At 37.1% G+C, this 72,089-nt stretch overlaps 2 long non-coding RNA genes and 1 pseudogene across 2 annotated transcripts; all 3 read left to right on the top strand.

The window, feature by feature from the left end:
• Positions 1-22,125: 22,125 nt before the first annotated feature.
• On the top strand, positions 22,126-23,034 carry LOC103547485 (serine/threonine-protein phosphatase 4 catalytic subunit pseudogene; annotated as a pseudogene).
• A 7,994-nt stretch (positions 23,035-31,028) lies between these two features.
• Positions 31,029-41,027, top strand: LOC139083551 (uncharacterized). Its single transcript, XR_011540380.1, has 2 exons — positions 31,029-31,333; positions 40,721-41,027. It is a non-coding gene; the product is annotated as an uncharacterized lncRNA (long non-coding RNA).
• Positions 41,028-44,860: 3,833 nt separating this feature from the next.
• Positions 44,861-56,238, top strand: LOC139083552 (uncharacterized). The gene is made up of 3 exons (XR_011540381.1): positions 44,861-45,225; positions 48,185-48,274; positions 55,962-56,238. It is a non-coding gene; the product is annotated as an uncharacterized lncRNA (long non-coding RNA).
• The last annotated feature ends 15,851 nt before the right edge of the window (positions 56,239-72,089 follow it).

Below are 72,089 nucleotides of genomic sequence, written 5' to 3'. Positions count from 1 at the left end.
GAATATATAATTTATATCTATGTAGATCTATACCAATCTATAATAGCTTTTAAGTTTTTATTGGTTTACACTTTCCCACCCCAAGTATCAGGTTAGAAATTTGATACAGAAGTAAAAAATAGAGATAGCAATTGAAAGAAATTCATGAGGGCTTTGTCTTAGAATGCTACCTGACATGGGCAGTGGAACAAGCGATTCTGAAGACCATCATCCTCCTTTTTTTAAAAAAACTTATTGACTGCTTGTCTCCAATGGAAACTGTCCTCAGCATCATCTGCTCTTCTTTTAAATCATTCATGTATTCATTCATGTAGTAAGTATGTACTACAAGACAGGCACTGCACAGGATGCTGGAGATAATATGATTAACATGAAGAGACACCATTTCCGATCTCATGAAGTTTACAGGCTCATGGGAACACAGTCATAAATCAAATAATCAGGATAATGAGTACGTAATTACAAATTGAGATAAATGCTCTGAAGGAAAGGAAGAAGGTTTCAGCAGAGCATAAACCAAGGAGGTCTAGATGTGGGAAGGAAGGAGGGTTTCTCTGCTAAGGGGACCCTTGAGCTGGAGTTAACAGGGAGAAGGGTGGGTAGAGGAAGGGAGAGCATTCCAGACAGGGGAAACAACCAGTGCTTAAAGGCCATTTGACCAGATGAAGTCCAAAGCCATCCCTCTTCTTCCTCCCGTCCAAGCCACCAGCGCTGGTGGATTACAGCCAAAGGAGAGTGCCCTGCCAGTGCTGCTGCTGCTGTGCCAGGGTTTAAGGCCGAATCCACAACAAGAACATTTCTTGTTGGAGTGATTACGACAGGTGGAGTTGCCGTTTGCCTGGGATTTTCTGCCTGGGTTCCTCTCCTAAATTCATCAGGAGAGACATGAGCTTTGGCCCTTCTCTTATAAGAACAACTCTTATCAAAACAGCAACAATTAACGGGCCGGCCCGGTGGCGCAGCGGTTAAGTTCGCACGTTCTGCTTCTTGGCGGCCCGGGGTTCGCTGGTTCGGATCCTGGGTGCAGACATGGCGCTGCTTGGCAGCCATGCTGTGGTAGGCGTCCCACGTATAAACTAGAGGAAGATGGGCACGGATGTTAGCTCAGAGCCAGGCTTCCTCAGCAAAAAGAGGAGGACTGGCAGTAGTTAGCTGAGGGCTAATCTTCCTCCAAAAAAAAAAGCAACAATTAAACAGCATGTGACCCCTGAAGCAGAATGATTGAAACCAATGCAACAAACATTTTCAATAATTATAATAATTATGCACAAAAAGGACATTAGTAATCTGAGGGAGCCCTTGAATTCTGCCAGCTTTTTATAGACTTTCCCACCTTTATAAGGCTCCCTTCCTTTTTCTAAGCCTTTTCCCATCATTCATCTCACCCCACCTACCTGAAGAATATAGGGACTAATCTCATTTTGCCTTTCATCTTGTTTGTATTGGCCACAGTAAGAAGCCTAGGACTCTCAGGTCATTTCACATCTCCTATAGCTGATATCTCTTTATATTTCCTTCTCTGACCCATTTCCCACCCTTTTGTAAGTCTTGAAACCTTCCACTGGGCCCTGCAGATGTCACAATCAGTCACCAGCAAATCACTCATACCCTTCATCTTGTTGCTATACCTCCCTTCACCTTCAGACTCTAACTAAAACCTGGAAGTCCCTGAGGACACCATTTCCCTACCATCTTCTCAAGTGGTGGCTCTTTTCGCTCTCATATCCCTCCTACTTCTGAACCTGGAGATATTGTAGCTGCCTTCCCAGCATTTCATTGTTGCTTCTGGTCCAGTCTCTGTCTCCTTCCCCAAATACTTGCAGCTTTGACTCACAGGTTAACCCTCTCTTTCTTTTTGCTGCAGTCATCTATTCCTCCTGTGAGTCCTTGACGATCTAGCTCCTGCCTCCTGTCATTCTATCCAACAGTCCTCCTGTCATAAGTCTTAGGTGACTTCAATATCCATAAGGATGATGTTTATCACAGCTGGCCTTCCAGATCCATGACCTCTTATCTTCAGACGAGGAGAGTGTCTTCACCCTACTCATGCTGGGGGCTTTCCCTAGACCTTGTCATTACTGATGGTGGTAACCACTCTCTGTTATACTAGTTACAGCATCATATTTCCAAACCTAACCACTAACTTCACTCTTTCCAGTTCAATCTAATTCCCAAATTCCTGCCACTCATCAACCCAACAGGCAACTACAATCCATTTCTCTACCACCCTTTCCCCTGCCCTGGGTACGCCTTATGCCCTCATTTCCCTACTTAATAAGCTTAAGTCTCAAATAAATGAATAAATAAGAATGATAAAATCATATAATATTTGAGATTATTTAACAACACTAAATAACTCCTGAGTTCAAAAAGGACAACATAAGGAAAATTACAGAATGTGTAAAATTAAATGACAATACTCATAATATTTCTAAGTGTGTTGGATTCAAATTAAAGCTCTATCTATATTTAAATGCACAATGTATTTAAATATATTTATCAGGAAATAAAAGTTAAAAGTAAATAAGCAAGTCAACTCAAGAAGTTGTAAAGGAAGCAGCAGTAGAAGCATAAAGAAACAAAGAAATAAAGATATAGGGGCTAGCCCCATGGCCGAGTGGTTAAGTTCCCGCGTTCCTGTTTGGCGGCCCAGGGTTTCATTGGTTTGGATACTGGGTGGGGACATGGCACCACTCATTAGGCCATGCTGAGGTGGCGTCCCACATGCCACAGCTAAAGGACCCACAACTAAAAAAATATGCAACTATGCACTGGGGGGGATTTGGGGGGAAAGCAGGAAAAAAAAGGAAGATTGGCAAAAGTTGCCAGCTCAGGTGTCAACCTAAAAAAAAAAAGATATAACCCAAAATAAATAAAATGAAAGGTAAAATAAAAAGAGAAGGTAATATAACCAAACACTAGTTCTTTGAAAAGTTTAATAAGATCGACTTGTGGTAAAACTGATAAAGAGAAAAAATAAGATAAAATACAGAAAAGGTAGAAACAGCCACAGATATAATAGAAATTAAAAATGGTGAGAGTATTATGAAAAACTGTATGCCAAGAAATATGAATCCCCAGATGCAATGCATACATTTCAAAGCTTAAATGAAATGGGCCAATTTGTAGAAAATTATTAAAATGTCAAAACTGGCACAAGAGTCCGTCCAGCAGCAGATTGACATCAGCAAAGGCATGCCTGGAACAGGATATTTCTCTAGGAAGTTTATTTGCTGTTCAGAAGAATTCATAAAAGTTGCTGTAAAAGGATAACTGGTTTTTATAATCTAAGTAGAGCTGATGTGAGTTTATAGCAAAAGAAGGAGGAAGAGGAAGGGGAGAGAGCAAAGTCTAAGGATAATAAAGACATTGAAGCAGCGATCAAAAATCTCTACTTCCAAAATCTTCAGTCCCAGATAGTTCTGTAGGTAAGGTCTACCAAACTCGTAAGAAGATTTAGTCCTATTTTTTAAAAGTTACTCCAGACAAAAAGTAAGAATGAAAGCTATTTGGTTCATTTTATCAGACTAGTATAATCTTATACAATGGGATCAAAACAATAAAAATAACAGAAAAATTACAGGTTAATTTCACTTATGAACACAGATGAAAAGTCCTTAAGAAATTAACTAACAATATTTCAGGCTATTAAAAATGAACACAGTTCAAATAGGAATTAAAAGATAATTATCAGAAATTCTATCAATGTAACTTACTATGTTAACAACCAAGTGAGAAAAATCACGTAATTATCTCAATGCATAGAAAATGTTGATAAAATTCAATGACTAGGATTAAACCTCTTAGAAAACGAAGAATGGAAGGGGACTACCTTAACTTGATAAGATTACATACAAAAAACCTACAATAAACATTACGCTTAATGGAGAAACATGTTATTCCCTATAAGATTTGAAACAAGACGAAGTTGCCTAATATCACCACTACTGTTCAACAGAGTAGGTCCTGGCCAATACTCTAAGAAAAGAAAAAAGAAATAATAGGTATGAGCATTGAAAGAGAGGACATTAAACTTTAATTACATAGTTATATGATTACCTGCCTTGGAAACCTGAAAGTTTCAACAACTATGAGAGTGGTAAGAGAGTTCAGCAAGCATTTTTTAAAAACTCAACTTATAAAAATCAATAGACTTTATCTATAGCAACAGAGATTATATTTCAGGACTATATATTGATACCCTCTATCATATAACTTGGCAGCATCATCCTCCAGGCCCCGTTATGAACAGTATATTTCCTTCCACAGTGATATCAGCCTTGGCTATGTGACTTGCTTTGGCCAATGGCCTGTTAGCAAAATGAATGAGAACCAAAGCTTTAAACCTGCTTGCATGGTTTATTTTAGTTCTCTTGCACTCCTGCTAGTCATCAAGGAAAGAAGATTCCTTGGGGAGCCACTGCACCAGGGAGAATAAAGAGATATATCAAGCAGACCTGCATCCAACCTGTAGCCTAGAACTGAACCTGGCAGATCTTAATCAAGTCCTGCAGCACCCTAACCAACCTGTAGACAGACCCTGGAGAGAGGAATAGACATGGTTAGTTTTATAAGCCACTGAGTTTTGGGTTGGTTTGTTATACCACATTACTGTAGTCATAGTTAACTAATACAGCCCTGCAATGACTAATTTGAAATATAATCAAGAGTAAAAATTAAATCTTTGTTATAGTTAGTCTCTGAACTTGAGGTTGTTTGTTATTTAGTGTTATTGTGGTAATAGCTAAATAAAACAGCCAACAATAACAAATTGAAAATATAATAAAAAATGAGCAACCAAAAACTATATTTCTAAACATAACATAGATATAATATATCTAGGCATTAACCTAATACAGAATACGGAAACCTCTATCATGTAACATTAATTCTGTCACATAATATAAAAGATAATAAATGGAGGCAATTCCGTTAATTTAAACTAAAAATGCATGCCCATGTTTTATGAGAACACATCTAAATAAAATTTATATTAGTGGTATTAGAACAGTAGGCTATGGTTGGAGGGAGGCAAATGGATGTGGGAAAAGGAGACAGAAGGTAATCAATCAGTGAATCAAATTACGGCCTTTCATTGTCAATTGATAGTGAAAGTCATAAACCAAGGAGTGTGTTACCCGAAGCCTCTACACCTGAGGTCCAGAAAAAACAATGGAAAGAAAAGCATCCCTTCCAGAGAATACTGAATACTAAGAAGAAACTATTGTTATATAACATACATATGCACAACAATACAGTATTTCTAAAGTGTGAGAGAAATTAAGCTTTTTTTTTGATCACTTGCAAGTCTTCCAAGCACAACCAGAGGCACTCACAACTAGAATATACAACTATGTATTGGGGGCTTTGGGGAGAAGAAGAAGAAAAAACAAACAAGATTGGCAACAGATGTTAGCTCAGGTGCCAATCATAAAAAAATTTTTTTAAATGTCTTCCAAAGCAGAGACTATTAAGAAAGGGGGAAAAAAATCAGTATCTCACTTTGCTTTCCTTAAAACTTACATTCTATCTTTCTACATAGGATTATTTGTGGCTGACGTTTACAGACACCTGGCTCACTTCAAGTGAGAAGCATCGATAATTTCTACATCTGTACATGTCAACAATCCTCCTCATAATCAGTGAAATCCATGTGAATGATCTTTGAGGACTACAGGGCCGACTTTACACTTAGGGTTGGATTGCACGATCGGTAAATGCTGCGCACAGCTGCTTAGTGGCAAGAAATATGTGCTGTTTTGAAGTTGAAAAGGGATGAGAAGATCAGCCAGTCAGGAGGAGTATGGAGAGATTTCCTTTTAATTCATACTTTCCCCACTGTTTGCTCAGTCCTGGCTCTGGCTGGAGCGGCTCCCCAGAACGGAAAGACAGGCCAGGCAGTGGGGTGGTGTAGATCCTGAAATCCTGGCCACAGCGCTCCTGCCTTTCCCTGGGAATCCACTTGCATCTACTTTGACACAACAGATACTTTCTCCCTGAAAAGTTCTGTGTTAACAATCGGTGAAGTTTAATGTGTACGTTCTGTGCTCAGTCCAATGCTAGGTACTCTGCTTATGTGAATTCTCCTCACAATAATCCTGTGTTTTTTACAGGTGAAGAAACTGAGGCTGGGAGCAGTTAAAGTAATTTATCCAAATCCATGCAATCAATTAAGCCTCGAGGTCTGTCTGATTTCAAGGACCCTGTTCTTTTGGCGAGAGGATCATACCTCAGATCACATGAATGATAAATGGCAGAAACCAGATTTAAAGTGAGGTCTTGACTCCCACATTTTGGTTTTCACCACCCTATGAATAGTTGTTGAGCTTACGAATGAATGAGTGAAGTAATCAATCAATCAATCAGTATTGTTTAAAGTGAGATATACTTAATTTGGGGACTAAATGTTAATACATATGCTAATATCATACACCTGTTTTAGATCTGAGTAATAGGAGTTACTTTTGCCATTGGTTAAAGGCAACAGGGAGTCTTAAAATAATTGACTCAAAACAGGTTTTGAACTCAGTAGGATAGGACCCAAGGCAGGGACTGAAGGTAGGGTACCAGAGGCAGGTCACATCATAACCCTATGACATAACCACTCTGGGCTAGGATATGTATTAGCTGGAGTTAGACAGATGAATAGGAATCCTCTAGTATTAAATATACTTTCTGTGCCGCAGTTTCCTTATTTGTACAATGGAAATAATAACAGTACCTATCTTATGGTGTTTTTTGTGAGGATTAAATGAGATAATACAGGTGAAGTACTTGGAACAGTGCCAGGCACGTAGTATGCATTTAATAAATAACAGTTATACCTATTATTAATAATAATAATGTCTCAATTCTTGCTTTGAGGGAAGCGAGAGGTATCAGTCAGGGAGCTGTAATAGCTGATAGTGCTTCCTGAATGGCACTGGGTGGGTCACATCAAATTAAGTAAAGAAAACCCGAATTGTATTAACTCTAAAAAGTATGTTTTTCTAAAATTAAATATGTACACCAAAGATCTGTCTCCAAGAAACTAGTTTTAAAAATCTAGTGAAGGGCCGGCTCGGTGGCGCAGCAGTTAAGTGCGCACGTTCTGTTTCGGCAGCCCAGCGTTCTCTGGTTCGGATCCTGGGTGCGGACATGGCACTGCTTGTCAGGCCATGCTGTGGTAGGCGTCCCACATAGAAAGTAGAGGAAGATGGGCACGGATGTTAGCTCAGGGCTAATCTTCCTCAAAAAAAAAAAAAAAAATCCAGTGAAAACCTACAGTGGGTCTCTATTATTTAAATGCAAAACCTCTTCTTAAGCAAAGAGAGCAGTGGCTGTGTGTCCAGTCATTGTTGGGGCAGTGGGTCTTACTAACAGTTCTTTTTAAGGTTCTGTTCCACATTACCTTTTTGTGACCTGAAAAATGTCACTTGATGCCATCTTCTCAATCAAGTCAACTGCCAGTTCCTTAAAGAAACCCAGATGCTGCCACTAACCTAAACTGCGCTCGGTGAAGACATCTTAGCCTCCTGCTTCCCGTCTGCAATCAAGGAAACAGCCGTTGATATCTTAATTGCTGCTATCTGGCAGAGAAAGCATACACCTGTTGACAGATTGGCTCAAAACAATTTTAAAGGGAAACTTCAAAAGTAAGATGAGATTCTTCTCGGGCCAGCACCACATCAGACAGGCCACCGAAAGAAAGGCCCAGTGCCCCAGTTTGATAGGATGCTTTTTCCAGTGAGTACAGGTGCAGGGCCCCATTCTTCCTGACTGACGTGCCATCAGCACCTACTCTGAACATATTAGAGCAGGAAATTGCTCAGAGACCTGCCAGAAATCATCTCACCAGGACGATAGTTCCAGTCTCTGAATAATGCCTGGATAATGTATTTGCAAAAGATGTTGGAAATTTTCAGGCTTGGCAAATGATATATGTTTATAAATCCAGTCCTAAGTGGACACATATTGTAAATAGGCAGGTCAGCTTAACAGGGATATCCTGTAAAATGTCTTTAATAAATATACAATTAAAGAACAAGGCTTGATGGCTTTTCTAGGTGGAATTTTGTTATAGCTGGTTCAAATGCAATAGCTCAGGCTTGTGTGTTGAAGCTTCTGCTGACCTCAGGAGAATTACTGTATTCCTCCACTGCAACCCCAAGCATCCATCTCATTCTGTTTTTCCTTGGTTTTCCCAAAGTCTAATTTGGCCAGCTCAACCTACACGTGTTCAGCTCTGCAGTGATTTATTTCATATGTTCCTCCTGCTTCTTTCAATTTGGCGTTTGTTCCTATCATTCCCGCACGTCAACAGGTTACTTTGAATTCAGCGGTCTTACGAAGGCCCCCAAGATAACCATGATTTTCATACCAAGGAAGATAGCTACAGAAAAATAACCTCAGTATTTGAATGAGCTAGTTAATTCCAAAATGCTCATTTCCTGTGGATTCTTAATTCCTGTACAAATGACACTTGAGAAACCTCTCTCCTCGTAGAGGCCCTAAAGATATCAACTCCTTCTGTTTCTCAGACAAATCTTCTGTTTTCTTTTCTGTTCAACCCCAACTCTCCTCTGAAGAGTGATGATGCTGAGTGTTTCATAAACACCATCAGCCCAAAGTGGAAGCATATGCTTCTCAGAAGCCTTTATCACCAAATTATACAGATCAGCTTCTCGACACTACTCTCTTACGTTTATGGATCTCAGAGCCAGCTGCACTTATTCATCTCCTCCTTCTTCTTAAGGACTTCTGTTCAACCCTTTGGATAAAGGAGAGAGTGCTTTGAAATGCCCCTTTCTTTAAGGAAATGATATACTGTTATTTCATTTTTTGAAAAAGATACCATGTCGTTTAAATATGAGACTATATTATTAATTTTACCGAAGTTCCCCAGAGAAATGATGACTGATCTTCAAAAGACTTACTTCCAGGGGTCACCCCGTGGCCGGGTGGTTAAGATCTCGAGCTCCACTTGGGCAGTCAGGGTTTGGATCCTGGGCACGGACGTGGCACCGCTCATTAGGCCATGTTGAGGTGGCGTCCCACGCGCCACAACTGGAAGGACCCACAACTAAGATATAGAACTATGTACTGGGGGGATTTGGAGAGAAAAAGAAGCAGGAAAAAAAAAAAAAGAAAGAAAGAAGATTGGCAGCAGTTGTTAGCTCAGGTGCCAATTTAAAAAAAAAAGACTTACTTCTTATAAAAGATGTAAAGTTAGCAGCCTTGTTGGTGGTCAATCAATGATGCATTTCTTTGTACCAAGGTCAACAGAATAAGAACATCTGGGGGGAAAGTGGAAAAGTCAACTATCACAATGCTTCAGTAGTTGACATTGAGGAGTCATGGTTCAGATGGAAATGTTTCTCTTTGAACTAATCTTATTCCAGCATCCATATAAATAAGTTTACACAGTGTTTGGTATAAAGTGCTTTCTAAACCCTTTGGTTCCGCTAACAGCTCTCCTGACAAGGTGCCATAATACTATTTCCATTTGACAGATGCAACTGACACCTACAGAGAGGGTAGGCTTGATTGCCTCATATCCAAGACCAAAGAGTAGTATGGCTTGACCCTGGTTTGTCACTGTAGCATTTCAACTTAATTGCAATATTACAAACAATGGCTATTTCCTACAGGGCTGTTTTGGTTGCCTCTTTTTAAACAGGGATTTGCGCAGTGCACTTCAGAGCTAAGTTGTTATTTCTTTTCTGCGGCTGGGGAAGCTTTGCAACCATTTTGATTTCATCATATTGGCTTGTTAGCTCTTTAACAATAGCAGACAAACCCTGCGTTTGGGTTTTTCGTGTTGCTTGTGAGTGGTTACTGAAACTGACCTGCTTTTTAATGCAAACATTATGCAGACTGCAGCCAGACAATGGAAAGTCTGTCTGCAACCTGAGCAGAGCTGGATGCAATCTTTCCCAGCGGGCAGCTATCATTTCAGGTGCTGCTGAAGAATTCATTGTAGAATTTTCATTTTTCAACTGTTTGTTAAAATCACATACCAAGTCAAATTTAATTAGTTATATTCATCCGGCAGATGGTACAGTATTCTATAATAAAGTATAAATTCCTTTAGTTAATTGAGTAATGCATTTCATATGATCTCTTTTACAAATTTCAGAACTGATTCTCTTCAAATAGGCCTGCACGTTATTTGGATGCAGGCCCAAACAGGTTAAAATTGATTTAATACTTTCCCCCCAAAGAACATTGTGTAAATGAAAGCCAGTGTGCCCTGAGTGACTTATTTTAATGTCTGCTTCTACATAAATTACATCTGCATCTGGGAGAAAGAGGTGGGAGTAAACTTCAATTATGTGGGAACAAGTTTCTGAAGCTTCAAATGCAACATGTTACGAAGATGGTCATATTTAAATAAATTCAATTTGTTTCACACTGGAAGAACTTAATGTCCCTTATCAGTTTGTTGAAACTAAGTCTTTGATAATATTAAATAGATTCCTCATAGATATATGGATTTCTCTTCCAGGACAGCAAATTAACCTGAACATTAGAACTGGGACAGAGGGGGAAATCTATCTCCATACATTAATGATATTTGATTATAGGCATCTGTAGCACCCAAACACAGTTTTTAGACAATGTAGGATGAAACGGAACATTGCATTCTTGGTAGTTATTGGATTGCTTCTTCTCTTACCACCCAAGACTCGAAAGGAATTTTATTTCTCCCCTGAACATTATATCATTGCTTCAGGCATCTGCCCACTTTTTCCTCTGGTGGAATTTGGAACATGCTAAATTTTCCCATCCTATATCAACAACCCATTAAAGTACAAACTAATTCACTGAATGTTAGAAGTGAAAGACATTTTACCCATCTTTTATTCCAGAGATGACATATATTCTGCACGTATATTGGAATTACTCCCCTCCGGTGCCTATTACAGACATTGGTAACTGATCATGTACAGGCAGCTTCTCAATCTTCTTCAACAAATCCCACCTGTCATGAAGCAAATCCTATATACCATCCTCTTCTAGTCTAACTAATGTCCAGGCTAAGACTAATAAGCATCTCAACTCCTAGTCAGATATTTTCCCCACCACATTATGTTAACTCTTGAGAGAAAGTCTAAAGAACAGATTGATGGGAGGAAAAATAATTTTCCTCTACCTTTTTATGTTAAGTAGCTGGGCCTGCAAATTAAACTGACAACAGATAGATTAACTGGAGAAAAGGTGCAATTTTATTGATGTTAATAATTTTACATGTACAGGAGCTTCACAGGAAAGGAGTGAAAACTCAAAGAAGTGGTTAGACTTAGGGGCTTATATACCATTTTAACGAAGGACAATAAATTGTGGAGAAGTGACTAGAAAGAGGAAAGGGAGTTTGGGTTTCTAGCAGTGGTAAATTGCGGGAAAGTGACTAGGAAATATATGGAGGATAAATATAATGGAAGATAAGCACTACTTTAGTAAGGTTTATTTACAGTCTTGCGCCGCATAATGAAGTTTTGATCAATGACCAACTACGTACACGATGATGGTCCCATAAGATTCGTACCACATAGCCTAGTGTGTAGCAGGCTATACCATCTAGGTTTGTGTAAGTACACTCTATGATGGTTGCACAATGACAAAATCACCTAGCGACACATTTCTCAGAACATAACCTCATCATTAAATGACACATGACGGTGAACAGATTCATCTGGATGTGACTCCCTGTCTCCAGTGATAAGTGTTGGGCCCTTCCTCAAAGGAAAATTTATGCCCTGATTTTAGGCAGATAAGGGGAAGGCAGAGAAGTCTTCTTGCATCTGTTGATTCTCAGTTGCCTTCAACCCCAAATAATCCTTATGCCCACGTGGCATATTTTGGGGCGACATATCCTGATCCCCTTCCAACTATAGAGAGTGAAGATATGTAGTAACTCTGGTTTCACTTTGCTTAGCTAATGCAATGAAGGCACTAAGCAATACTTCCAAGCACATTCACCACTCCCCTCCCCCACCCCATTTACTCTCTGGGTGTTCTTACTAGGCCCTGCCACTAGAAGTTTCTACATTACAGCTTTACTAGTCTTCTTTAAATTATCCAATATTTTTAGCAGCTCTTTTAGTTTCTAGTTAGAAAAGATCCTACTTGCCTGAGCCTTATACATCTCTCTTACGGACCTGTGCCCTCAAGTTCTGCAATTAAACGGTTCCCTTTCTCCTAGTTTACTGCATTAGAATGTGCTACACAGGCTGCTCTCTGAGACCCTGGTGAAGGGGAGGGAGCATGTCTTTAAGGAGGCAGATTTTGAATCCCGTTCTTGCTTTGCTAGTTACTAGCAGCAAGACCTTAAACAGGGCCATTATTGATGCTAGATTTCAATGCATGTAGGTCACCCAGGACAGAGTTGAAGCTCAATAAGTGGTAGTTTTGATGATGATGATGATGACTAGTGGCAATATACTCCTCTGTTTTATATGGTTTTCTTCAAAAGAACCTAGTTAATTCTCTACCGATTTCTTACTACTCCTCCTTTTCCCCCTTCCTTCCTCCTTACATACACATCAGAGACAATCATACTTAAAGATTTGCAATATTCATTTACTTGGAAAAGACAGCTGTGTCCTGGCTTAGAGAGACTCCATTGACTTCATTACCTGCTAAAATTTAACCCTTAAAAATCTTACACAAAAGTCGACTTAGATGTCTCCTCCTTCAGGCATGAGTCCCTAACAAGGTAGACCACCGGCGCCTGGTGTCTAAAGGCTGTGTCTGTACTGACCTCTGTGCCTATTTATTCACGTCTCTTCCCTCTAGACTATAAACTCTTTTTGGGGGAGAGTTAATGTCTAGTTTAGTGTGTCTTGTATCATAGTGCGCAATTATTTCTGAAAAGATAAATGAATTAATGTTATCTTGGATGGAAGGTATGGAGAAATAAGGAGGTCAATTCCCCAGTCGTTATGATTTGGGAATAATGAATATTTGGAAATTATTTGGACAAAGATATGGAAATTATTTAAGTCTCAGTGATTAAATTGAAGTAATTTAATTAACCCTTTTCCCTTTGAAACACAAATAGCTGATATAACAGGTTCCCATTCAGAAGCGTTTAAGCAGAAAGATTCATTTTCTTTGTAAAGCCAAAGCACTGGATGAATCATATTTCTAGGAAAATATTCCTGTAGGCATCTTTACCTCTGAATAAATATTCATCTTCAAAAGCATATTTTTAATTAAAAGGAAGACTGGTGCATTTATTTTATGATGTTTCTTAGTATGGTCTCCAGAGATTTATTTTTCCTTTTTTTTGTGAGGAAGACTGTGAGCTAACATCTGTGCCAATCTTCCTCTGTTTTATGTGGGATGCAGCCACTGTGCGGCTTGATCAGCAGTACTAGGTCCATGCCTGGGATCTGAACCTACAAACCCCAGGCTGCCAAAGTGGAGCACATGAACTTAACCACTAACTACCAGGGCGGCCCCCAGAGATCTTTTTTTAAGTGATATCTATAGACTCACTCTAGGCCAACAGTGTCATAGGGAAAGCTTGTCTTTACTTTTCTATAACAGGACCAATCAGTCCTAGCAACTAGCAAAGGAGATACACGATCATGTTATGACTGAAGAGATATTGGGCAGGGCTACAGTGAACCTCTAGACATAGCGAACCGGTAATGGAAATTCTACTGTGAGACCTTCATGCTTTTGATAAGCCACTTATCTCCCTGTTGCAATGCAGACACCCCTTTTTGGGGAGGGAAATATATTTATGATGTTCTTTCTCAGGAAACGTTTTGATTGAGGGAAAGTTCAAACAGCATACCACAGAGTGAGAAAGGATTTTTCCTGTATATTCAATAAATGCCTCATATATAGAATGAATATATATCCTTAGAGTCATTAAGGGAAAGGCAGATAACCCAATAGAAAAATAGACAAATGACCTGAATAGACATTTACCATACAGGCTGCTCTGGTCCTGTTGATCACAGCTGAATAGGAAACCCTCAAAAAGATTAAACTTGTTCCCAGGTAGCAACTGAGTCCCAGAACACATCTCCAAAATAATTATAGAAATACAAAAATATCTGGCATTTGACAAGTTAAAATTCACACTATCTAGCATTCAATCCAAAACTACCAGGTGTGCAAAGAAGCGGAAAAAAATCCAGGATGTGGAGAAAAATCAGTCAATAGAAACAGACCCTGAAATTGCTCAGATGAGAGAATTAGTAAAAAGCAATATGGAAACAACTTTTATCATTATATTCCATATGTTTAAGAAGGTAGAAAAAAATATGAATATGTTAACCAGAGACATGGAAGATAGAATAAAAATGAGCAAAATGGAAATTCTAAAATTCTAGACAGAAAAAGTAAAATTTCAGGGGAAAAAAATAAACAGATGTGATTAATTAATGAGAGATTAGATGTTGAGAAGAAACAGTAAACTTGAAGATGTGGCAATAAAATATGCAAAATTAAGCACAGAAAAAATATGGAAAAAAATAATAGGGCATGAGCGAGCTGTGGGACTTCTTTGATCAGCTTAATGTATGTGTAATCAGGGTCCCTGAAGGACAGGAGAGAGTGGGAAGCCAGAAAAAAATATTTAAGGAAATAATGGCCCCAAATTTTCAAATTAGATAAAAATAATAAACGTAGAGTTCATAAAAGCACAAAGCCTACCACAGGAAACATGAAGACATTGACACAAAGACACATCAAAATCAAATTACTTAAAATCAGTAACAAACAAAAAAATCTTAAAAGCAACTAAAGGAAAAAAAATGTATACATGGGAACAAAGATAAAGTGGTTGCTCTGGGTGTAGGGGAGAAAAGGAGGGACAGGATGGAGCAGTTACAAAAGGATGTGAGGAAATCTTTAGGGGTGATGGTTATGACCATTATCTTGATTGTGGCGATGGTTTCACAGGTGTACACCTTTGTCAACACTCATCAAATTGCACACTTAACTTTTTAGCATTTTTTTAAAGATTGGAACCTAAGCTAACAACTGTTGACAATCTTCTTTTTTTTTTTCCTTCTTCTTCTTGCCAAAGCCCCTCAGTACATAAGTACATGGTTGTATATTCTAGTCGTGAGTGCCTCTGGTTGTGCTATATGGGACGCCACCTCAACATGACTTGATGAGAGGTGCCACATCTGTTCCCAGGATCCCAACCAGCGAAACACTGGGCCACCAAACCAGAGCATGTGAACTTAACCACTTGGCCATGGGGCTGGCCCCCATACTTTTTCATTTTTATTTTGCTGAGGAAGATTTACCCTGAGCTAACATCTGTTGCCAATCTTCCTCTTTTTGCTTGAGGAAGTTTTGCCCTGAGCTAACACCTGTGCCAATTTTTCCCTATTTTGTATGTGGGTCACCGCCACAGCATGGCCTCTGACAAGTGGTGTATGTCCATGCCTGGGAAACAAACCAGGGCCACCAAAGCGGAGCATGCCAAACTTAACCACTAGGCTGCAGGGCTGGGCCCAAATGGTGCATTTTAAATGTGTGCAGTTTCCCACACATCTATAGACAACTATTTTTCAACAAGGGCACCAAGGACATATAATGGAGAAAGGAAAGTCTCCTCAATAAATGTTGTTCTGAAAATTGGACAGCCACATGCAAAAGAATGAAAGTAGCCCATTATCTTACACCATATACAAAAATTAATTCAAAGTGGATTAAAGACTTGAATGTAAGACCTGAAGCCGTGAAATTTCTAGAAGAAAACACAGGCAGTATGCTCTTCAGACATAAGTCTTAGAAGCCTATTTTCAAGTACCATGTCTGACCTGGAAAGGGAAACAATAGAAAAAATAAACAAACGGGGCTATACCAAACTAAAAAGCTTCTGCACAGCAAAAGAAACCATCAACAAAATGAAAAGACAACCTATCAATTGGGAGAAGATTTTTGCCAACCATATATCTGATGAAGGGTTAATATCCAAAATATACCACAAACTCATACATCTCAACAACAAAAAAACTAACAACCCAATGAAAAAATGAGCAAAAGATCTGAATAGACATTTCTCCAAAAAGGATATACAGAGGGCCAACAGGCACATGAAAAGATGTTCAACATCATTAACCATCAGGGAAATGCAAATCAAAACTACGATGAGATATTACCTCACTCCTATGGGAATGGCTACAATTAACAAGACAAGAAATAATAAGTGTTGGAGAGGATGTGGAGAGAAGGGAACTCTCATACACTGCTGGTAAGAGTGCAAACTGGTGCAGCCACCATGGAAAACAGTATGGAGATTCTTCAAAAAATTAAGAATAGAAGTACCATATGATCTGGCTATTCCGCTGCTGGTATTTGTCCAAAGAACATGAAAACATGAATGCGCAAAGATACATGTACCCCTATGTTCATTGCAGCATTCTGCACAATAGCCAAGACTTGGAAGCAACGTGGGTGCCCATCAAGGGACAAATGGATAAAGAAGATATGGTATATATACACAGTGGAATACTACTCAGCCATAAGAAACGGTGAAATCCAGCCATCAGTGACAACATGGGTGGACCGTGAGGGTATTATGCTAAGTGAAATAAGTCAGAGGGAGAGAGTCAAATGCTGTATGATCTCACTCATAGATAGAAGATAAAATCAAAAACAATCACGTAGAGACAGAGATTGGATTGGTGGTTACCAGAGGGGAAGGGGGGAGGGAGGAGGATGAAAGCGGTGCTTAGGCACACGTGTGTGGTGATGGGTTGGGATTAGTCTTTGGGTGGTGAACATGATGTTATCTACACAGGAATAGAAATATAATGATGTACATCTGAAATTTATATAATGTTATAAACCAATATTACCACAATAAAAATAAATAAGTTAAAAAATAAAAATTAAAAATAAATAAATAAATATGTGCAGTTTATTGTATGTCAATTATACCTCCATAAAGCTGTTAATAACTTCATGAGATACTACTACACGACCACTAAAATAGATAAAATTAAAAAGCAGACAGTGCCAAGTATTAGCAAAAATGAAATTTTCACATACAGTTATGAGAGCACAATGTGATAAACCGCTTTGGAAAATCCTTTGATAGTGTCTCCTAAAGCTGAACTTGTAGCATACACTATGCACCAGCAATTATACTCCTAAGTATACAGCTAGGAGAAATATGGGCATATGTTCACCAAATTACATGCACGAGTAGGACTACTAGTAATAGCCCACCCGGGAAAATCTCAAAGTCCAACAAAAATAGAATGGGCAAGGTATGGTATATTCATACTACAGAAAACTATGCAGAAATGAGAAGGAAAACCTGCTAAACATAACCACCTGGATGGATGACTCTCAGAGACATAATGTTTAGCCATCACAAAAGAGTGTATATCATATGATCTCAACTATATGCAATTTAAATCACGCAAAACTAATTTGGGTGTTAGAAGCCATAACGATAGTTCCTTTTATGGGAGGAGATGATTGGGAGGGGACATGTGGGGGCAGTTGGAGTGCTGATAATGTTATATTTCTTGATGTGGATGCTGATAACGCATGTGTGTTCAGCTTGTAAACATTCTCCAAGTTGTATATTTTGCATGCTTTTCTGTGTATATGTTATAGTTCAATATACTTTCAAAAGTATATTGAACTTTTGAAAGTATATTAACTTTTGAGTTAAAAAAGTAAGAAACTGAATGCAAATATATGAGTCAATATATATGCACAATATTGTTTCTGTAAATTAATATGCATGCCTACAAAAAGTAATACATATTGCATAAAAGAGCTCAGAAACAAAAGGATATATATTAAACATTTTAAAATTTTTGTCTGTGGTGGGAAGAGGAAAGAGATGAGGAATGGAGATTAAAAGGGATTAAAGAAGGAAGGAGGGATTTAGCGATGGTTTGCCTCCTTATGAAAAAATAATTATTTAAATTTATAAAATGCACCATTGAGTATAAAGCAGTATGTGCCAGGCATTCTGAGTTTTTCAGGGCCCCAGACTGTCCTTACCGAAACTTCCATGCCTGCTACGCTCCATCCAACCTTGTCACTAACATCCTCCACATTAACAATAATAGAAAAAGGTCAACACTAATTAATTATTTGGTGGAAAAATTAGACAACAGGCATACTTTCAAACGTATTTCAAGGAATCATAAATCCTCCAACCAAAATGGCAGTATCCCTGGAATTTCTATACATTTAATTATATTATTTGTCCTCAAAACCTATACTTTCATACACAGTATTTATAAAATTCTAGACCTGCAACAATAAGTCTCTCAACTTAATGTTTCATTTAATAGGCAGCCCACTTATTATATAGGAAGTCCTCAAGAAAATTCCAAAATTCCTGAAGAAAATTTAACGGTGGCCACTTAAAATCTACAAAATGCACAATGAGAAAAAAAGAGTTCATAAATCTTAAATCTAAGTGAACATTTCCAGATGAGGAGAATGGAAATATTTATAACCCCCTAAATTTCTAGCATACTCTTAAATGTTCAGATATGGAGGACCTAGTTGTAATTTCTACTCTATTGTCTCCTTTCCCCACCAAGGATGTGGGGAATAGAAGATGTGGTAAATATACATATGTGTATATGTATATATATAAGGGAATATTATTTATCCATGAAAAATAAGGAACTCTTGCTGTGTTCGACAACACGGATGGACTTCAAGGGTATTATACTAAATGAAATAAGTCAGAGAGAGAAAAATACTGTATTATTTCACTTATATGTGGAATCTAAAAAGGCGAACCATAGAAATAAAGAGTAGAATGGTGGGTACCAGGGGCTGGGGGATGAGGAGAATGGAGAGATATTGTTCAAAGGGTACAAACTTCCGGTTATAAGATGAGTAAGTTCTGGGGATCTAATATGCAGCATGATGCTATAGTTAACAATGCTGTATTGTGTACTGAAGAGAGTAGATCTTAAATGTTCTCATCACAAAAAAGAAACTAACGCTGTGGTGGTCATCATTTTACTATACACAGTATCAAATCAACACATTGTATGCCTTAACCATATATAACGTTATATGTCAACTCTACATCAAAAAAGCTGGACAAAAATTAGGAAAACCTACATACAAATAGATCAATAGATAAATAATGCAATATATCCATATGATGGCAGATTAGGCAGCCATTAAAAAGAATGAACTGTAAAAAATAGAATATTATAGGTTATCAACTAGAACAGTCAGCAGGAAGCTAAGGTTAAATAATGGTGGAGAGTTCTGCTGCATAGAAATTCAGCTGTGAATTTTTTGATTATTAGCATCCTATTACAGTAAAAAGCTTAGAAGGGAAAGCAATTATATCAAAATTTGAAATAAGTGAGAGCAGGCTCATACAGTCTGACAGAATCAGATTACATATTACAATATCTTTAATCCTCTAAGGAGAGACAAGAAGCAACATTAAAAAAAGGTGTTTGTGCAGAATTCCATGGGAAATTTAACTCTCTAGTAATAGGTTTCCATAATGGAAAGACGTTTTATTAAATTACTGCAGAGTTCATTGCCAGGCATGTAATACATATTCACTATTATAAAATCATCTCAAATTTGAGTACCATAACATTCTAGGGCTGAAATACAGCTGTCTCTGCCTTTGAATCTAATCCCCCTGTATAGATGTCATCCATCTAGTCTGGCTTTAGATGTCAAATGCAAATATTCAAATTTGTTCAAAGGAAAGTTTCCCTAGTGGTGAATGAGGTAATTTTGTCCGTATTCTTCCTTGTCACTGATAATTAAAAACAAACTTCTTGCAAGATGATACTTTAAAAATGACTTCCTTACACCCACACATCTCACTTATTAATTCAGCTCAGGACATTTCATGGTTTTATGTGAGCTGCAAATCCTAGCCGTTGTATAAACAGCATAAGAACCTGTGTTGTATGCAGTGTTTAGCAAACCACAGCTCTGCTCTCTTTGGCATTTGTTTCCTACTTATATATCTCCTAATCCTTGATGTGCACATTGAAAATGTCACCAAGTTCTCTGAAATTAATCACGTCTTCACATTTGAACCAGACAAATCTTGTTTATTTGCCTGAATCACACATAACTCAGGAAATTCCAAACTTCAGAAAGTTTCTTAAATTTGTATTGTGTCTGCAAAAATAAGACAAAAACACATAAACTCACCCTGGTAGAAACAATTTTCTCTTTTGCGAGATTTTTCTGGTAGACTAGGAACAATTCTTTAAAGCAAATGTACTTTTCCACATATTACAGAATTATTAGACTTTGGTCAGGCCATTCTTTTGTTCGAGAATGATAACTTCTCAAAGAATTAAGGCCTCTTAAGGCAGAGCAGTAAGAAGAAACACTAGTGAAGAAAGATCAATACATATTGACACTCTCCCATGAAGACTATGAGAAAGGAAGATGGAAAAACAAACTTAGGATCTCACCACCATCAATCTTCATCACTGCGCACTCAGATCTGGCCAAGATGGCAAAGCAAAGGGATGTGTTCAATTTCTCTTACTTCTGATGTTATGAGGGTAGTTCGTTTTTAAGCCATTATGTAAAGTTAAGTGCTAATTTATTCCTTATCGCAAGAACCTAATTTACATCATGATTATTTGTTATGCTCTAAAGATAGATAATTGTTCTCACCTTTTACCTCCCTTAACTCAGCTTTTTAACACCTTTTCTAGAGTCTGCAAAGATGATTTCGTCATTTTAAAAATGCTCTTTTAGGAAGCTGTCTATCCAATTTGCAAGTTCAAATGCATAAACCATGTGTTGCTGTTCAAATTTATAGAATTGTTTTGTCTGTATTTGACTGCCATAAATTTTAGCAACATTTATTGACATTGAATGTAGGCCATCCTAGACAAAAGGTAGGCGCCCCCTTCCAGTCCAGGGGATTGCAGACGATAGACACACATACATGCATGCATTCACCCTACTGAAAAAGCTCATCATAATTGTATGAAATTACATTCCAGAATCAATTTCAATTCTCTTAAATTTTAAATTACCTAGTAAGCACTCTTCCTTTGCAAACTAGTAATTAGAGAAAAGAAGAATGTATATATAATGTGTCATACTTCCTATTTTTAACGTTCATTGAAAAACATGGTCAAACTCATTAATTTAAGTGAAAGGAAAATTTTCATACCATTGTTTATTTTCAAAAGAACTCAAAAACCGTCATTTGAATTGAAGACAACAGATAAAATGGAATTTTGTCCATTATATTCATGTTTCTTACTATATTTTTGTTGCCTTATTACCCACCTAGGATAAGCTGTGTACTTTTTGTTTTCCTGTTACTTACATGAAGACATTTTTTGTGGAATATAATTCTTCCTAGTATTTTCTCTGAAAGAATGCATAACATGTGTTTCTGAGATTTCAGTGGGATAGTTTTCACGTGTTTTACGTGCATTATATTGTAACATTAAGAGCATCAGTTTAGGAGTGAAAATGTCAAAGTTTGAATCTTGGCTCCAATACCAACCAGCAACAATTTTGGGCAATATATTTAATGTCTCTTAGCTTCCATTTCCTTATTTATAAACTGGATAAAATAATAATATCTAGATCAAGGTATTTTTTAGGAGGATAATGAGTTCATTTGTGTAAAGCACATAGAAAAGTATTTACCATATAGTAAGCTCTCAGTAAAGGTTATAATTTTATTATTTATGTATTACTTATTACATTTTTATTAAATATAATATTGCCATGTAGGTGGACATTTGTAAACAGTTTTTAGAGAGTTAACTGTTTTATTTGGGGAAATACCTTGATGAACAAGAGATGGAACGTAAGACATTGAATGTGGACTAATAACAGAATTTAAAAAAGGGAAAAATAAGAAATAGCTAAACAAAATCTGAAAAGGAAATGAACAGAAATCAAGCGAAATGGGGTGGGGAAGACTAGAGGTAAGAAGGGAGAAAAACTGCAAAAAGATAAAAGGTGGAAGATTGGGTAGCAAGGCAAGGACCCAAAGTGGAGGGAAAATGGAAGGCAGGGAGCCTGAGAGCTGGAGCCAGAGCCATGGTGGCAGAGACCCTGTGCCTGGGCAGAGTTGAAGGGGCAGTGCCCCAGCTCTGACCGGCGCTTAGAGGCTGGGGGTAGAGGTAAGGTGGGTGGGCCATGGCAAAGATCGACTACATGGACAAGCAGATGGAGCAGCTGCTGTGTTGTGAGATCATCAAGGAGAGGGAAGTCAAGCCCTGTGCGTTAAGGCCAGAGAGATCTTGGTAGAAGACAGCAGCATGCAGAGGCGTGGACTCTCCAGCCACAGTATGTGGCAACATCCATGGACAAGTCTATGACCTCTAGGAGCTGTTAGAGTAGGTGGCAACTTCCCTGAGACCAACTACCTCTTCACAGGAGACATTGTGGATCGTGGTTACTATGGCATCATTGAACGTTCCTCTTTCTGTTGGACGTTGAGGTTTGTTATCCTTACCGCATCACCCTGATCCCAGGCAACCATGAGAGCCACCAGACCACCCAGGTCTACAGCTCTTATGATGACTGCCCGCGTAAATATGGCTTGGTGACTATGTAGCAGTACTGCCCTGAGATCTTTGACTACCACAGCTTTGTTGGCCGTCATCTATGATAAGATCTTCTGCATGCACAGAGGCCTCTCCCCATCCATGTAGACCCTGGACCAGACCCAGAGGGTTGACCAAAAGTCAGGGGTGCCTCATGACTGGCCCATGAGTGACCTGCTCAAGTCTGACCATGAAGATACAACAGGCTGGGATGCGAGCCCCCGTAGGGCGGGCTACCTGTTTGGCAGTGAGTTGGTGGCCCAGTTCCATGCAGCCAATGGCATTGACATGACCTGCCTTGTGCTCACCAGCTGGTGATGGAAGATGACAGGTGGTGCTTCAGTGAAACTGTGCTCACGGTGGAGTTGTCACTCAACTATTGCTACTGCTGTGGGAATGCAGCGACCATCTTCGAGCTGGATGAATAACTCCAGAAAGATTTCATCATCTTAGAGGCCACTCCCCAAGAGATGCGGGCATTCCTTCCAAGAAGCCCATGGCTGGCTACTTTCTGTGATCCTTTTAGCCCTTGCCTACCTCCACCCCGCCGGCCCCCCCGGAACACTGTGACTCTTCTCTAGAGGAGGGTAAGCACTTGGGGCTGGGGTCTGTCGCAGGCTTTTCTGTCTTACTCGAAGAGGGAACTTTGAGGATATGAAATTGCCCTGAACAGACTCTGAGCCTCAGCCCCAGACTCCTCCTCTCCTTTCTCCCCACTTGAACCATTAAGTTTACAATACTTTTTTGGTCTTTTTCCTTTATTTTTTGTTTGTTTTTCAGATAAAAATTTCAAGGAAAAAATGTATTGATTAAATTTTAGAAAAAAGAAAAATAGTTGATTTGAAGGAAACTATTCAGTACATAATAGCTCAGGAGTTATTTACAAATGGGAAATCAAAAATGTGACTCTAATAACTACAATTTAGAAAACACCATTCTACTTCATACTTCTTTCTGATCGGGGTCCCTGCTTTAAGTTTCCCTAGCTTGTAAATTACTCTAGAGTTAATTCCCAAAAATTGTGTTATCATATCTCAATCAGTCTATCAGAGGGATTTATTTAACATGTTACATTTTGGGATAAATATTTCCATCATCAACTTCATGATAAACTCTGGTGGGAAGGGGACCGGTTACCAGAGGTGAAACAAGAGGATCTCTACAGTGCTTACTTCTGCTTGCAGATTCCAGCCTAGAATCAATCCTGGTGTCCACCTCCAGTGAGATTTACCCCAAAACCCACAAATTTGACGACATTATGACATTCGTCACATTCTCATCTTTGCAGCTCATGAAAATGTGTGCACAATAAAAGAATGAATCATCTCCTTTCTTATAATACGTATTTGATGCTTGAATGTGTGCTTTTACAGATGACTCTGATGTGGTGCAGTGTTGATCAAACCAGGAATATCTCAGAGTTCTGTGAGCAAGAAGTTGTTCTCCAACTGCCCATTTTTCAAAACACAAGTGTAACCTTAAGATCGTTGCTAAGGTACATCAATATCCAAATCCGATATTCCTATCCACCTGCATCCTTTCTCAAACTGTAGCTTCCTCCAGGCTGGGAGTCTTTGTGATTGCAATGATGTCTTTTAGCTCAAGTGCATTTTGGGGGAGAATCAATGAAATTCTGCTCTGGAGCATATGCCATAGCATAACAGGATTCACTTTCTGAGGTCATTAAGCTTTGAGGCAGAAGACTGAAGTTTTCACTGCTTTAGTATGCTATTCTCCAGTTTGCAGACATTTGAGATCTATGCTAGAAAATAATTCCAGAAAAAATAGGAAAGATATCATATCCTTACCAAAACAAGTTTAACATGGCTGGTAGGGTGACATACATAAAAAATTGTAGGCATAGTTTGTACGTAGAGAATCCTAAGCTTTGATTCTGGATTCAACAGAAAAATTCTGTATTGCTCTGCATAAATATAAAGACAATTTGGAGAAAGAAGAGGCAGCATAAGCTAAAGCAAAGAACAAGAACTCTGGAATCAGATAACCCTAGGCTCACATCTTAACTGGAATTTTCATTTCTGCTGGAAGCTTTATATTTTTCTCTTTTTACAAAAAGCTCCTTACTGAGGTGGACTATATTGCTGCTTATCCAGATGGCTGTGTGGCACTTTTCCTACTCTCTTATTAGGGGTAGGACAGCTCTGTGAGGCTCGGAGTTTCATGTAAGGGACTCATTTCTAGCTTCTGCCTCCCACATGTTGGAAGGGTCATCTCCTATGTCCTTGTAAATATTAAAACTCTAGTGTCCAAGACCTGGAATAGGTTCCAACTCTCCTGGAAGCAGCTAAAATGTAAATGTACTTACCCTTTTGGCTTACATTTTTTACTTGGTTTCTTTCTTTTGAGTTAACCTATGCAGTTAAAATGTTTTTCATTTAAATTTTATCTTCTATTCATGCTTCTTTGTGTGTTTGTGATAGAAAGCCAAGCATCTGGTTAGCTCAGTTTGCCATACCGCTAGATCTCTTCTGTAAGAGACATTATGAGGCCTTTAATGAATTTGTTGTACACTCTGCTTTGGTCCATGGTTGCACAAACTGCTGTCTGTTTTGTGGTAAACCTAAAATATGCAGTTCTGTGGTGAATGTGTGTAAAAAATTGGAGTCTGTCTGATTCTAAGTGAATGAGAACGTTGATAGGAAAAGAAATTATGGCAGTATTTGGATCTGATTGTTGTTAAGAAGTCACTAAATAATATTGCCTATATCTTATTGAACAATGAACCTGAGAAACTTATTATAGAATATTAATAAGGAAATACATTTTCCTTAAACTGTTGTCTAGTATGATGAATGATAATTCAAAGGGTGAACCTTAAAGATGAAGGATATTTTAAAAAATCTTCATGAATTAATTTTTAGAAAAAATTATTTTATGATGAGAACATGGGAACATGGATTGGAAAATGCAAAATCAAAAATATATATTTCTAATGACTTTGAAAGTTTTTGTTACTACATCATCTAATCTATTAAAATTAAAACAAAAATATTCTTTTCTTGAAAACTCCTTTCAACACTATAGAAATACCAAATTAGTCTTTCTCTAAATTAAACATTAACTTCCTAGCCTTTTTTTCTGGTTGTATTTTTCTTGATTTTTGTCTGAATTGATTCACTCTTATCTGTGTTTAACCCATTTCAATAACATCTGGTTGAAAATGGAAAGATAATCACTTCTCTGTAGAATATCCTAAATAGTAGTGAGTCCGATTTTTATTAACAAATTGACTAATCGTTTCGTCACTCATAGAACTAGCTACTTCCGCTGGATCAATATGTTGTATTAACTACCCGTGAGACTCAACTGTGATTTTGTTAGTAACAACAGAACTCAGTGAGATCTTTACGACCTATATTTACTCAAACTTCACAAGTTATAGAAGCTGTTCTTTGCATAACAGTTGGGATTATAATGATCTGATTGTCTAAACTGTATCACAGGCTTAGGGAAGTGGATTTGTACAGTCTCCACAAAATTATGGCATCATTTAATGTGCAAGTACGCAATTATCCTCTGAATTTAGAATGTGTGGAAGATTGCTGAACCTCTCAAACCTATGCTGCTACCTCTTTCCCCCAGTTAGTTGTATGTATTGATGCAACAATTGAGAATATTTTCAAATTTCCACAATCTTTGACATCATAAAGATTTGACTTAAGACTAGTACATTTCATTAAAAAAATAATACACTAACTGTGACTTCATGATAATCATCAACAATGGAGGATTTTAAGTTCAACTTGCAAGAGATGTATTCTCCCAGCAATACTTGGTCTTTCTGTAAAATGTGTTGGCAACTGGTAGTGTCTTGGTTACAGTTGTGTTTTCCTAGAAATGGCATTTGGTTGTACTGATGCAACCATTTGCCTTGCTTTATCTGTGACCTATAGTGTGCATTTGTGAGGCAGAGTTACTGTCCTAGTTAGTAGCCATGGAAGAGTGTTTGCTTCTTGAGATACTAATTACCTCTTAAGGAAATCTTAACCTGCTGTGTGGTAAACGCCACATTCATCAACTGAATCAACCAACACATGAATCCCTGTACCCTGTTAACTTCAGAAGATGAGGTAAAAATTGCTCTGTTTTCAGTATTTGCATGTACACTTGCAGGAGTAGAAATGTAATGGAAACATAACACAGAAATTTATTTTCTCAGCTTCGTCATCAATAGTTACCTCATTCCGTTTTACTTGAATCTGCACTTGTATAAAATGAGAATCCAGTTTAGAATATGGAGTAAATTGTTTACGTGTTAACATTTTGACTGCCTTATCCCTGTTTTTACTTGGGGAGCAGATGAGATCATGGATGGAGCTGGTGTGTTGCAGGTGTGTCATAGACTGCTTCTATCAAGGCGAGAGGACAGTCAGGTCCAAACACAAACCAAGTTCAAGAACCAAGAAGTGAACCAAGTTCAAGAACTCTGACACTAGGCTTCCAAACCAAAGGATAACCCAAAGATGCCAAATTAAGAGAAACAGTGGCAGAAAACACCTTAATGTTAGAAAATGGGCCAGGAGTAGATTATGGATAATTCAAAAGCTGTCAAGGGATCAATCTTTTAATTCAGATCCTATAGGTGCTGGGGGAGATGGTGGCCTGTGGAAGAGTGGGGACATTTTGGGGAGACCAAAAGTATCAGTGGAGAAAAGACATCGACTTTAAAATGCTAAGTATTCAATAAATAAAAGGACACTAGACTTCAAACTAAAAAGCCCACGATGTGACTTTATGCTTTTCTTTTTTTAGTTATGAACATAGATAATTTTCATAAGCTATTTGTACCTCAGTGTCTGTAATTCTAAAGGCAAAATAATAAGCTAACTTCTTTAACATTATGAAGATAAACTGGGATGATGTAGTCTATAAAATTACTCAATAAATTATTTTTAGTTATTTATTTGTAATATTTTTATTTCTCAGATTGATTGGGTTTTTACATACAATGATAAAGGCTTTAAGAACATACATTACTTTCATCAATTATAGAAGCAAAATATTCCTGTACCATAATGAGAATAGAGGTTGACCCCAGATATATTGACTCTTCCATCATTGTATCCTTTTGGTTAGGGCACTGATTCTCAACTTTGACCAATAGTTATTATTATTATGTGAACTTTTAAAAAGTTTCCATGCCCAGGTTCTACCCCAGAATAATGAATTCAGATCTCAGGATGAGTTTCAGGCATTAGTATTTTTCAGAAGCTCCTCTGGTGTTTTCAGTGTACAATAAGGGTTGACAACTACATTTAGGGACACTAGCCCATTAACCAAGTTGATAATCTACTTGCATTGGCTGGGCTGGTCTACCATCGTTTTCTCAACAATGTTTTATTCTGAGAAATCATCTACTGAAGGATAAGAATCAGGAAAAGAAAGCTCTAATCCCTTGAAATTCACTTTGGAAAATGTTATGCCAGTCTGATGTTGCCAAACCTCCTGAGGCATCCTCGATTGGCAAATTCCTCTGATATTAAATTGAAACTGCATTCCTTTCTCTTTCTTGGAAACGGAGCTTAGAAAGTACTCATGTAGCATACAGGCTACCGCAAAACTCTAGCAAAGATTCAGCCAAGCAATGCCAAGAAAAATTCTTAATCTGCACACATCTTTGTATAGACATATGATACTTTTAGAGTACTCTTTTGGCAAACAAATACAGCATCAATTATACAACCAGCTTCTACTTTCCACCCCATATACAGACAGCATTCAAATAGATCCACTCTCTCTTTACCTTTCAATACGGGCAGGAACGCTGTGGGATGAAGGGCATGGCTGCCTATAAATTATGAGCATAGCATGCATATGCCATTGTTTAATCACCAGAAGACTTGCTCTGGTCCTTGCACACCATCTGAGGCCGAACAAGGAACAAGGCATTAACAATTCCCCAGACAATTTGGAGTAAGCCAACGCTCTGCATAAATCACTGAAAGAAAGTTGTATGCAACTCTTGAGAAAAACCAAGCTGGAAAAGGTGACTGAAGTGGCCACCCAGGGTAAACTAGCAACTGTGTTTTCAGTGAGAGATCAAGGCATGAAAAATATTCTCTCTGCGTAAATCTAATCCCCTAGGTCGATGTTATTCGAAGTTGGTCAGTAGATGGTGGTGGTCTGAGAACTGTTTGTTGCCAATCTAAGTACGGAAATTGAAAGTAAGCATTTAGAAACTTAACACAATTTGACGAAGTAATTTTATACCTGCTAAATCTAATAACAAAAGAATGGGTTTGTATTTCATATGTCTTTTCATTTCATTTTTTGTGTAATTCCTTTTTATTATATTTTACAAAAATGCCAGTGAATGGCAGATAGAAAGAAAAATAAAAAATATTCACTTCAGATAGTTCTAGAAACACTGTTCTAGTTTGCCTCAATAGGAAATTTTGTGAAAACCAGTGCTTAACTTATAATGTAATAATGAAATGAAAGATAGATAAAAATTATGTAGTTATAATTCCATCATGCTGGTCTTGAACTTTAAGTAAAAAAAAAAAATTTATTCTGATTATTTTTTAAATAAAATTTAAATGTTAATGCCTACACCACAGGATGATATAAAGATTAACTCAGATAATGTAAATTAAAGAGCTTCAGTCTTTAGCAGGACATATATAACTTTTCTGGGCTGGCCCCCGGCTATCTTCACATCTTCATCTCCTGCCCTTACTCCATATGCATGTGGAACTCAAACTATAGTCACGCACAAACAGATTTCAGTTGTTTACTCTGTGCCTTTTTTGAAAAATATTTTCAATGACAACATAAAAATGTTTAAAGTTCATCAAACTTGAGAAATACAGTCAGTTATCTGATTCAAGTAACCATAAAGTCAAAATACACCAATTGATCAGAGGAAGAAAGATTTTACCTGACAGTTGTGCCAGAAAGCAATTTCTCCTAGTGTATATGTATATATATATATATATATATATATATATATATATATATATATAACCTCTAGAGAAAACACTACAGTGTAATTGTTAAATTAAATGGCTACAAATTTTTGACACTCCTGCCATGGAGAGATGTAGTTCATGACCGTTTTCCTTCAGTTGGGACTGTGTCAACCAATAGAATATGGAGAAAGTGACATTCTGTGACTTCTGAGGCTAGTTCAATAAAGACCTTGCAGCTTCCATCTGGTTCTTTGGAACACTTGTTCTTGGGTTATTTCCTCTTAGGACACTTCCTCTTGGAACCCAGACTCTATGATGGGAGAAGCCCAGGTAACTTAGACAATTCACATGTAGGTGCTGTGGTTGAACCTGGTTTTCAAATCATGTCAGCCTTGGTGCTACACATGTGAGTGAAGGAGCCTCCAGATGATTCCAGCTCCCAGCTATTTAAGTCGCCCCAGCTGTTCCAATCTTCTCAGTTGAGTACCCAGATATCATGAAGCTGAGCAAAGCCCTCCCTGCTATTCTTTGTTCAAATTCCTGACCTACACAATTCAAAAGCATAATAAAATGATTGGTGCTTTATGCTTTCAAGTTTGGAGTGAATTGTTTTGCAGCAATAGATAATTCGAACAGTAAATTATATTTTCACATCCTTATGCATAGAGATGGTCATCATTTCTTTCCTTTATTAAACCTTTCAATAGATTTTGTTGCCCCAGTGTGAAACAAAGCACAACTGTGATGAAATCTGATAAATGGAGAGACCTACTTTTTGAAGAAAAGATTCTTTTTAATGGCTCTACATCATTCCAAATAGTACCTTTCTGTCTGGCATGCCCACAAACTCACCCTTACCTCCTCCTCCAGGCATCTGATCTTTCAAGGTTCATCTTAAATGTTTCTTCTTCTATGTTGCCCCTTGAAAATTCCACCCTACCCCGGGCAGAATTAGCAGCTCCCTCCGATCTGCTCCAGAGTACCCTGTGTTACAGCACATATAATATTATAGTAGAGTCTACACTTCTGCCCTGCCCCTTCCCCAACTAGTCTGAGAACTCCTCGAGGTGATGACAACCCTTTTCTTTTCTGGCTTACTTCTTCTATCGGGGTACCTGGTATATAACAGGTACTAAAAAAATATGTGTTGTATTTATTGACCCTGAAATATGTTAGGTGGACACTCCTCCCTATGTTCTGATTCCTGAGTTATACACCAGCCAGCAATGGTCTACACTGTCACACAAAGAATTAGGAACCTTAATAACAAGACCAGCGAACACAGATTTACCATACACAATACCTGTTCAGTTAACCACTCCTTGCCATGATGATTCTTAAAAAGTTGCCCCACTTTCCAAACAACTCTTTTTTTTTTTTTTTTTTGATGCAGTGGTCTTTACTTCCTAAAGCACAGAAAAGCAAATAAGCATAAGAAATTATATTTTGACATTGCAGTTTTTGGGAAAAACAGGCTATTTTATGTGACTCAACAGATTAGTCATCAGATATCAGATGGAACAAATTTGAACTGTACACCATGTTTGGATAAACTGAGAGTATTTTATTTTGCCTAAGTATGTTTAGTCAGAAGGATGAAGAGGTAAGATTTTTTGTGCCTTTTCATTCTCTATGTACTAAATAAATTTCCCCATCCTTCCAAGTGCGTTCATCTTTAGCCACTGTTTTCACTAAAGGTATCTGTCTACGCTATAACTTTAAATTTTAAGTGCACTTTGAGTGCAAGATAACAATGATCCTCCAAATTGTTAAAAACACTAATAAAGAAAATCGTTCAGAAGGAAGACTGTACCTCACAAAGAGCAACGGCCTTCAACAGTCCTCCGTTAATCAGCATCTGCCGCCAAGTCTTGTCTTCCTGTGGTGAGTACAATAGATGTTCCTGTCATTACATTTTATGTATAACTATTTTATTTATTTCAAGTTGATATTATTTACTTACATAATGTAACGAGAGTTGAACAATGTTTTTATTGTTCGATTAAAATATTTTCTTATCTGCAAAAATTTTGTTGGTATCCTGGGTTGTGGTGCAATTCATCATCATTTTTCCATTAAAATTAATGAAAAAGCTTTCTCATGTAACAGCTTTTCACTTAGCAGCAGAGCTTTTAGTGGTTAAACAAGAGGTTGGCTAACAAACTCTAGATTATTATTCTTACTAATGTGTGGAGAGGAAAAGAGGAGAAGCAGGCTGACTCATTAGAAGACTTCCTCATTTGTCCAGAGAAGAAATGATGGTGGTTTGGATGAAGGTGGGAGCAGTGGAAGTGGTGAGATTCTAGGTATATTTTAAAGATAGCACCATCAAGTTTTGCCGTTGGACTAGGTATGGCGTGTGGGAGAAAAAGAAGAGTCAAAAATAGCTTCAAATTCAGAGATAGCTAAAGATTACCTCATATTACATGAAAGGTAAACTCGAGTTAGAACTAGGATCAAGGTTTTGTTTGATGTCCATTCTGGAATTCTCTCCTACTGTTTCAAAGGAGATCATCTTGTATTTGAGGTTTCAATAACCACTTTGTGACAAGAGAGCTAGAAGCCTTTTTAGTTACTGTGAAAAGAAGGTCTTTATCAGGAATTTTTGCTTGGAGAACTTAAAATATCTATTCTGGAACATTGACGACATGCAGCTGCTTTGAGGATTTGTTCCAAAGCATTCTAAATCCTTAACCACTTATTACTGAGGTCAGAGGGAGAAAGAACATTATTTTGATGTTCTTGCAGGTTTTCTGGTTGACTCAAAATAGCTCCATATGGATAGAGCGTTCAACTGGGAAACAAACCAGTTTTTGGTTCTCAGCAGTACCACCAACTGGCTAAGTCATAAACTCTCTGACATCCAGATTCCTAGTCTCTAAAGTAAGGAGATTGGATGAGCAGGATTTTTCAACCAGTTGATATAAATCTTGTTGAACTCTGAAAGCCCTCCTCAGAGCGTCCTCCTTCATGGTCTGGGCTGACAGAAATGTCTCAGACACCTTGTCTTCCTAGTAATCTCAAGGGTATTAAAACATAAAAGGTAATTCCTGTTTCTCATAAAACTGTTGAAACCTGGGGCCGGCCCAGTGGCATAGTGGTTAAGTTCATGCACTCTGCCTCAGCGGCCCAGGATTCGGATCCTGGGGCACAGACCTACACCCTGCTCATCAAGCCACGCTGTGGCAGCATCCCACATACAAAATAGAGGAAAGTTGCCACAGATGTTAGTTCAGGAACAATCTTCCTCAACCAAAAAGAGGAGGATTGGCAGCAGATGTTAGCTCAGGGCCAATCTTCCTCACCAAAACCAAAAATAACAGAAAACTGAAGAAACCTTTACAATCAGTGGTTCTCAAAGTTCTTCTCATTCTCAAACTTTGACTTGATATTGCTAAAGTACTGCTTTTATGTCTTAAAATGCTTTTTGAAGTAGACGAGGTATTGATTATAATTTTTCAAAAGGATTTTGAAATAGGAAAAGTAGTAATTTTGGGTTTATATTATGTGTCAGGCAATAGAATAGACACTTTTAAGTACATAATTGCATCCTCACAATAAGAAGGTTTTGTTATCTCCTGTTTTATATAAAAGGGCACTGAGACTTAAAGAGGCCAAATCACTTGTCCCAGGCCCCACATGGTGGAGTTGGTGTTCAAACCCAAGTCTGGCTGGCTCAAAAACCTTTTCTATTACATCAAACTGTTATCAGTAATGATAGCAATTGTCATTATTATCATTATAAAATATAATCAAAACAGGAAAAGATTCATAGCAGCATTATTTATAATAGCCAATTCATGGAAACTACATAAGTGTCCAACAATGGATGAATGAATAAAGAAGTTGTGGTATATATATATATAGTGGAATATTATTCAGCCACAAAAAAGAAGGAAATCCTAGCATTTGTGACAACATGGATGGTCCCTGAGGTCATTATGCTAAGTGAAGTAAGTCAAACAGAGAAAGACAAATACTGTGTGAGCTCACTTATATGTGGAATATAAAAAAGAAAAGATTCAAACATAAAAAAAAGAGATCAGACTTGTGCTTACTAGAGACGGAGGCTTGGGGGAGGGGGAATTGGAGGAAGGTGGTCAAAAGGTATAAGATAACTAAGTACTAGGAATTTAATGTACAACATGACGACTATAGCTAACACTGCTGTACAATGTACAGAAAGTTGTTAAGAGAGTAGATCCTAGAGTTCTTATCAAAAGAAGAAAATTTTTTTTTCCTTTTTTTCTTCCTTTTCATTTTATCATATCTATATGAGAAGTTGGATATTAGTTGAACCTATTGTGGTAATCATTTCACAATATATGTAAATCAAACCATTGTGCTGAACGCCTTAAACTTACACAGTGATGTTTGTCAATTTTTCTCAATAAAACTGGAAAAAAAAAGGAAAGGAGAAGAATTTACATTTATATACCTTTATTACTCACAAAGTAGCTTCATACTATGGGGAGGTGATAGGACACGTGGACCTCGAGTTAACTCCTACGAGACAGGCATTTATGTCCTTCTTATTCATTCCTCCAAGGGTCCGCCAACTGTTCTTAAAGCCATACTCACTCTTGGCCATAGCCGTTGAGCAATGGCCCCTTCCTATAACCTAGATGGCTGCTGTGTGACATTTTTCAGTATGAAGCAACTGATTGGTTGGGAATAGCTTAATTTCACTGCAACTTATAAGACTAAAAGAAAAATTACATTGTATAGAAGCTTTTGTTTTAGAAATATAGGCAACATTTCCTATTTCTTTTCTTCTTTTTTCTTTTTTGATTTTTTTTGCCAAGAATTGATTATCATCTACTTGTTAATAGATAGTAAAAAACAAATCTCCAAAACTTGAATGAAATATTAATTTAAAAGTGGAAAGTGATTTTGTTTTTAGAATTCAGGGAGTATTCACTTCATAGTGGCATGAAAGAGATCATAATCAGCTAAGACTCCAATAAGACATAAAAAATTAAAAGGCAGAAAATTCAAGTTCTAAAAACAGTTTCATGGGAAAAAAGGCAATGAAAAATGAACCAAACAAGGTAAAAGAAAAATGAAGCAAATAGGCACTAAAGAGAGAGAAACATAATGAAAATAAGCTTAGAGTTATTTATTTGGGCAAGGATCTTAGGGCCATTTTGAAATACAACCAAAAGAAAGAATTTTCCCACATTTTAGGAAAAAAGGAAAAAAATTAAAAGATATTGCTAATGAGGGAAACGGCACAATACCTAAGGAGTTTTATCTCTATTTGATTAAGATTGGAAGTCACATTAATTTTACATTATTATTTGCTATATAACGACAGCTATGTTGGCTGTACAGAGACCCAGCCCATAAGGCCTACCAGTATTATATTTGAAAATTAGTATACCCTTATTGGAAAGTATTTGAGAGGTAACTTAGTCACTGTCCTGTGCTGGAAAGAACTATTGTGTCATAAACAGTGATTAATTATTCTTTATGTCACCTGGAGAAAGAAAAGGATAACTAACCTTCAATGGTGGCAGCAGGCTCTGAGGTTGGCTAAGAACAGGGAGGTAAGTGGAGGCCAGAAACATTCATTAAGGCAGGTATGAAAATCTGCCCCCTTCGAGAACAAGCTAGACATCCATATGGAATAGTTTAGAGGAGGGAATTAGAGACTCCGGCAGGACTTTCAGTCATGAAGCTATGGCAGACTGTCTAGAGGACTTTGCCGTATTTGCCATTCCTCTTTAATTCCCTTTTCCGTAATTGTAACGATTTCAGAACTTTCCCTGACTTGGACTCTTTTGGCTCAGATACTTACTTTTGGTCCTCCTTTGGGATTCATTTTTTTATTTTTCTTTTGTTCCCATCTTATGTTAACTATAGGCGGGGGAAGGGATGGATGGAGGACAGAAACTGCATCCTGGCATCAAGAAAAAGAACTTTCTTCCAGGCTAAGTGCAAAACAGAGAAGAGAAATGCTTCCCACAAGCTGGGAAATTTCCAACTCACCAAAGCAGATGCTGGACATGGATTGCTCACCAATGGAATATTATTTATTACTTATTAAGAAATAAAGTTGGAGCTAAATTACTTGAAGCATTAAGACTGAATATAAAAGTAATAGACCAACAATAGAGAATTGTATTGGAACATATTTCAACATAAAAAGATACTGAGGGTCTTCCATCACTTTGAGATTTGAAAACAACTGAAGGTTTAAGTTTTCCAATGACTTAAGCGAAAAAAGGATGAACCTAATCAATTGTGGAAAGAGATGTTAAACATGAAGCAGATTTCCAGCTTTCTAAGGCCTATAAAAGTCATTTTAGGTGGAACGCAAACAGACTCCACCCTTTCAATTATGAAGCTTTGCAAGAAGAATTCAGTTGTGTGGTCACCAAAATAACACCAACACTTCTGGCTTTTAGTTAGTAGTTAGGCAAGATGATTTAGAATGTTAACCATCTCTTTTATTACTTGGCAGCTTTGGGGTATCCGATTTAAGTCATGAATAATCCCTTTGAAAACAAAACATCTCCTTCAGAGGGATAATTAGACTATTACTAAGGACAAACTATCCAACATCAAAAGGACGGACCCTAAGAAGTCACGCAACAGGCAGTCTTCTCCTCAAATTAAAAGCATGCTTAGCATTAGAGGTCACTGCAATAAATAAAGGGATGTGAAATAATTACTTACAAGTTTCAGCCAAAGAACTACAGCACAAACTATAATAAAAAGTGACTAGGTTCTGAAAAGTGAATATGCTAATTATTCTCAGTGTTTGAATTGGTGCTTGGGAGCATGTCCCCCATTCTCTGATTAAGAGTCATTAATCATTTCTGTGAGGTCACTGTTATTCCAAGAGATCCTCAACAATGGAATCAAGGATATTGCTGCTAACAGTATTCAAAATGGGGGGGAAATTCAATGGAAGACCCAGATGGTAATAATTACATTAAGACTACCTCCCAAATTACAAGACTATTTTCTCTCAAGGTCAAGATGTGCAATTTTCTTTGTGAACAAAATGCATAACCAAATGACCTATTATTAATCATAACTCCAAGCCCGCATCACATTACTCATCAATTGAATGACAATAAAATAATCTGCTCTGCTCATGGTATTTTTTTTCAGGTGGCTGCTAAGTTACCCATAGTACTCCATTCTATCAAGAGTTACTAATGAATGATCAGAGTGCAGTAATTTTCAATTGAGTATTTCCAAGCTCCCCCTACTCAAGAACACTTTTTATACCATCAATACTAAGTTATTTGTGACAGTGGAAGATGGTCATTATGCAAAGATTTTAGCTTTCCTAATGATTTTACTTAAACCACTTTTTACATCCATCCATGTTGGGGATCTGATAATGCATGGATTTCTTTTCTCTTTTCCTTTTTCCTTATGAAGGAGATGCTAAATTGCAGTGAAATCACCAAATGGAAGACATTTGAAGAGAGGAGTAAATATATAAGTCTCCGGTCAAGGAGATGCTGATTGGAACACTTCCTAAAAAGCTATTCACCTGGAAGTTGCTCTTATAAATTATTTATTATCCATAAAGTTGTTATAATATCTGAAACTATTTGAGTCAACTATTTGAAAAGTAACGAAATATACTCCTCACGCAGTGGGTTGAATTTACTCTATCAAACTTTGGTATAGTAAGGCTCAGAAGTTTTGTGATCAAGATTTATTAGGCAGCTTAACCCAACACCACTTGCACCCTCTTTGCCTCAGGTCATTTATCTATAAAATAGAAATGTCAATAGTGTCTTTTCTAACAGGTCTTTGTTTGAGCATTAGAAGAGCTTATGGAAGTCAAATCTTCAGAATGAAACCTGGAATATAGTAAGCAGTAAACAAATGTTAGATACTGTTGGTGGTGGTTATGCAAAATTTAAGGTAAAGATCATCTGAAGTGTGTGTACTGACCTCAGTTTATGCCCAACCCCAGATCAGCTGGGCCCTGCCTAATTCCTGGTGAGAGTGACCCTAGAGATGGCTCACATCATCCCCTGCAGTCATAAAGTCTCTGCCATCTCCGCTGCCACCCACTGAGAAGCTCCTCACACGCAGCTGTCGCCAGGAACTACCTAGAACTGCCCCATAACACAAGGCAAAGATTCAGGGGTGATGGTGTCCCATGGGGCCATTCAATGGGAGGTAGGAAACTGGAAAGAACCAGCAGATAGATGGGTTACCCCTTCTCCTCATCTAATGCACTGTTCTGGGATGCAGTCTATTGCCTTTTGTGGCATAGACTGGAAAACAGTCAGCTGTGCCTTTTGTGACACTGTGGTCAGCCTGGTAAGGAACCTCCTTGTTGTCATTCTCCCTCCTTCTCCATCTCACTTTGCTTTTGCTCTGACTCTGGATTTCTTGGAATAATGCCCTGCCAATAAAGGATTAATAGATAAATGTTTGCTCAGTTCTCTCTCTCTCTCCCTCTCACTCTCTCTCTCTCTGGCTCTCTCTCTCACACACACAGACACACACACACCCACATAACTACACCTTACTCAAATATATCCAGAAACTCACTGCATTGCCCCACTACCTTATTTCTCTAGGGCCTTAACTTTTGGGGCTATTAGAGACCTCTGAACACCCACTCTCAGCTTGTGAGTGGCAAAGAAGTTGTCACATTACAAATATGGTTACCATATGAAGAAAAGAAGTTAACTGGATTTCATTCTCTGTTCAAAATAGACATAGCTAAGAGCCATTTCTCTGGAAATTCCGACTCTCATGAATTTTTTTTAAATCATTCCTGTTTTCCTATTTTTACTTTTTCAAAGTAGTCCCAAATCTAATTTCATGCAGTATTAATTTTAGTACTAAATAGTTTCTAGTTAAACACTTGTTAAATAGGTGATATTTAAATGCTTTTTCAATTCCCCTCTAATTCAGTTATGATATACTCATTGGGCATACCGTACAAAGAAAATGACAAATAAAGGTTTAGATTTTATGTTTATAAAGAAACAAAAATGCCAAACACCAAGCAGGAAAATTCCTTTACTGAGTAAGTAATTACAAATACTATTCTTTTTGATATTAATTATCCCTCCTTCACTGTATTAAATGAAGATGTGGCCTACGTTCATTTTCTTATCCCTCAAACATGTATTCAATACAAGCACAAATATAGGCAAAAGAAGTCCCCAGTTCACAAATAAATTTTGCTCAGAAAGTTTAGTGATGAGACTATTTAGAACTTAAATTACATTTTTTCATAGAAATGATATTATAAAATTATGATTAGATATTCACGTAAGCTAAAAAACTATACTTTATATGTCTAAAATTATATATGTGTGTGTGTGTGTATGAATACCATATATCTACACGGTAGTACTATTTTTACCACACATAGCTACAAGTCAGAACGTTGTTTCTGTGGGAGTTAAAGTCCCCATGCCAGGCTGGGGTGCCAGGAATCCTTTGCCCCAGGCCCAGGCAGCAGAACCAGACACTCCCTCTGTTAGCCCAGCAGTAGCATAACAAGGTTTGGGGGTTGAGAATGGGAGGGGTGTCCTCCCTACTCTCCAAACTCACTACCTCTCTGAGGCTGCATAATTGCATAATAGAAGGGATCTCTTTCCATGAGTCCTCCACAGGCATACTGTTTCTTTCTACTTACAAAAGAACAAAGCTATTCCACCAGAGGTTTTAAATTCAAATCTAGAAGCAGCCACCTTATCCCAGGGTAGGTGAAAAGTTAGCCAACAGGTCCCCAGCACCTGTTCATTTGGATTTTTATTAATATGTACCCAGTTATTTTAAAATGGTTTAAAGTATGTCATGGATTCATTTAAACATAGTAAGATAATAAATATTTTCAAAATTAAGAAAAAGTGGACAATGGGAAAACAAGGTCAGAAGAGTTTAGCGGGACCAGGAATTACCTCCATGTAGATCACCTAACGCCATGAAATCTCTTCTACTGGAGTCGGGCCACTGTCTGTAAACTTGCTATCAGCCAGCAGAAGAAAGAAATTTGATCAATTATATGATTCACGGTGTCCACAATACGAAAACAAACCAGACACTTAAGGGCACACAACTAATCCCGATACTGAAACCAAAGAGGAATTTTTGTTTGATATGTGTAGTGAGAACTTGGTGTAATGTAGTCAATATTCTTGCTTTGTTGCAGAGAGTTCTGCAAGATTGTCTCTTGTGATAGGTAAATCTGTCAGAATCCAATATGATGCATTCTAAGAAATATAATTCCAAGATTGTCTGGCTTAACCAAGAGGAGAGCTGTCAGTTTCTAGATGATGAGATGGGTGTTTTCCCATCTCATCCTCCACATCCTCCACATCCACATGTCATCCTCAGGACACCTTCCACAAATATTATTTCTTTCAGCTGAGCTCTCAGAGGTATTCAGTAGCAAGGGATTATCCTTCCTTGCAAGTAGCTGGCAAACAGCTGTATTCTTCAATTGAGTTGAGTTCAGGCATTAGCAGCTGAGCTGTGGGTAGGATTGACATTTTTCCCTAAAGACAGAGAAAACAAACAAGTGTAAGCCCCTGAGTAGAAGACCACCTCAGAGCCACTGTATAGTGAGTTAGGGGAATAAATAGGCAGGGCAAGATTAGCCTCAGAAAGTCGTATTTGGGCCACTCTAACAGAGACCAAGGAACCAACAAGAGCACACATTTACTCCATAAAGTATTGCTGCAATACTTTTAGCCAGGAAATACGTAAAAACAAAATATTCCCAAAAGTACACCTTAAAGTTCCTATACGTAGACAGTGGGAGATTATTTCTGACACTTCTCCTTGAATTTTAATGAAAATATTTATGAAATGTGTTGTCTCCAGCATTATTCACAAAATGCACAAAACATATTTTAAACTTTTAGGTTAATTTTCAGGAAACTTGTAAAGAACATTTATAATGGTGAAATTGAACTCAAGGATTACTAAAATTCCTTTCCTTATTTATATTCTAAACTTTACAAATATGCAGCTATAGATGCAGATGTGGATGATTTGGGAAATTGGGTAGAAAACATGCCAATCCTAGTAGAAGCCATGAAACATAAACATTCCTAATATCAATTTACTTAACCCTTTTCTTGGAAAATAGAGGTTGCATGCAAATATCTGTGGTAGATGAAAGATGGCCAAACATTCTTTGCTTTTTTTTTTTTTCACTAAGAGATAGAATCCATCTTCCCTTTGAATCTCAGCCAGCCTTAGCTACTTGCTTGACCAACAAAATGCAATGAAAGTGAACCTTACAGCTTCTACCTTGGTCTTTTGTAGCACTTCCTTTTAAAGCCCCAAGGTGCCGTGTAAGAAGTCCAACTACTCTGAGATTGCCCTGCTGTGAGGAAGCCCAAGCTATCGGTGTAGAGGGAGAAAGCAATGCTGGCCAACCTCCAGCCGTTCCAGCCACCCCAGTGCAGGGGCCAGACATGGAAATGAAGTTCTCTTGGATCCTCCAGACCAGACCAGCTACGGCCAGCCTTAGTTGATGCCATGTGGAACAAAAGAACCTCCCAGCTGAACCCTGCCTGAATTTGTAGCTCACAAAACTCACATGATATAATAAAATAGTTCTTATTTTAAACCACTAACTTTTGGGCTAACAACAAAAGGTAATTGGATGGGCAGAGGATACGAATGCACATTTTCCAAAGAAGATATATAGATGGCCAACTGGCACATGAAAAGGTGCTCAGCATCAGTAATTATTAGGGAAATGCAAATCAAAACTACAATGAGATATCACCTCACACTCATCAGAACGGCTATAATTAACAAGACAGGAAATAAGTGTTAAAGAGGATATGGAGAAAAGGGAACATTCATACACTACTGGTAGGAATGTCAACTGGTACAGCCACTATGGAAAACAGTATGGTGATTCCTCAGAAAATTAAAAATAGAAATACCATACGATCCAGCTATCCCACTGCTGGGTGTTTATCCAAAGAAGATGAAATCAACAATTCAAAGAGATTTATGCATCCCTATGTTAATCGCAGCATTATTCACAATAGCCAAGACATGGAAGCAACCCAAGGGCCCATTAACAGATAAGTGGAAAAAGAAGATGTCATATACACATACAATGGAATATTACTCAGCCATAAAAAGTCAAAATCATGCCATTTTTCAACAATATGAATGGACCTTAAGTATATTGTGCTAAGCAAAATAAGCCAGACAAAGACAAATACTGTATGATTTCACTCATATGTGGAAGAGAAACACATGGATAAGGAGAATAGACTAGTGGTTACCAGAGGGGAACCCTCCCCCAACTGTCTTCCCCTCTGGTACATATGTATGGTAACAGATAAAAACTAGACTATGAGGGTGAACAAGATGCAGTTTATACAGAAACTGAGATATAGTGATGTACACCTGAAATTTACACAACGCTCTAAGCCAATATGACCTCAATAAAAAAAATCAAATTAAAAAAAAAAGATAATTGGAACAACGTCTGAATCACACGCTACACTTTACAACATGGCTGCTTTCCAGAGAATTCATCCATAAATCAAATGCCTATTCACTTGTACAATAAACACTTATTCAGCACTACTAATATGCCAGGAAGTTTGCTAGAGATAGGAATGCAAAGTTGAGCATGGCATAATTCTTATCCTCAAGTGGCTTTCTCTCTAGTGGGACAAACAGAGAACTAAGTTAGTAGTTACAGTTTAATGATATAAGCAGACCACCATGTTGCTCAAGGGGAGGTGTACATTCGCTTTGCATCCTATGCAAATGGTGCCCACTGGAGTTGAACACACACACAGCTATTCAAAAGGCCACAGTGTGAATACTCCCCTAAAACTGGGTAGGATAGAGGCCCTGGTGATAAATATTAGGCTATAAGTATGCACAGAGTGCTAGAAAAGCACAGAAGAGAGAAGGAAAACAATGAACTTTACCTGGAGCGTTTTTATTTTCACTATTAAGATATAGGGAATTAACGAGCCCAGTGAAATGTTATTGATATTGACAATGTGGTTTAGGAATGGTAACATTTATCTTAATGTGTATAATACAGCTGGGTTCAAACAATTAATTTAAACCACTAAATATGCATTTTCATATTCACTTTAACACATATGCAAACTTCTATCAAGTAATAAAGAGAGATTAAAAATTTGTTTGAAGAAAAACCTCAAAAAAAATAAAATCATGCTTTCGTAGCAATTGTATTGTAATTTCAGGTGATCATTCTCAGTGGAAATTTCTTGACCACAGGCAAAACATTACATCTCTCTAAATTGTGAAGAAGACCCACTAAAAGTTCAAGAGGTCAATATCAGTTTGAACTTTGACAGATGAAAATAGCAGAACTCAACTGACTCAAGAAAGGGAGCTGAGTTAATACCTGGTTGGTCAGGGCCTAGTTATTTCTAACTAGTTCATATACTATTCCTTCAGATATTTATTCTTCTAAATAAATATCAGGGAAGGGGGGAAGAAATGGGAAAAAGAAAGATGTCCTTCATGCCCGTTCAGTACCTAACGACTACATAAATTGGAGAATCCACTCTCACTAGACAGACCACAGATTCACTCTAATTTATGACTCTTTGGGCAAACAAGTCTTATTTTAGGGTTTTTGTCGGCTTAGCAATAAATGTGAAACAGGATTGGATTCTCCAATCCATTGTTTGGTTTTTCAGTATAAACCAACAAATGCAGAGCTCTGGGACTAGGTCTATGAGCTTATTCAAATATCTTAACACAGATTTAAAACAAAAATATTTGGAAGTGGATTGCAACATTTTTTCCTGTGATTACACTCCTTTCAGTGTTACTCTAATTATAAATGGTTAAACAAAGCATATTTGCAAATTTGAAAGAAGGCTCCAGGTCACATACAAAGGAGACCAAGAAATTCCTGTCTTTTGTATTTTGAGTAAAGCAACCTTCCTTTAAAACTTTTTCCTTAAAGTAAATTGTTAATATCCATTCATAAATATGGAGGAGCAGTATTTACACCAGTTGTCTATCTTACTCTACTACTTAATTATATAGGGTCACCAATGGTTCAAGCTAAAATGTATCTGTGTGTATAACATTGCTGTGACATTTATATTTTTCTCTAATTACCTCTCCCTTTGTCTCAAAACATTAGAGACAGATATAGCAGGAGGAAATAAATTCAGATTACCTATGGCTATTAATTATATTTGAAGACGTCATAGAAATCTATATTTGCTAAACTATTCTAAGACACCTAACATTCCATTCGGAGGAGAGGAGTAGACGCTTAGTCCATAATAACTAAAGTGTAGTCATTTCTCTGTCATCCATGCCAATGAAATTGAGGAATGGTTCAAATAAGTAAGTAATCTTTTCAATACAATTGGATCAACTACCACATACATTAAAAGTTTTTCCAAATTTTCATCACAGTCCATTCTTAATTCAAGGCTAATAATTTCAGTAACATATCACTTATTTACTTCTGACGCTCCAGAGGCACCTCAACCTCAACAAATTTCTTGCTTTTATTCTCCCAGTTGCTGAAGACAGAAACTCCACAGTCTCCATTGACCTGTCCCTTTCCCTCATTTCCTACAGTTAATTAATCTTCATGACCTGTGAGTTCTGTCTCTGAAGTCAGTGGTTCCTAAATTTGCTTGTACATGAGAAAACGTATGAGGAGAGCTTGTAAAGTGCTTATTCCTGGTGCTCAAACCTGGAGATTCAGTAGGTAGTGAATCCATATTCTATTTGAAGCTCCCAGATAATTCTGATGCACAGTCAGGTTTGAGAAACATAGCCCTTAAATTTCTAATTTATTTTATTCTCTCCTCCCATATTGAAATTACTTCACTTGAAATATCTATCTCCTAACTAGACTATTCCAACAGCTTGCTAAATTTGTTTCCCCTACTCCATTAATCCCTGTCTGTTTTGGTTGATCCTGTACACTGATTGTCTCGTTCTCTTTTTAAGCCTTTTAGAAAGATTGTGGTTATTTTTGTTGAGAGGTAGTACCTGGAGAAGCAGAGGAGGATTTCTGGGTTGTTGATAACGTTCAGTTTTTCATTCTGTCTGTTGGCTACAAAGGCATGCTCTCTTTATGAAAATTCACCGAGGGCTACTTTTCAATGTGTTACATTTTAATTTAAGAGTTAAAACTGATAGCTCCCCTTCAAGTACTTCTGGCTCTCCTCCCCTGTACCGCATTTCTGATTACTTTTCTAACATGATTCTGACCTTTAGTACATGTTGTCCTCTCTCCTTAGAACATCTTTTCTGCCTTCTTCACCTGGTAACTCTATTAGGAACAATCTTACCTTTAAACAGTGTTAGTTGCTTTCTATTCCATGTTCCCATAACACATTACCCATTAACCTGTTTTTATTACATTATTGTGTAATGCTTTGTTTCCACCTTAGCATTCCAGGTTGTAGAGTGTCTGTTTTATTCATATTTCTGGCCTCCTGCAGAGAACAGCCCAGAAATTGGTAGACAGTACGGATTCAACAATGCTTTTTAAATAAAATGAATGAATACATGAATGGATGCTGTGGTTTCATTGACAAATAGGAAAATCTGGCATCAGAAAATAAAGGAGTGGAAACCAAATCCCGTGTTAGGATGTGAAGCTATGGTTCTTAGACACAAGTATTTTCAGTTTGGATGAATCCAAGCACAAATAAATAATGAGGAGCTGAATGCTATGTATCACAACTATAATAATCATCTGAGCTAATAAAGAAGTCCCAGCCTGGGAAGAAAAGGACTCCGGGTACAGCTGAGACTCCAACACCACAGGGCTTTGGGTAAGTCACTTGATCTTGCAAGTTTTCATACTTCTATCTCTATTGAAAAAAGGGGAGTGGTGGAGCTGTAATAGATTATCTCTAACTTCCTCTGAATCTTAAGCTTTCCATTGTGTCTGAATAATTACAAAAGAAAGAAACCATCAGTATTGCACAATTCATCATGTAAACTACTAGCTAAGAACCATAAATGTGGTTCTTTTGATCCTTATTTTTTCTCATTTCTACTCTATGACAGTATATCAGTCATGAGAGGAAGAGATTCTATCAACACATGCTAACAGAGGAAAAGTCATGCAATTTTTAAAAATGCAATGTATGCCTTAACAGCCAGCTTTCCTAAGGATTTTTTTAAACAGCTTTATTCAGATATAATTCACACACCATACAATTCACCCCTTTAAAGTATGCAATTCAGTGGTTTTTCACATATGCACAGAGTTGTGCAACCATCATCAAAACCATCGTCACAATTTCAGGACATTTCATCACTCCCTCCCCAGCCCCCAGAATTACTGTACCATCAGCTGTCAATTTCCCAATTCCACCTCCTCCTCTCTCGCCCAGGCTTAGGCAATCACTAATCAGTTTTCCGTTTCTATAGATTTGCCAATTCTGGATATTTCATATAAGTGGAATCATACAATGTGTGGTCCATCGTGACTGGCTTCTTTTACTAAGCATAACGTTTTCAAGGTTCATCCATGTCGTAGCTTTAATATTTATTGAAAAATAATATTCCATTGTGTGGATAAACTACATTATCCATTCACCTATTGAACGAATTTATCAATTGGCTATTATGAATAATGTTTCTATGAACATTCACGTACAAGATTTTGTGTGGACGTATGTTTTCATTTCTTTTGAGTATATTACTCATGTTGAAAATACTGAGTCATAATTTAACTCTATGTTAAACTTTGAGAAAGTGCTAGACTGTTTCCCAAAGCAGTCGCACCATTTTACATTTCCACCAGCAATGTATGAGAGTTCTAACTTGTCAACACCCTTGCCAACACTTTTTATTAACTGTATTTTTAATTTTAGCCATCATTGTGTGTGTAAAGTGGTAGCTCTCTGTGCTTTTGATTTGCCTAAAGGATACCTGTTTATGCATTTATTGGCCATTTGTATGTTTTCTTTGGAGAAATGTCTATTCAGATCCTTTGCCCATTTTCAACTAGGTTATTTATATTTTTATTAATAAGTTGCAAGAGTCCTTTATATATTCTAAACAAAAATCCCTTATCAGATATATCAAGGAAGTGCTGGCCATATAGAATGTGCTGGAAAGTATTCCCTCCTCTTCTATTTTTTGAAAAAGTTTAAGAAGAATTGGTATTGCCTCTTTAAATGGTTAGTAGAATTCACCAGTAAAGCCAAACAGGCCCAGCCTTTTCTGAGAAGTTTTAAAATTACTAATCCAATTTCTTTATTTGTTATGAGTCTATTCAGATGTTCTCTTTCTTCTTGAGTCAGTTGTAAGTTTGCGTCTTTCTAGGAATTTGTCCATTTCATCTAAGATATGTAATTTATTGGCATACAATTCTTTGTAATCCATTTTATTTCTGAAAGGTCAGTAGTCATATCTCCTCTTTCATTCTTGTGTGTGTGTGTGTGTGTGTGTGTGTGAGGAAGACTGTCGCTGAGCTAACATCTGTGCCAATCTTCCTTTATTTTATATGGGATGCTGCCACAGCGTGGCTTGACGAGTGGTGCTAGGATCCAAACCTGTGAACCCTGGGCCACCAAAGTAGGGAACATGAACTCAACCAGTAAGCCACTGGGCCGGCCCCTCCCCATTTGTATTTTTAAATCTAAAATTTGTCTCTTGTAGACAACATATAATTGTATCTTTTTAAAAAAAGAACCCAGTCTCAGAATCTTTAGCTTTTGATTGAATTATTTAATCCATTCACACTTAGTGTTAATATTGGATGTTTGAATTTACATTTGCCATTTTAATTTTTGTTTTATATATGTTTAATGTCTTTTTTGTTCTTCTATTCCTCCTTTTCATTAATTTTATTAATATTTCATTAATAATTTTGACGTACCATTTTAATTCCTTTATTCATTATTTCACTCTATTTTTAAGTTATTTTCTTAGTGGTTGTTTTAGGCTTACACTAGACATATTAACTTAACAGAATCTACTTCAGATTTTATACTAACAATTCTAGTGAGATATAGAAATGTTCTCCTATATAGCACTATTTCCTCTTCCCTCTTTTTATGCTCTTATTGTTATACATGTTATGGCTATGTTACCAACCCAATAACACATTGTTCTAATTATTACTTTATATAATTGCATGTCTTTTAAGAAGCTGAGAGAAGAAAGGAGAGTAAGTATTTATTATTTTAATTTCTGTAATGATTTCTTCACTACACTTTTTTGAATTACTTCCCTAATGGCTGTTCTAGGACTTACACTGTGCACCTTAATTTATCAGAATATACCTCAGATTTATACTACTTCTTTAACCTTCTTGCTTACCATTTCTGATTCTCTTCACCTTCCTCTAGATTTGAGCTATGATCTGGTGTCCATTTATCACTTTGTTCCCACCTACTTTTTTTGTGAATATATTGTGTTTCTATATGTCATAAGCACAGTAAAACAATTACATACATATTGTTTTATACAACTGCTTTTTTAATTAAGTTAAGAGAAAAAGGGAGAAAATATCCAGGTATAGTATGTTTTATAATTATCTACAAAATTACCTTTACCAACACTCTTTGTTTTTTCTTGTGGATTTGAATTATTCTCTGAGATCACTTGCCTTTAGCAAATACTAAAGTGAAGTACTTCCTTTTGTATGCCTTATAAGACAGGTTAGCTAGCAAAAAATTATCTGTTTTGTGTATATGGGAATGTCTTTATTTTAATTCCATTTTTGGAAGATGTTTTGCTTGACATAAGAATTTTGATTTATAATATTTCCTCCAGCACTTTGAATATGTCATCACACTGCCTTCCAGCCTCCTCTATTTTGGATGATGTCAGCTGTTGGACTTATTGGTGAATCCCAAGTCCTTGGTGAGTTATTTTCCCTTCCTTTAGCCTTTGTTTTTCAACCTTTTGACTATAATGTATATGAATGTGGATTTCTTTGTGTTCATTCTACTTGGAGTTTATTAACCTTCTTGGACTTGTAGATTAATTTTTTCATCAAATTTGGGAGGCTTCAACCATTGCTTTTTTGAATAATTTTTCTGCTCCTTTCTCTTTAAAATGTTTTCTGGTACTTCTGTTATACTTAATGATATCCCACATTTTCCTGAGGCTCTGTTGATTTTTCTTCACTCTTTTCTTCTCTGTTCTTCAGATTACATAATCTCTATTGATCTATCTTCAAGTTCATTGATTCTTCTTCTGCCAATTCAAAGCTGTCATTGAGCCCCTCCAGTGACTTTTTGTTTTTCATATTGGTTATTATACTTTTCACATCCAAAATTCCATTTAGTTCTTTTTTATAATTTCTATCTCTCTTTATTGATATTCTCTATTTGGTAAGACATTGTCATCAGGTCTTTCATTCTTTAAGGACAGTTTCTTTTAGTTTTTTGAACATAGTTATAATAGCTGCTTTGAAGTCTTTGCTAAATCTAATATTTGGGCCATTTCAAATGTAATTTCTGTTGCTTGTTTTTTCACCTGTATATGATTCACACTTTCCTGTTTCTTTGCGGATCTCACTGTTTTTTGTTGAAAACTTTACATAACAACAGAGTAGGAATATCCTCTGAGACAAGCAGACCATCATATAGATTCTGCACAGGGAGGGAGGGAGGCTGTAAGCATAAAGTGGTCCATAGCTCATCCCAATGGGACTTGGTTTATTTGGAACAGAGAGAGGGAAGTTCAAGCTTAAGGATTCTGTGAGGAAAAAAAAAGATTTTGGTGGTTAGCAGTTAAGGGAAGGCTGGTAGCTCCATGATAGAAATAAGTGAAATGGTAGATTAGTTAGTAGTTTAATAAAGAGAAGCAGGGAAAGAGAAGCTAAGAAGAGTTCTCCTAGGGTATGATCAAGCCACAAAGACTGGCCTCAAAGACTACCCCTGCAAAACATCTGACTTTAGTTGGTTCAGACTGTGGAGTTATTTATGCCCTTGGGCATTTTCCAAGGAACAAAAGAGCAACCAGCTAGCATTTATTAAAGTTTAACAACTAGGGAAGGACAACACTAGAGGCAGACCAGTTAGCATCTTAGCATGAAGATCAGGGAAAGAGAAAGTCACAGACAGCCCAGCTAAAACCTCTGTCATCCCTGAGCAAGGTGGGTGTCAGGGTGACTGTGCACATGCCCAAGGCTATACCATCTAAGAAGTGACTCAGTAGGGTACTGAGTCGGGGAAGGAGCCCTTGGTCTTCCTGGTTTTCCTCTCCAAGTGTGGAATCTCGTCCGTTTGAGCAAACTGAAGCGAAGGCAATCCTTCACTCTATGATTGGGAGTTTGGTGGAATAAAAGAGTCCCAGACCTGAATGCCTGCCTGAACAGAGTTTCTGTAACACAGAACTGGTGAGGATGAGGAATGCTAGTGGCCTGCCCTTCTCTGAGAGAAAATGTAAGCATAGACTGCGAGTGAGGGAAGAGGGAACCTCCATCTTTTTGGGCGCACAAAGCCAGAATAGAGCTTCTCTCACATTGAGCTTGAGGGGTTGGGGAGGAATAGGTCATGACTCAAATGACACAAACTCTCAATCTTCTAGCTGAGATTTAATAGATTTTCCTCAATAAGCGTTTCTCCATTTGCTGTGGGCCCGTAGAACAATTTCCAGAGACTTAAACATTTTTTTTAATGATTTTCACAGTCATGGTTGTCTCACTGGGAAGAGGGTTAGCAGAGCTTCTCATGTTGTCACTCCAGAAGTGCTTCTCCTCCTAACTTTTTTTAATTTCTGAAATCACAGAAAATTTTAGTATTGTGTTCCACAAAACGGACCAGAAAGCAGATCAGTCTATAGAAGAGGACAGAATTTAATCAAAAGCTCAAAGTTTAAAGAGGTAAAAAAGGCTTCATTTTTTGACAAAAATGGTGATCAGATACTCTGATACCTTCAAATACAAAATATCTAAAAATGCTGGCTAAAATGTAATAATCATCTTTTTAAATGCATCAATCACTTGCCAAGAGAGACTATCATGGAAACAGAGTGATACATTTTTCTTCATAAATATTTCTGTACAATGATTTTACCAAATAAGGGTTTACTTTTTTATTGGCCAGAAGTGCAGAGATTGGCAGTCCCTAGCCAACACTGCAGCTCCATCAGTGTCCCTGGATCCTTTTAACAACATCCTCTGTAACATCATCTTTATTATATGTCTTTCATCCTTATAGTGATACCTCATGGATTCAAGATCACTTTTCCATCTCTAACCTCATATCTGTACTCCAGGACAGTTCAAAAACAAGGGAGCAGCAAAAGATGGACTGGGAACTATATGACAGATAAAAAGGTTTTTAGAAACATCCAACAGATTCTAATTCTCTCTCCTTGGCCAGCACTATATTACATAGCACCTGCAGTTACCAAAGGAGGCTGGGAAATACACTTTAGGAAGTTGAACATGTTACCACTAACAAAAATCAGACTTCTCTTAGTAAGAAAAGAATGACAAATTGGTATCAGATGGAAAACTAGTAGTGTCAGCCACAGCGAGACTGTGGAAAACCGGGAATACTCATCCACTGCTTCTGGGAGGTGTAATTTGGCACAGTGACTTTGAAGAATAATTTAGCTATAGCTACAAAAGTTGGAGAAAAAAATGAATGAACTAAGACTACTGACATCAGCATGGACAAATCTCGAAAACAATTTTTAAATAAAAAAATCAAGTTGCGAAACAATATGTATAGTATGATGCCTTTTGTATAGACCTTTATATACTATATGAGAACTATTTTCTCCAAGAAAAGACTTGATGTTTCATTGGGATTCTGGACCATTATCCCAGATATCATTATTTTTAAATTGATTCCAGAAAATACGTCATATAAAAATTAAAGCAGATTCCATTTTTGGAAAAATCACACACTGTTTCAGGGACACATCTTTCTTAATCACAAGGAGACAGGATGGTTTAATGGCAAGAACATGGGTTTGGGAGCCAAAACACTAAGCTTTAAATCACTACTCTGAAACCTGGGAACTCTGTATCCTTAAACCAGTTGCTTTACTCTCTGCCTGCTTCCCCTTTTGTAAAGTTGCAACAAGAATTCCTACCCTCCAGGATTATTTTGAAGATTAGAGACAACAACATGTCTAACCTAGGTCTGAACCTTATTAGGTACATGGTAAATTGTTGCTCTGATGCATAAATTAGTTTCTCAATTTCTGTGCCCTCAATGATTTCATATACGCACTGTGGTACCACTTGAAACTGCTATCAGAAACCCTGAAATTGCTTGACAAAAGTTTTTGTGCTTTTATTACTGTTAAGTGCTAAACTATCCTTTTCAATGACACACCCAGGACAAAATAAAACAGAAAACAGAAACTGAGCAGTTTGTTGAATAAATTCAAATCAAAGGGGCCCTGATTTTTTAGGCATTCTAACAAAATTTAAAAAGTGTATCCTTTTTCAAGAGAGAGAAAATATTACAAGTATTTGAGTGTTTGGTGTAGCTCTTACCTTATATTGTATATACAGTTTATGTTCTGGAAATTATAAGATTGTCTATAAATCTAAGACTCTTACCAAGTTACAGGAAAAGGAATGTTCTTCATATGTTTTATAAGCAATGTTATTATGGCTCATATCTCTTTTAGAAGATGTTGAGAGAAAAGTTATGGTGAGAGGTCAATTGTTTATTAAAAAAATTCAAAAAGAGATGCCAATATAAACACACACATTGGACAAGGGCCACTTGGATCAAGAGTTAATGCTGGGATATTATGTGTTATGTGATAAAATACCATATTTTAATCCGAATCCCTCATTCTTTCCTTCATAGTAAGAGCAACATATTCCTCTAGTTACTTTAGGGGTTATACTTTTGATTGAAATGTTTCATTGTTTTTGCAAAAATAAAATTTATGGGGCATTAGTAGATGCTATCTGATAATAGATTCTTTAAAAGTGATTTGATCTTTTCAGCCTCTAAAAGAAAAAGAACAAAAATCCAATGCAGACACACATTATTGAATACTTTCCATCAAGATGAAAAAAGTTGATGCGTACTTTTCAGTCATAAAGGAGAGACAGAGAGAAATGTTTTGAGAGCTGAGGTATTTGAGTGTCAAGACTAAACCCATGATGGTCCAGAGGAGGCCATCTCCTGAGGTGACGACATAATTGTTTATGGTGCAAAATGGCTGCTACTTCTTAGAAGGTTCTTCTCTTTCACTTGTCAAAATGTCATGTCACTTACTCCTTTAGAAAGATTAAGTAATTTTAATATATTATTATCAGCCATCAATAATGTATTTTGAATTATTTTACAAATGAACTTCTCTTAAACTTGAGAGAATGAGATTACATCCAAGCTGCATTTGATGATGAAGATGGGGAAAGAAATGTGCGGAGTCTCAGAGGGTTGTCAGGGTGGGAACATTTTGACAGGAGGGAAGGTGAAGGAATAAAAGAAGGAGAGAGCTGACAACAGAACTGGCTTGCTTTCTAGTCAAGTCTGAACTTTCAAAGGAGGAAGAAGACGGATGGGAGAAGGAATGCTTAAAGCTTCAAGAGTGTAGGGGCCTCTCAGACTGTCTGCCATCTTGGGCCGGTGCACTAGAGACTCAAACCAAATACTGGGGAAAAGAGAAAAGATTATATTCTTGGGAAGGCAAGAAAAGTGCACATGCCTGTATTAGTCAGGGTTCTCCAGAGAAATAGAATCAGGATATATCTTATGGGATACATTATATATATAATGAGATATATTACAAGGCATTGGCTCACGCGATTCTGGAGGCTCAGAAGTCCCATGATCTGCCATCTGCAAGCTGGACATGCAGGAAAGCCAGTGATATAAATTTCAGTCCAAGTCCCAAGGCCTGAGAAGCAGGAATGACAACAGCATAAGTCCTAGTCCAAGCACAGGAGAAGACTGAGGTCTCAGCTCACGCACTCAGGTAGAGAGAGCAAACTCTCCCTTCCTCTGCTTTTTGTTCTATTCCGGCCCTCAATGGGTTGGATGATGCCCACCCACCCTGGGGAGAGCAAACTGCTTTAGTCAGTCCACCAATTCAAATGCTAATCTCTTCTGGAAACGTCTTCACAGACATACTCAGAAATAATGTTTAATCTGGGCACCCCATGTCTCAATCAAGTTGACACAAAAAAATTAACCATCACATCCTCCATCCTCCAATTAGTCTGAGTGGATGTGGGCTTCCTGCTGATGTGGGGCTGTATTTCTCAGCAGAGGAATGTTGACAATGTCAGAGTGCAAAACAGATGAAGAGAAAAGAATGCCTTTTGGAAAGATAGAAAAGTTTAGGGGTAGGCAAATGGGAATAAATATATATATATATATACATATATATATATATATATTTTGAAGTAAATCATTCTTTAGCTAGCATACTGGGAAAATCACTGAAGAGAAAAAAGTGTCTAACTGGCAGATTAAAGATAGATTTTTATCTTTCTTTACACCTCCTTATTCAAACATTTTTGTGGAAGAATTACTCAAAATTGGAAATATATTGAGCCCCATGCAAAGAGGTTAGAGTTGTTTATATCTTTTCTTACCAAAAACAAAGCATAGACATAAATAACCAAAGGTGTCAATACGATTGCCCTACATAACTTTTCCTCCAAATGTTAATCTCATCTGGCTACCATTATTTTCCTGTCTTGAAGAGAGATCCTCCACTTATTCCTCCATTCATTTCTGTTTCCCATGGATGTTGGGTGTGTTGCTATAATCACTTGAGCCCAATAACAAACTGTGTATTATGAGCCCTCACTTTATAGTCCCAGGCAGGGAGGAAGTTCTGACAACCTGAATGCCACTATTCAGACAGTCTCCCTGGAGGGAAAAAATGCCAAGGGCATGTCTAACCACAAAAAGAGCAGAGCCTTCCAAGAACCACAGGAGGAAAGACAAAGTTCCCTCTCTCTACTCAGTTTAAAGCAGCTTTAGTCAAGAGATATTTTCAAAAGATTTTGGAGTGATTTATTGAGATTTTTTTTCCAGCAATCCCAAATCAGAAGGTCCTGATATATTAACATGATATAAAACGTAGTGTTAGTTAAACTTTTTGGTCAAACATTTCCTGAAACTATCTAGTAATCTAAACTCAAATATCACCAAATGAAGGAAAAAAGTCTACCATTTTTTTGGTGTAAACTCTTTGCATTAATCTAAATAGAGGCTCTTTCTTGTTGATTTCTGTTCCTCGTGCTGGAAGTGCTATGGTATGCTACAGGTTTGAAGCCAGCAGACTGAGGTTCAAATCCTGTCTCTGTGCATGTTAACTGAACACGGGCAGGTCATTTTGCATCTCTGACACTCACTTTCCCATATGTCAAGTGAGGATAATGGAACCTATTTGATGAGGTTGTTACATGTATTAAATAATAAACATGCCAAATGGCAGCACAGGGTTTAGTGCCTAGATACTAAACAAGTGGAAGTTGTTCATTTCTGTTAATCCATTTGTGTTGCCTTGAATATTTTTCACTCTATAAGACATGAAACAATGGATAAAGTTATGTTTGACGTTATTTTATGTACTGAAAATTTTCAGCCAATTTTAAATGATGAATTAAAATCTGTGACATCATCTAAAAAGTAAAAATGCCTCTTTTTTATAACAACAACAAAATAAGAAGAGCTGAAAGCTGGAGGTGAAGGATCATACCAGGAAACACATAAGCATTTACTCAGTGGTAGGTCTGTGCTGTGTTTGGATGCTAGAAAGATGATTAAGAAATGGTTAATCTCCCCATAATCTGGTAAAAGATACTTTGATTAGGGATTTTATGGGACTTGATGGCACCTGTGGTCCTCCATTATTTTTTATTATTATTTTTTTTTTTTAAAGATTTTATTTTTTTCCTTTTTCTCCCCAAAGCCCCCCCGGTACATAGTTGTGTATTCTTCGTTGTGGGTTCTTCTAGCTGTGGCATGTGGGACGCTGCCTCAGCGTGGTCTGATGAGCAGTGCCATGTCCGCGCCCAGGATTCGAACTAACGAAACACTGGGCCGCCTGCAGCGGAGCGCGCGAACTTAACCACTCGGCCACGGGGCCAGCCCCTGTGGTCCTCCATTATTAGGCCCCTCCCCTTCTCTCCAATCTCAGCAACCCCTCACCTCAGCGCTCTTGCCTCACCCTTAACTTCGGAACATCAAAAGCTTGTCCTCTGCTATTTATTTTATGGATTCCTTTGCTCCTTCTGGGTCCGGTTGCCACCCAGTTATCCTTAAAGATTCAACCCAAGGATCTTCACCTCCTCAATTCATCTTTCCTTCTCCTCCTCTCCCATCACATGGTCTTCCACTAAAATCGTTGGGTGCCACTTCTTGGGGTTTGCATAATATCTTTGTGTATTTCTATCACTGTAATTCAATACTGTTTGACAGCCATAAACTCTTTAGACTGTAACTTACTCATCTCTGAATTTCTTCTTCCCAGCACAGAGCCTGGCATCTAATCAAAATACAAAAAATAAAATTAGTTGGATAAACAAATGGATTAATGGTCTAATGTTAGAAAACAATGTAACAGTAGTTGCTATAGACTGAATGTGTTCCCCCCAATTTCATAGGTTGAAACCTAATCTGCAATGTGATGGTATTTGGAGATGGGGCCTTTGAGACGTGATTAGGTCATGAGGGTGGACCCCTCACAAATAGGATTAGTCCTCTTATAAAAGAAGCCCCAGAGAGATCCCTCACCCCTTCCATCATCTGAGGACACAGTGAAAAGACAGCCATCTATGAACCGGAGAGTGGGCCTCACCAGACACAGAATCTGCCAGCGTCTTGATCTTGAACTTCCCAGCCTCCAGAACTGTGAGCAATAAATTTGCTGTTTATAAGTTACTCAGTCTATGGAATCTTGTTATAGCATCCCAAACAAACGAAGACAGTAGTGTTAGGGACAAACACAAGGTCCCTGACTTTGAGTTAAGATTTGCACTCATCAGATCACCCAGCATTGCAGTTCCTTGGAGAGTCCTGGACATTGCTAATGTATTAACCTATTTCTCAAATGGAAACATTTAGGGAAAAAATGTATGATTCTATCTTGAGTCAAAAATCTGGCTTGAAAGAAAGTCCACATCTCTAATTACCCGACTTGGGTGTCTGTGACTCTACGATGCACCCTCTTCCAGAATGAAGATTCTACTAAAACTTCCTTGGCATCATTATTCAGTAGCAGGAAATTGTGACATGATACCTTAAAATAAACGAATCTAAGTATACCAGGTTTAAGCTGAGTCTGGATGAGTTTAACAGAAAACTAAATGTCCTCAGATTTTTTTCCTATGACCTTACAGGCTACCTCAAGTCTGAGGATATATATGTGTCTAGAGATTTGACAGGACTCTTTACAAATTCATACGCTTTTATTGATTACATGATGGAAAAAATTTGGAGTTGATCTTATATTGTCATTGGCATTAGTGAGGTTGAGAGTTTTTGTTTGATCTCCATTCAAGCTTTTTAGAAGCTTAGAAATTGCAGACAGAAGCAATTCAAATTTATGCAGAGTTTGACAGTGAGTTAATTACTAGAACTATGCAAAATTGAATTTTGAGAAAACAATTCTGGCGTTTTTGAATAGTTGTATGTTATGAATGCACTTCTCCGTAAGCATATGCAAGCTATCTGTCAACTAGCTGGCTCATTTTGAAGACACGTCCACTTAAGAGAAAATGTTATATTTCAAAGAGTCTTATGAAGCACAGAGAAAAGACTACAAGTACTTTGCCCTTTACCCTTGAAATGTATGCAGAACCCCAAACTAGAGTTGAACTCATAATACTGAACTCCCAGGCACCATAGTTGTTAAAATAGATACAGACACGGATCCAAACAGGCAGGGTGGTCTCTTCTCTGGTATTCACATTCCACACGCTGTCGCGGACATATCCAAATCAGAGCAAGCCTTAACATGGAAACAGAGGAGACAGCCATCTCTGCAGTGTGATTTCAAACATGTTCAGGTTGCCCCCGAAATACAAGTCCTTTTACCAGCTGAAATTTCCCAATTCGGAATTTATTTTGTGTCTTAACATTTTGAACACTGCTAAAAGGGAAATTCTCTGACATGTATGCATGGATAATGAGAGAGGAAAAGATAGCTTTAAAATTATTTTTCCTTTGTGTCGATATATGTATCAGATACTTTTCTGAAATTGGGTATAAGAGGACGAAAGATGAGAGCATGAGGTCCTAGTATCAAAAAGAGAAGATAGTCCGTCTGTGAGTTAGAGAATGGATAAAAGGAAGGATGAAAGCATCAAAGACAAACTTCTGACTTTGATATCTACCTAGTATGGAGCTTAGGTCCTATAATTTATAAAGAAAAAGATATCAGAAGCAGGAGTGGAGGTGGGGTGGGGGCGATGTTTTTCTTATTCTTCACCCTGTCTCTTCAATGAGTCACATTTTCCATCTTAAAGGTTACTTATTTGTTTGCAAATTCTCAATTTGGTACAAAGAACGAGCCAGGAATCATTTGGTTGCAAGAGACATACACCCTCTTAAACTACGTAAACTATCGAATTTTTTGAAAGGATATTAGAGAATCTCGAGGAAATAAAGTGATTGCTATGTACCTGGGTTTCAGTTGACCGAAAAGTCAGCAGGCAGCCACTGCCTCTTTCTCTCTGTAGCCCCATTCCATCTCTGCTTCTCTCTGCATGTCTGCCTTGGTATCAACCTGTTTTCTTGAAAAGGCTCTTTAGTTTTGGCTCGTCCACAAATGTAGCTTTTATTGGCCTTGGCACTAACTCAAAGTCCAGCTCTAGGTAATTGTCCAGTTCAATAGCGACAACAAACTGACTCAGTATGCTCTGGCCAACAGAGAGTTCCCTGGTGGATATCTGCATGGCAGCATTGTTTTTCAGCAGACATTTAATGGGACATAAATTGTCTTAGAGCGATGTGTGAGAATGGAGACATTGACTAGGACTATCTAATAAATTAATAATTTTTAATAATAAAATAATGTTGCAGAGATAGAAGGGTTAATAAAACTGTATAAATCATGTCCCTCCAATTTTCCTTAACCCTTAGGCAGAAGACTTGAGTTCTAAACCTTCCAAATAAAATGTGCATGACCCTACTAGCAGTCATGGACTGAATGATTTCACAGATTAGTCCCAAAATGTATAGAACAAATATCTCCCAGAACAGAAGTTTTATACTTATACCCAGTTTAGGTATAAAAATTTGTTTACTTGACGTGTATCAGTGGAATGGTTAATGGTGCTTTGCCAATAAGTGAAGAAACAAACAGCAGGAAAAAGAAATCCATTCTAAACATCAAGACCTTCCAAATAATTTTAGAAAATGGAACATTTTGGAATCCCCAGATGGAGATTGAATAGGAGAAAGAAGAAATGTGCAGAAGCATCTGGCCTCACAAATAAACTCTTAATGTACTGTGGATTTTTTCCCAGAGCCTTTCCAGTACCAAGAAAAAGGAAAGTCCTCTTTATGTGATTCCTTCTCCTTTCTGTATTATATATTCCCCAGCTCCCCGGACCTAAAATTCAGGCTACAATAATGTAGCATTAGTTCAACTTCCATGTTAATGAGGACTTTTTGCCCAATCTTGCAAGCATTAATCATTTCTTATCTTGTCTGCCAAAATATGTTTTAGGATGCAACTCATCAAACTTACAAATAAACTTCAACAGGTTGTTAACTATTACTAAATTGTAAGCTGTCTCTATATCCTGTAGAAACTTTAAGAGACTCCTACTTAACTTACAGATGAACAAATGTTGCCCATCTCTGTGCTTACGGCTAGTAAATTACTTCCGCTCTCATGGGTTCAGCTATGTGCCTAGTGAGTCAAGATTTTATCCTTAAATTTCTTTATGCCAGTTGTGCTTGTTTTTGTAATTACGTAATTAAATTAAATATTATATAAGCTGATGATATGAGAGTGGGAAAAGAAAAAAATGTGTTATTTTTCTGGTAACTAAGTTGAATACTTTGGGAATGGCTGAACAAATGGGAGTTGCTAAAAATTTCAGTGTAATTAGAAGTTATCACACCTGTCATTCATTCAACATTCAACGAATATTTCTCGATTACTTTCGATGTGCAAGCCTTGATTCCAGGCATTGAAAACACAAAGATGAAAGAAGCAATGTTTCCCCTCTCAATTTGCTTGTAGTCCTTTGTGTGAGACAGATAAGTAAACTGGTGACCAAATGCTCTTACTGTCCTTCCATAGGTACAGGTCCCCTAGAAGAGGGACGCAAAATTTAATCTTGGGAGTTGGAGTGGGCTTCCTGGAGAAGGTTACGTCTGAGCAGAAACCTGAAGGACACGGAGAGTTATCCAGAATCTGCAAAGCAGAAGGAGAAGGGAATTTTAGCTAGAAAAAATAACGCTGGCAGATGCCCAGGGGTAGGGTGAACTTAGCCTTTCTGGGAATTGAAATGAAAAGAGAGAAAGATAATTGACGTAGTTTTAGAAATAATGAAGACACTTATGACTCATTTCTTGTGTAAGGAGTTTGTATTTTATCTTGAGAGAAATAGAGAGTTGTTGAAATGTTTTCAGAGAAATAAATTAATTAGAATAACAATTTTGAGAGATCTCACTAACTATAAAGTAAAAAGAATGAACTGGAATTGGGTAAGACCAGCTAGAAATCAATTGTAAACAGTCCAGTGGGCAACTAATGGTCACCTAAACTAGGAGCACATGAATTACCAAAACTGACACAAAAAGAGACAAGACTTTAATAGACATATAACCAGAAATAACTGACAAAATTGCCGAATAAATGTGTGCTCTCCAAGTCATAAAGCTTAAATGGCTTCACGGGAATGTTATTTGAAAAATTCCTACGCTAGTGAGGCTGTTTCTAAATATCAAAAAAAAAAAGAAAAATTCCAGTTGATTTTATGAAGTTATTATAACTTTGGTAGTGATATATCTGACAATTACTTATACCAAATGAACCCAAATATATAATAACCAAAAATAGTCTTTTAAGAACATATTTATTAATATATTTACAAAATCTCTAATAAGTTAGAAGCCAATTAAATGAAAAATTATATTTAAAAAAACATCATGCCCCAGTGAGATTTATTCTTGGAATGAAAGAATAGTTCACATAATTTATCACACTCATAGGTAAAGAAAGAAAAAGCATATGGTCTCAAGATACAACTCTAAGGCCTACGAATAAAATTCTTAATTTGTTCCTAATTTTAAAAACTCATCTTAGTGAACTAATCAAAAACTTTACTTTCTTAATACAAGAAAAGTTTCAAATTATCATCTAAAATTATATATGGAGTTACCATTTATTAAGCACCTAGTATATGCTCCACATTGTACAAAGTACAATGCATTGTACAAAGTAACCTCCATCTGTAATTGCATTTAATGTTCTTGCATTAATTAACTCCGCATTCCTTTTACTCCTTCCTACCTTGACACCTTGACATGATTTTTCTATAATTCTGACTCTATCTTTAAGTTTTAACTTAAATGTCACTTTTTCAGGGAGGAATTATTTGACCCTTCGATCTAAATTAGGGCTTACATTTTTTTCTCTCATAGCATGCCCCCTTTTTCTTCACCCATAACCCTTATCTTAAGTTACAATTATGAGACCATATCTTAATAACCTCTTAAAATCTTTATCTCTCCACTAGACTTTAAATTATATGAGGTCAAAACAGTGTCAAATTATTTCACACAGTATAACCAGTACCTGACATAGTGACTACACATGATAGGCGCTCAATAAATATTTATGGAATAAATGAATCCTAATAAATGGTGAAACACCAGAGGCATTCCCATTAAAGTCAGGAACAAGAAAAGGATTATTTCTGTAACCTTTGTTATTCATCCTTATTCAGAGTTGTAGTCACTGAGTAGAAAAGGGAAAAGAATGAGAAATATTCTTTAGAAAGGAGGGATGAAATGGTCGTTATTTGCAGAGCTATTTTTTATCTGAACAACTCCAGATCAATTTTAGCATGGAGGAATGGAAATTAATACAGAAAATTGAAATAGATTTATTTTATGTTGGCAATAGCTAGTTAGAAAATATTATGGAAAAAACTCCTAATAGAAATAAACATACGAAATATCTATGAAAAAAACTAACAAGAAATATGGAAACGTGTATATCTTAAGAAGGAGAAGAGCATCACAGTCCTTCCCTGGTCTTCGAACGTAGTCACGCCCTTGACTGTTAGCAGCATCTCTTATGCCTTGTTGGTCAATAGCCTCACAGATTCTCCAGAGGCATTTCAAACTGCCCCACAATTCTTCACCCTCTCCCCTTTCTCTCAGCAGATGAGCTGGACCGCTACTGCACAGAGAAAATAAAGCCATCAGATTGGAACTCTCTTAAATTCCTGTTATCTACAAATAAATGAAGCTGCTTCTAAGTCTTCTTTCCTTCCTAATACAATGAATTAGATGTCTTTCCTCCTGCTTAAAAATCATCAGTCCACGTGTGCAGTAGCCTTGGAGAACCTCACTGTATTGATTTTCTTCCCCTTTGGTTCCATATCTTCCTCCAGCTATCATCCCCTTTTCCTCTTCACAACAATCTTTTTGAAAAATTGGTCTACACATACTATCTCCATTTCCTCATCTTTTGTACACTTATCTCACTATTTTCTTGTTTCTTCAATAAAACTCCACAAAACTGCTCTCTTCAAGACCATGGAGAACTTCACTGAGACTAATTTTTAGGAAAATCTCTTTTTAATCCTTATTTTACTTGGCTTCTCAGTAGCATTTAATGCCATTAACCATTTCCTTCTGCTTGAACTCTTTGTTTGGCTTGAATGATCCCAACTCTTCTGGCTCTCCTTCTACTTCTCTGTATCTTTATTAGCTCTTCTTTCTCTCCCCACTTTTAAAGGTAGTTGTTTCTCACCTGCACAGTCCTAATCTTTATTCTTTTCTTATTATTCACATTCTTTCCTGGAAAACTTACCAATTCCAATTATTTCAGTTACTATCTATAATGGTAGATGCTCATATGCCTACATACTTCTAGCCCAGATAAATTTGCTGTATTCCAGTCCTGAATATGCAACTTCCTCCTGGTATTTCCTTTTTGATTTCTCTACATACAACTGAATTTTAACAAAGGTAAAATTTATCGGGTCATCTTCTCCATGTGATCAGTTTCTCCTCATGTTCTTCTCTATCTGAGAACCATAACTCCATCTACTTTGTCACTTCAATTTAGTTATTGACTGACTCTTCCATCTTCTTTATCCCCCATATCCAATCAATCACCAAGTTCTATCGATTCTACCTTAAATAACTTCCAAGTGTGACTTCCCCATATCACTGGTGTTATTCTTTTGTAGATTTCTATAACTATCTCATAAATGGTTATCAAGACTCCCTTTAGCACTCAATATTCATTCTTCCTTTTTTCATTCATAATAGAATTATGATTTTATTCTGGACTGCAAAGCATCCAGCTAAGAGATAATATGCCCTAGCCTGCTTTGACACTAAGATTGGCCATATATTCCGGCCAGATATATATAAGTGGAAGTGTTGAGTGGAAGTGCTTGATGGGTCTTCAATGGAAGCTGTTTAAAGATAGCTAACTCATACGGGAGCAAGTCTTTTGGTCTTTGTTCCTTTCTCTTTCCTCCTTTATGGAATGCAGCCATCTTGGAGCATGAGCTGATCTCAAGGATGGAAGCCATGAGCTAAGATGATAGAGTGGGAAGATATAAGGAACACTGATAATTAAGGTACCTCAGCTTCTGGAACACTTATCTCCTGACTTCTTTTACATGGGAGAAATAAATTTCTGTTTTGTGCAAGCCATTAATATTTTGGATTTTCTATATATGCAACAAAATCGAATTCTAACTGATACAATATGTTGGATTACATTGCATGATTTTAGATATTTATTTGTATGTCCAGGCATCAGGTGTCAGTTGCACACCCTCTGATGGTGATACAAGGGAAGATACTGTTATCAACATCACTGTATTTGATGTTAGCGAACAAAATTTTATTTGATACCCTCTATCTCCAGTCAAAAAGCACTATTGGCGGGAATGTAAATTGGTGCAGTCACTATGGAAAACAGTTTTGAGGTTCTTCAAAAAGTGAAAAATAAAACTACTATATGATCCATCAATTTCACTACTGGGTATTTATCTGAAGAAAACAAAAACACTAACTCGAAAAGATACATGCACCTGCACGTTCGCTGCATCATTATTTATAGTAGCCAAGATCTAGAAACAACGTAAGTGTCCATTGGTGGTTGAAGGATAAAAAAGTTGTGGAATATTATCCACACACATACAATGGAATATTATTCAGCCACAAAAAAGAATGAAATCCTATCTGTGACAACATAGATGGGCCTTGAGGGCATTGTGCTAAGTGAAAAAAGACAGAGAAAGACAAATACTGTACAATCTCACTTATATGTGGAATCTGAAAACAACAATGACAACAAAAACAAAGCTCATGGGAGGTGGGCAAAATGGATGAAGAGGGTCAAAAGGTACAAATTTCCAGTTATGAAATAAATAAGTTCTGGGAATGTAATGTACAGCATGGTGACTATAGTTAATAATACTGTCTTGCGTATTTGAATGTTGCCAAGAGAGTAGACTAAAAGTCCTCATTACAAGAAAAAAAATTTATAACTATGTATGGTGACAGATGTTAAGCAGATTTTTTGTGGTGATCATTTCGCAATATATGCAAATATCAAATCATTATGTTGTACACCTGAAATTAATATAATGTTTTATGTCAATTATACCTCAATAAAAATAAAATTAAATTAAAAAGATAAAAAAAAAGCACTTGTAGGTCTAGCCTTAAATGTAACTTGGTTGCTTCAATTGAGTTCCTCTTTAGAACTATAAAGTGATCTTTCCTATTGTTTAAACTTTTCTATTTGACAGAAGAAACCGAGGCCAAGAGAAGTCCACAGGGAGAGTTATTGGCACTGTAGCCTAGTGATTAAATGCACAGACTCTGGAGCCAGACCACTTAGACTAGAACCCTGGGTCCCCCTCTTGCTAGCCGTATGAATTTAGGCTAGTGATTTAACCCTACTGTGCCTGTTTTCATAGAACTGTTTTTGAGAATTAAATGAGTTATCACATGGCAAGCACTTAAAATAGTGCCTGGTACACGTGAGCACACCACAAGGATTGACCAGAACTTTGACACACTCTTATCTCCAGCCCAGTGCTCTCTCTACTCCTACCGTGCTACCTCCCCAAGCACTGGTCAGGAGTAGGAAGCTGAGAGAATAAGAATCAAGATGGTTAAGGTTCTGTGGGAACAAAGAAAGAGGGATAACTTTGCAGGGAAGAGTACTGCCTGGAAAGGAAGGTCTAGATTTGTACACATGACAAGAGTTCAAGACCGCCAGGGAGCAACACAGGAGATCTCAGCTCCTAGAAAATGGGCACTGAAAGAGATGTGGGAGGAAATAGTGGACAAATTTCTCCTAGTTCAAAAATTTCCAAAGGATCACCATACCTGGATCATAACAAAAGGTACTAGCTTTTCTATTTCAAAATTAAAAATCAGAAGATAATGGGAGATTACATGATGTCTTTAATTCTAAATTCAAATGGATATAGAATTTCCCTCCCCACCCCCCAACCCCAGCATTCTTAAAAAGGTTTACAGAATAGCATTAAGAAGCCAAAATATCAAATGTGGAGAAAGGACAGAAAAGGCTAATACTTTGAGAAGCACAATATATACAGGATTTAGGCATGCAAATTGCTTGTGAAATCTAGATTCTTCATTTTCATCCAGTGCATAAACATCCCTTGAGAAGTATATAGATGAGACCTTTACATCATTAAGGGTTTGTTTAAAGATTTAGAGCTATACCTAATCCATTTCCACATAACAGCTTTGAGGTGTATTTCGCTAGTTTTTGTTAGGAATTTGAAACACTGAGTGAGATTTGTGTGAGCCAGGATCGGACAAAGGATGACAATGCTATGTTATTGTAGAAGGTTAATGCCTAGGAGATTCTATTATGCTTCTGTCACTCAAAATAAGCTGATGCACCAAGTGCTTTCATATGTGGATTATCTTTCCATCATCACAGATAAAAGAATGTTGGTGCTGTTATTTTCACTAAACCTTTCACATGGAGGATTTTCTATCGTTTTCTGTAGATAAGCAATGCACACATGGGAAAGAGCAGAATGCTGACAGAGGAAAATAAATAGTCCTTTTCTAAACTGAGTTTAAAATGTAAATAGATGAACAAGTAATGATTAAAAAGATAAAATTGAACATTTTGGATTTTTTTTTAACGCAGAAGAAATAACATTTCTTTTAGTTTATGAGATGTCATGAACTTGTTCAAAGAAAGCCTATGAAATCATATGTAGAAAGATGTTGATTATTTTTCTACCCGGGAATCCAACCTATGTCTAGTATTATGACCTTGCCTGCATATCCAAATCGATGGTGGTTCCAATTAGGGATTGTCGTCATAGTTATTTTTCCTTTAAAAAAAGTAGAAATTTCTGGAAAATGATTTTCATTAGAGATAAACTGCTCAGATTTTCTTTCAATTCTGTGACTCCATTTGTCATTCCACCACTGACTCAGGAAAAGCATGATTATGAAGGCCAGACGGCAACATAAATGACAAACTTAGTAGAATTTCCAAGGGATCCTTATTAATAAAAATAATGACAACAGCAATAATAATTACTGCCATCTACTGGCTGGTTTCCTTACAAGGGTTATCACATTTAATTCGACAAACTTATTGGATCAATATTATTATTCCACATAACGGATGAGGTAACTGTGTCTCAGAAAGGACTGGTGACTAACACACACTCAGTCAGCTAATAATTAGGCAGCTCTAGGATTTGAACATAGATCTGTCCAAAGTTCCTTGGGACAATCCCACTGTGCTCTCACTCCTCATGCCATCATCCTTTTCTTCATTGCAAAGATACAGATGACCATGACTCTGAAGTCCAATATCAACTACTTTCTCTCTATGTTCTAGCCTAGAACATTCTCATATAGTGCTCCCTACTTCAGAATAAATCCCAGACTCATGAATTGGGAACCAAGGGGCCCATGTATGGGCACATAGGACCGGGCTCTGTATTACCCTATCATACTCAGTCTTCCCCTAACCCTGTTATGAAGGCATTATTTTCTCTATTTTGCAGATTCAAAAGCTGAAGCTCTCAGTTAAATAACTTGCTCAAAGCTACACATATAGTAAGCATATATCTTTCATTTAATACAGTGCCTAGCACATAATAAATATTCAATAAATATTTGTTAATGGATGATTGAATAAAATTAATATCATATCTGGAATATTTAACCCAGATATTCTGGCTTAAAAATCTCTGACTTTTTCCTTATCTCTCACTGATTCAGGCCTGAGATAAACTGAATAGAGTATTAGGTATCAGTAAAAATTTAACTGTTGATTTCCCTGATTAGACTTTTTTAGATTTCACATTATAACCATTTTGCTAGATACAGAAGATCCCTCCAGAAAAGAATATATATAAATCACACACATATATACAGGAAAATGCTTGGGCTTAATCTCTTATTCCCATTAAAAATACTGGACAATTCTCAGGGATCTTTCTAGATTTATGAAACAGATGTGGGTTAATCCATGGAAGCATCATGAGCTAAATCATTTGGTTACTTAAGTTCTTGGACAAAAAGTAAGAAGTTACAAACATAAAATTTAAACGACTACTTGGCATCTTTGTTTCCCACAAAAAATAAAGTTAATAACTAAACAATTGTGCAAAGATTTTTGTTAGAGATTGAAGAAGACCTGCAATGAAGAACACATGTGTGATTACCAAAAAAGATGGAATGTGTTGGTTTATTTAAAACATTAAAATGTCTGTAACTTTACAAGGAATAGCTAAATTGTCATAAAAGTTTGATTTTTTGTAATGAGAAGTCTAGAAAAAGAGAAATAACAGAATCTTATCTGTGGTAGAAAAAACATTTTCTGTTTTCCCAATTTTGTTGGTTTCATTGTATGTTTATTTCTGAAAATATAATACAAAACGAATCCTTCCATTAAAAACTGTGCAAATTGAATTACTTTAGGAAAAAAGTGGTAGAAAAGCATAAGCTAAAAGGCAGCTATAAGAGAAGGCTGTAGGGGCTGGCCCCGTGGCCGAGTGGTCAAGTTCGCGCGCTCCGCTGCAGGCGGCCCAGTGTTTCGTCGGTTCGAATCCTGGGCGCGGACATGGCACTGCTCATCAGACCACGCTGAGGCAGCGTCCCACATGCCACAACTAGAAGAACCCACAACGAAGAATACACAACTATGTACTGGGGGGCTTTGGGGAGAAAAAGGAAAAAATAAAATCTTTAAAAAAAAATAAAAAAATAAAAAAAATAAAAAAATAAAAAAAAAAAAAAAAAAAAGAGAAGGCTGTAAAGCACACCTGCATTAAAGGCATCTAGCATTGATGGATGCACAATTCCATCTATCAGTGTACACCATTGTGGTCTGATTGAAGAAGTGGTCAATGATCCTTCGTCCCATGAATTAGGTTTTTGCTAATGATCCAAGGGGCATAACGCTATCATCTTTGAAATCTCTCCTTGGTGTGAAGCCATTTGCTTCCCCATGTTTGTGCACTGGCATCCGTACACACATTCACAAGACTTTGTTTATAATTTTAGCTAGCTCTTACCTGCTGAGAATGAGGCTAGGAGAAATGAGTCACTGAGCTATTAGGAAAAGAAAAACCAGAGAAATAATTTTTTTTTTTAATGTGGAAAATGATTTCCAAACAAGTTTCAGTTAAGAAGCAAACAACTCACACACTATTAGCTAAGTAAAGGATTATCCTTATAGAGATTGGATATTTTTCAATTAGAAAAGGTACAAACAAATGCCCATACCTAGCTATGAGAGTAGTGTGAATGCTTAGAGTGTGGAGGCAATGGGACATTTGAAGAAAGAGTTTCACACTATAAAAACATCCTTTCTTCAGGGTCTTGCCAGATCAGACCAGCTTTTTAGCTTTCATTCTTTTAACTGTCATTTTTAGACGCATCCTTAGAACTTTATCCTTTAATTATAGCAAAGTTTTTTTCCCTTGTCCTCTACCCAAGGGCTAGAAGAAATAGAAGTGAGACACGAATAAGAGGGTCTCTTATCCCATAAAAGACACCAATCACGATTGAAATATTTTTTTTTAAATTCCGGAAAGTCTTAAAAAGTAGATTTACTTAAATTAGACAAATGCAAGGGAATTTATAAATTTTTAAAATTAATGCTCTGAACATTCTGTACTGATAAGTTAGAAGTGATGTCATTTGAAAGAATCCTATGCATGATCATAGCTGATTAACAGAAGCCAACAGCTATTAATGGCTCTAAATTTCTTTGGCTGTTCTGTCATATGACTGCTGAAGAAAACGACTTGAGGTTGAGGGGACAATATTGACAGAGCAATTCAACACTCAAGAGTCAGGTATGATAACTTTACTGTAGCTTGGAAGACAGAAATTGCGTTTGCAGTAGAGCTGGATTTCAGGAACAATAGAACTGATGGAGTGGTGGTGTGCACTAAACACTTCCAAACGGGTCCTTAATCAACATTTTTCTTTACAGTCACATCTCAAGCAGCTATCGTTTCCTCTCATTTTACTTAATGCTCCTACTCAAGTCGTGGAGCCCAGTATTCTGACATATTCCTGTCATCGTGCTTCAAGAATGGGAGTACACTTGATGTAGTCATATACTTCTGGGCCAGATTCCTTTTGGCAAGTGGTTTTGGAGACAAGAGATGTGTCTTTAGTAAAGGTGATAGTTTCTTGGAAACACAATTAAATTTTAAATGAATTAATGACAGATGCACAAAGAAATATGATTAAATTATACTGAAGAGACAATTCTAAGGTAATTTATATTTGCAAGAAGAACTTTTTTGAATAAGAATAATATGGATTAGGAATGGTAATTAGATAGGGATCACAAAGGATTCCAAATGCAATGTGAGGCTTCGTCCATTCCCAAACTTCAATTGCTGTCTCTATGTTAACAATTCCCAAGTCCACATTTCTGTTCCAAACTTTCCTTCCAAGCCACAGATTCTCATTTCCAACTCTGTACAGCAAGTCTTATGCAACTTGACTAAAACTGAACCCATGATTTATTTTTATCCACTTCTCATCCTCCTATGTTTTTTATCATTTTATCCAGTCTTCCAAACTAGAAAACGAGAGGTCAAAATATACTCCTCTACCTCCCTCATCAACAGCCCTAAAAATTGCTCACCAAATTTGGTTAATTTTATGCCAGGAAATACCTCTTAAATCTGAGCTCTCCATTTTATTCCAACTGCCACTGTTAATTCAGACCTTCCTCATCTCGTGCCTGGATCAACTCAATGGACTTCATTTAATAACTAGTTTCTCTACCACCAGTTCCATTTCATCTGATTACATCCTTGTCCCTATTGCTGATTATACTAATTATTTTTTCCAAATTCTCCTGGAACCTATTCTTCTGCTTAAATCTCACTGTCTCTCCGTTGTCTAAAAGATAAATTCTAAATTCTAACATTGCACTTGTGATCCTTCATCTTTGACCCCCGTCTACTTCTCCAGCCCCACCACTTGCAACCCCCTCCATGCAGCCCTTCTGTTCAGAATGCATGGCCTCTTACAATTCCTTAACTTTGCTATATTTACTTGTATTTCAATGCCTCTACACAGGTTCTTTCTTCTGTCTGGAGTTCCCTTCTGCACATTTTCCACCTAGCAAACTCCTATTTGTCTTTTCTTTTTTTTGGATGAGGAAGATTGGCCCTAAGCTAACGTCCATTTCAAATCTTCTTCCTTTTGCTTGAGTAAGATTGTCCCTAAGCTAACATCTGTGCCAGTCTTCCTCTATTTTGTATGTAGGACACTGCCACAGCATGATCTGATGAGCGATGTCTCATCTGGGTCTGCACTTGGGATCTGAATCCACGAACCCCAGGCTGCTGAAGCAGAGCATGCAAACTCAAACACTATGCCACTCGGCCAGGCCCTCTATTTGTCTTTAATTATGCCATTTAAATATTACTTCTTGCATGTTTCCTAGACTCCACAAATAGGCTTAACATTTTGCTCCTCTGTTCTCCCATAAGATTTTGTTGATAATTTTATGATATACTATATCATAATAATCCTTTTATATGTGGCTCACTTATTTATTCATTCTTTTATTTATTAATTCAGTCAAAAATAAAATTGCTATATGAAAGGCTCTGGAACATAATAGCAACAAGCTGCACTGTCACACTTTTCACATGTATTTCTTATTTAAATTTTACCAACTCCTACAAGATAGAAGTTGTCATTATGTTCATTTTAAAGATGAGAAAATCAAAATTTGGAGAAAGTAAGTACATGCTGATGATTGTAGCCACTAAGTGGCAGAACGACGCTTTCCACACAGATCCGATTGGTTCCAAAAACCAGACTATTTACACACTGTCTCTCTGGGCTGCATACTCTTCAGAGTAAAGAGCCAAGGTAAATGCAATAAGGTATTCATTTTTTTTTTATATCTCCAGTGGCTATCAGAATATATTGGACATCTGAAAAGTGTTCCTGAATAAATGAAAGAATGAATGAGTGAATGAATAGATGGAGATTATGTACTTCATCTCACACGATAGATGTTCTCTGAAAAGTTGTATATGCATAGATCTTGGAAAACAAATCCTATTTTAAATAGAGTATTCTTCTAGAAGTTCTCCTGTGGTGAATCTTCTTGCAAAGTTTCTTTTCAGCTATATCTGGATTTTCACATGGTGAGATTGCACATAATGAAACATAGCTGCATGGATAGAATGACATCAGGCTCATGCTATGTACTTCCAATGAAGTAACTTCCCATTTAGTCAGCACCGCTTAAGAGTCTATACCACAACACTCTGACCACTGGGGGCCCACCCACAGAAAGAGAATTTGGAGCAGGTCCAAAGAAGAGCAATGAAAATGATTAAACGGTTGAAAAGTTATCTCTCCGAAGAAAGGTCACGGGAACTGGGCCTCTTTTGTGTAGAAATATGAAGGGGCAAACCTACCAACATATTTCAAGGATGTGAAAAGGAATGTGCAGAGGTAAGCAGCTGTTTTTGATTTATATATGTAATGGTGAGAGTACAGGACAATGAGTCCAAACGCAGCATAAAAGTTTAGATTAGTCCTCATAAACTCTTTATAAAAGGATAGACAATTAACCCAAAAACTTAGGGTGTATCTTTGGAAACTTTTTGAAAAGAGTCAACTTCCACAGAAAACAAATGTATTGTGCCCAGATCCGACTAGAAAGAGAAGACAGATGCTTAGGAATGTGGTTAGAAAGAAAGTGTCTAGCTAAGATGCACACGTCTGTGTTGTTCACTTTAGAAACAAAAATTATATCCAGGAAACTTGACTTTCAGAAAAAGTCATTTTTTTCTCTTTATGTTTCTTCCTGCCATTTCGAAAATTTGAAAATCTTACAAGTAAATTATTTTGGAAAATCTATCAAAAATTCAATGAAACGCTTTTTGGCAAAAAACATTATGGAGTCATGAGCAATTTAAGTAATGATTTATGAACAATTATCCAGAGACTGACAAACTAATAATGCTAAGGAGGAGAGTGCCGAGGGTTATAAACAATGCAGAACTCACAGA

The sequence above is a fragment of the Equus przewalskii genome, chromosome 5 (assembly GCF_037783145.1).
Source record: "Equus przewalskii isolate Varuska chromosome 5, EquPr2, whole genome shotgun sequence".
Lineage (NCBI taxonomy): Eukaryota > Metazoa > Chordata > Mammalia > Perissodactyla > Equidae > Equus > Equus przewalskii.
The sequence above is the reverse complement of the archived record's forward strand: the minus strand, read 5'-3'. Positions and strand labels throughout refer to the sequence as shown.